Genomic DNA, 55,000 nt, shown 5'->3' on the forward strand with positions numbered 1-55,000 from the left:
CGTGAACATATACTCCAACTCCCACCTTGTTTGAAACCCCCGGTTCTCAGTATCCACCTTCCGTTTTGCCATTTTTGATGGGTATCTGAAAGTTAATTTTACTGTGATGCTGACGACTGCTGTGCCAATAAATATTGAAATGAAGCAGCCTACTGCTCGGTGCGTCACCTTTGCATTGTGGGAAATGTAGTATTGGTGCGTGTAAAAGATCTGCGGGCTGCCGGCTTGCTGCGGGCCGGTTCTAATAATAAATCAAGATCATCCCAGGGGCCGTAAAAAACCTTCTTGCGGGCCGGATGTGGCCCGCGGGCCTTGACTCTGACATATGTGCTCTAAACCTTTGGCCACGGCTGTAGTATAGCACTTATTATAAGGTGTAATGTGGCACGGCATTAAAAACTATAGTCATTGTATACTAACAGTATTTTAAGATTAGTATCATTTTTCTCACCTTTTATAAATAAAGGATAAGTTAATTCATCTAAAAGTAATGTTACTAATAAAGAGATATATTGGGGGTAAGGCCCTGCTATAGACTAGTGTCCTGTCCAGGGGGTGTACTGTACATCAAGCTGCCTCACCATACAGAAACTGGAGATAGACTAGTGTCCTGTCCAGGGGGTTTTACAGTACATCAAGCTGCCTCACCCTACAGAAACAGGAGATAGACTAGTGTCCTGTCCAGGGGGTGTACTGTACATCAAGCTGCCTCACCATACAGAAACAGGAGATAGACTAGTGTCCTGTCCAGGGGGTGTACTGTACATCAAGCTGCCTCACCCTACAGAAACAGGAGATAGACTAGTGTCCTGTCCAGGGGGTTTTACAGTACATCAAGCTGCCTCACCATACAGAAACAGGAGGCTTCTGCCATATGAACGGTTTCGGCTCGTGGAAGGCTACTTACTAATGTTACTAATAGAGTTATTCTGTTTTGTAATAAAGGTGGGCTGTCCAGTGCTTGCCCTGGAGGTGCTCTCTAAGATCCCCAAGGTGACCAAGAAGACAGTCTCCTCGTCCCCCCTAAGTAAAGGCTCTTCCATGGCCAACGTCAGCTCTAGCCTGCCCCTGGAGAATGGGAACCAGGGGGCCCTGGACTGGGCCTCTCCTGCCCCAGTTAAGGCCAATCCTGCCTGGGGTACAGAGGAGAGCTCAGCCACACTGGACTGGAGCCAACCTCTGGTCAAAGTGGAGGACGATGGACTCCAGCTGGACTGGGGAGATGATAAGAACGATGAAGATGATACTGATGGGGGTCTAACAATGAAGAAGACTGATGAGGCGACCAAAGCTGACGAGGGGTCTGGGGGGGTGAGACCACCTGGGCTGCAGAGAGAGGACTCTCAGGTAGGGCTGGCGACATCATCAATATAACCACTAGTCAGTATAACCACTAGTCAATATAATTGACTGTTGAGATTACTTTAAAAGAAAACCGAGTTGATACATAAGCTCTGTGATAGTGGAGAAAGTAGTGTTGGGAGTTCCTTGTCTGTTAACGTATCATCCAAAAAGATCATTTCATTTTTTTAACACGATAAATAATTTTCTTGTTTATTGAAAATATCTAATGTATCAGTCTAATTAAAAATATGATTTTTTCTGTAAGAATATTATATAGGTATGACACTGTTAATATAGAGTTATTATGACAGTTAAGTGCTACATATTTCCAGAACCATCTCTGCTCTCAGGGTGAGTCTGAGGTGGACGTGATCGCAGAGCAGCTGAAGTTCAGAGCGTGTCTGAAGATACTGATGACAGAGCTCAGGACGTTAGCTACGGGCTATGAGGTGGACGGAGGGAAGCTGCGCTTTCAGCTCTACAGCTGGTTAGAGAAGGAGATAGGGGCCATGCACCGCATCTGCAACTACAAGGTACACACACACACCATCTGCCACTACAAGTTACACACACACACCATCTGCCACTACAAGGTACACACACACACCATCTGCAACTACAAGGTACACACACACACACCATCTGCCACGACAAGGTACACACACACACACACCATATGCAACTACAAGGTACACACACACCATCTGCCACTACAAGGTACACACACACCATCTGCCACTACAAGTTACACACACACACCATCTGCCACTACAAGGTACACACACACCATCTGCCACTACAAGGTACACACACACACCATCTGCCACTACAAGGTACACACACACACACCATCTGCAACTACAAGGTACACACACACCATCTGCAACTACAAGGTACACACACACACACACCATCTGCCACCACAAGGTACACACACACACACACCATCTGCAACTACAAGGTACACACACACCATCTGTCACTACAAGTTACACACACACACACCATCTGCCACTACAAGTTACACACACACACCATCTGCCATTACAAGGTACACACACACACACCATCTGCCACTACAAGGTACACACACACACACACACCATCTGTCACTACAAGGTACACACACACACACCATCTGCCACTACAAGGTACACACACACACACCATCTGCCACTACAAGTTACACACACACACCATCTGCCACTACAAGTTACACGCACACACCATCTGCCACTACAAGTTACACACATACACCATCTGCCACTACAAGTTACACACACACACACACCATCTGCCACTACAAGGTACACACATAGACCATCTGCCACTACAAGGTACACACACACCATCTGCCACTACAAGGTACACACACACCATATGCCACTACAAGGTACACACACACTGCATCTGCAACTACAAGGTACACACACACACCATATGCCACTACAAGGTACACACATAGACCATCTGCCACTACAAGGTACACACACACCATCTGCCACTACAAGGTACACACACACCATCTGCCACTACAAGGTACACACACACCATATGCCACTACAAGGTACACACACACTGCATCTGCAACTACAAGGTACACACACACACCATCTGCCACTACAAGGTACACACACACACACCATCTGCAACTACAAGGTACACACACACCATCTGCAACTACAAGGTACACACACACACACACCATCTGCCACTACAAGGTACACACACACACACCATCTGCAACTACAAGGTACACACACACCATCTGCCACTACAAGTTACACACACACACACCATCTGCCACTACAAGTTACACACACACACCATCTGCCATTACAAGGTACACACACACACACCATCTGCCACTACAAGGTACACACACACACACACCATCTGCCACTACAAGGTACACACACACACACCATCTGCCACTACAAGGTACACACACACACACCATCTGCCACTACAAGTTACACACACACACCATCTGCCACTACAAGTTACACGCACACACCATCTGCCACTACAAGTTACACACATACACCATCTGCCACTACAAGTTACACACACACCATCTGCCACTACAAGGTACACACATAGACCATCTGCCACTACAAGGTACACACACACCATCTGCCACTACAAGGTACACACACACACCATCTGCCACTACAAGGTACACACACCATCTGCCACTACAAGGTACACACACACACACCATCTGCAACTACAAGGTACACACACACCATCTGCCACTACAAGTTACACACACACACACCATCTGCCACTACAAGTTACACACACACACCATCTGCCATTACAAGGTACACACACACACACCATCTGCCACTACAAGGTACACACACACACACACACCATCTGCCACTACAAGGTACACACACACACACCATCTGCCACTACAAGGTACACACACACACACCGTCTGCCACTACAAGTTACACACACACACCATCTGCCACTACAAGGTACACACACACACACCATCTGCCACTACAAGTTACACACACACACCATCTGCCACTACAAGTTACACACACACACCATCTGCCACTACAAGTTACATACACACACCATCTGCCACTACAAGTTACACACACACACCATCTGCCACTACAAGTTACACACACACACCATCTGCCACTACAAGTTACACACACACACCATCTGCCACTACAAGTTACACGCACACACCATCTGCCACTACAAGTTACACACATACACCATCTGCCACTACAAGTTACACACACACCATCTGCCACTACAAGGTACACACATAGACCATCTGCCACTACAAGGTACACACACACCATCTGCCACTACAAGGTACACACACACACCATCTGCCACTACAAGGTACACACACCATCTGCCACTACAAGGTACACACACACACACCATCTGCAACTACAAGGTACACACACACCATCTGCCACTACAAGTTACACACACACACACCATCTGCCACTACAAGTTACACACACACACCATCTGCCATTACAAGGTACACACACACACACCATCTGCCACTACAAGGTACACACACACACACACACCATCTGCCACTACAAGGTACACACACACACACCATCTGCCACTACAAGGTACACACACACACACCGTCTGCCACTACAAGTTACACACACACACCATCTGCCACTACAAGGTACACACACACACACCATCTGCCACTACAAGTTACACACACACACCATCTGCCACTACAAGTTACACACACACACCATCTGCCACTACAAGTTACATACACACACCATCTGCCACTACAAGTTACACACACACACCATCTGCCACTACAAGTTACACACACACACCATCTGCCACTACAAGGTACACACACACACCATCTGCCACTACAAGGTACACACACACCATCTGCCACTACAAGGTACACACACACCATATGCCACTACAAGGTACACATACACACCATATGCCACTACAAGGTACACACACACTGCATCTGCCACTACAAGGTACACAGACACATCTGCCACTACAAGGTACACACACCATCTGCAACTACAAGGTACACACACACCATCTGCCACTGCAAGGTACACACACACCATCTGCCACTGCAAGGTACACACACACTGCATCTGCAACTACAACGTACACACACACACACACACACACACACACACACACTGCATCTGCAACTACAAGGTACACACACACACACACACACACACACACACTGCATCTGCAACTACAAGGTACACACACACACACACTGCATCTGCCACTACAAGGTACACAGCTCCCTTTAAAGGACACTCAGAGGGTTGCACATTTCTGCTAACTTTCCCAAAATGTCAGTTTACTTCCTGAATTGACTGTATTGAAATGTAATTGACCCCAACCATGTCACCTACTAGATCCTAACCACCACGTCTCATCAGACATACTGTACCAGAACTGGATAGAGTTTAATTAAACAGTATTACCTGTAACTGTTACTGCTACAGTACCAGAACAGCTTCAAGATCAAACCCTCTGTCCTCTTTTCTTCTTCAGGTGACGGGGAAGGAGGAGAGCCAGGAGCTGGAGAGAGGGGAGGATGGAGGAGGAGTAGAGGACGTGTTTGAGGAGTCCCTGGGGGGTGGGGGGGGTACGGAGGCAGGGGCGTATGAGCGCCACCAGCTGGGGCGTAGGCGTCTCGCAGCCAAGCAGCTTCATGCTGAGAGGAGGAAGGCGTGGCTGAGGAAGAACCAGGCTCTGCTCCGAGTCTTCCTGTCCTACTGCAGCCTGCACGGAGCCAAGGGAGGGGGGGTCACCTCGGTACGCATGGAGCTCATCTTCCTGCTGCAAGAGAGCCAACAGGTAGGTGCTGAAGAAACACACACACAGGTCAGACACACTCTCTCTCACTCTCACTCACTCTCTCTCTCTCTCTCTCCCTCCCTCCCTCCCTCCCCGTATCACCTCTGATATATTCTTGCTCTTCTCTTCCCCTTGTCTCTCCTTTCTCTTATTCTCCCCTCTCCTCCCCTCCTCCAGGAGACTACAGTGAAACAGCTTCAGTCCCCCCTGCCCCTCCCCACCACCCTCCCCCTCCTCTCAGCCAGTATCGCCACCACCAAGACAGTGATCTCCAACCCTGTCCTCCACCTTAGCAACCACATCCATGACATCCTTCACACCATCACACAGATGGAGCTGCCTCCACACCCTGACCTGGACGACAGGGTATGTATGGGTATGGACGACAGGGTATGTATGGGTCTGTTAGTACGACAGGGTATGTATGGGTCTGTTAGTACGACAGGGTATGTATGGGTCTGTTAGTACGACAGGGTATGTATGGGTCTGTTAGTACGACAGGGTATGTATGGGTCTGTTAGTACGACAGGGTATGTATGGGTCTGTTAGTACGACAGGGTATGTATGGGTCTGTTAGTACGACAGGGTATGTATGGGTCTGTTAGTACGACTGGGTATGTATGGGTCTGTTAGTACGATAGGGTATGTATGGGTCTGTTAGTACGACAGCCTGGGGGTTCAAACTGATCACACATTTAAAACACACTACTAAACTGCCAACATAAATGATTGTCACAAGGAGTCTTCATTCAAAGATAAATCCCCACACAGCAGACCTTTCTGTCATAGTCTCATGCTGGCTATTCATCTAGAAATGGTTTGTTCCTCCATGAGATGAGATGAGTGTAGTTTGTCTCATCTCTCTAGGTGAATCTCCTGCACACCCTGGCTGCCTCTCTGTCTGCCTGCATCTATCAAGCCCTGTGTGACAGCCATAGCTACAGGTACACACACACACACACACGTTTTGATGACCTATAGTTTGAGTTCATACTGTCATTTCCTGTTGAGATGAATTGTCATGACTGTCTGATCCTGACCTTGGCTCTTTCCCATGGTACCTTGCAGCAGCCAGGCAGAGGCCAATCAGTTTACAGGGATGGTGTACCAGGGCCTGCTGCTGAGTGAGAGGAGACGGTTACGCACCGAGAGCATCGAGGAGCATGCTACACCCACCTCTGCCCCCGCGCAGTGGCCAGGTACACACACACCTCTGCCCCCGCGTAGTGGCCAGGTACACACACACCTCTGCCCCCGCGCAGTGGCCAGGTACACACAGCTCTGCCCCCGCGCAGTGGCCAGGTACACACCCACTTCTGCCCCCGCTCAGTGGCCAGGTACACACACACCTCTGCCCCCGCGCAGTGGCCAGGTACACACAGCTCTGCCCCCGCGCAGTGGCCAGGTACACACACACCTCTGCCCCCACACAGTGGCCAGGTACACACACAGCTCTGCCCCCGCGCAGTGGCCAGGTACACACACACAGCTCTGCCCCCGCGCAGTGGCCAGGTACACACACACAGCTCTGCCCCCACGCAGTGGCCAGGTACACACACAGCTCTGCCCCCGCGCAGTGGCCAGGTACACACACAGCTCTGCCCCCGCGCAGTGGCCAGGTACACACACAGCTCTGCCCCACCCCGTGGCCAGGTACACACACAGCTCTGCCCCCGCGCAGTGGCCAGGTACACACACAGCTCTGCCCCGCGCAGTGGCCAGGTACACACACAGCTCTGCCCCCGCGCAGTTGCCAGGTACACACACAGCTCTGCCCCCGCGCAGTGGCCAGGTACATACACAGCTCTGCCCCCGCGCAGTGGCCAGGTACACACACAGCTCTGCCCCCGCGCAGTGGCCAGGTACACACACAGCTCTGCCCCCGCGCAGTGGCCAGGTACACACACAGCTCTGCCCCCGCGCAGTGGCCAGGTACACACACAGCTCTGCCCCACACAGTGGCCAGGTACACACAGCTCTGCCCCCGAGCAGTGGCCAGGTACACACACACCTCTGCCCCCGCGCAGTGGCCAGGTACACACACACCTCTGCCCCCGCGCAGTGGCCAGGTACACACAGCTCTGCCCCCGCGCAGTGGCCAGGTACACACCCACCTCTGCCCCCGCGCAGTGGCCAGGTACACACCCACCTCTGCCCCCGCGCAGTGGCCAGGTACACACCCACCTCTGCCCCCGCGCAGTGGCCAGGTACACACACACAGCTCTGCCACCACACAGTGGCCAGGTACACACACAGCTCTGCCACCACACAGTGGCCAGGTACACACACAGCTCTGCCCCACACAGTGGCCAGGTACACACACAGCTCTGCCACCACACAGTGGCCAGGTACACACACAGCTCTGCCAGTCACAGTAAATGAATGTCTATCAAATTATTGTCTGAGCAGACAGCTGAATGGACAACATGACTGCTATGTTTGCTGAATCTGTCAAGAGGTAGGGAAAGAGGGAAGGGGAGGGAGGACAGGGAGAGGACAAAAATAATTGAATTGAGAGAACAGACAGAGAGAGGACTGATAAAGAGGGAGAAAGAAACACAGAGAGAGAGAGAGGACAGACAGAGATGACTGACAGAAACAGAGAGACAGAGATGACTAACAGTGAGAGAGAAACAGATGGTACTCAGTAATAGCAGCTCTGTAGCCTGTGGGGAATAAAACAGGAGGAGACGCTGGGATGGATGGATGTGTCACGCCATCTCTCCACTGTTAATATGTAGCGGGAATCTTATTACAGCACGAGTCTGGTTCTGTAGTAGATAACTATCTAATAATATCATTAGATCAGTCTAATGTGGTTCTGTAGTAGATAACTATCTAATAATATCATTAGATCAGTCTAATGTGGTTCTGTAGTAGATAACTATCTAATAATATCATTAGATCAGTCTAATGTGGTTCTGTAGTAGATAACTATCTAATAATATCATTAGATCAGTCTAATGTGGTTCTGTAGTAGATAACTATCTAATATCATTAGATCAGTCTAATGTGGTTCTGTAGTAGATAACTATCTAATATCATTAGATCAGTCTAATGTGGTTCTGTAGTAGATAACTATCTGATAATATCATTAGATCAGTCTAATGTGGTTCTGTAGTAGATAACTATCTAATATCATTAGATCAGTCTAATGTGGTTCTGTAGTAGATAACTATCTAATATCATTAGATCAGTCTAATGTGGTTCTGTAGTAGATAACTATCTAATAATATCATTAGATCAGTCTAATGTGGTTCTGTAGTAGATAACTATCTAATAATATCATTAGATCAGTCTAATGCTGTTCTGTGTTGTACAAAGACATTATATTTATTCAAGCCTTCATTTGACCTATCAGTAGTGTGTTCTGTAAAAATGTAATTACATGAAATGTATTATATGAATGTCTGTCTATTTCCCTCTCTCCTCTAGGTGTGTCCTCTCTGATTGCTCTGGTTCAGTCAGCTCAGGGCGAGGATCAGCCCAAGCTCAACGTGCTGCTGTGTGAGGCTGTGGTGGCAGTTTACCTGTCCCTGCTCATCCATGGGCTGGGCATGCACGCTGGCAACGAACTGTTCCGCCTCGCTGCTCACCCCCTCAGCAACAAGATGTGGGCGGCCGTGTTTGGAGGTGGGGCTAAAATCATCATCAAACCCAAACGGAACGCCGAGATCACTCCAGGTAACTTAGTAGACCCCTCTGCTTGTAACCCCTGACCTCTCTACCTCTCTCCTCCTCTACCTCTCTCCTCCTCTACCTCTCTCCTCCTCTCTACCTCTCTCCTCCTTTCTACCTCTCTCCTCCTCTCTACCTCTCTCCTCCTCTCTACCTCCTCTCTCCTCCTCTCTACATCTCTCCTCCTCTCTACCTCTCTACCTCTCTCCTCCTCTCTACCTCTCTCCTCTCTCTACCTCCTCTCTACCTCTCTACCTCCTCTACCTCTCTCCTCCTCTACCTCTATCCTCCTCTCTTTCTCTCTCCTCTCTACCTCTCTCCTCTCTACCTCCCTCCTCCTCTCTACCTCTCTCCTCCTCTCTACCTCTCTCCTCCTCTCTACCTCTCTTTCTCTCTCTACCTCTCTTTCTCTCTATCTCTACCCCTTTCTACCTCTCGCTCCCTCTCTTTCTCTCTACCTCTCCTCCTCTCTCTCTCTCTTTCTCTCTACCTCTCCTCCTCTCTACCTCTCTCTTTCTCTTCTCTCTACCTCACTTTCTCTCTCTACCTCTTTCTCTCTCTACCTCTCTATCTCTACCCCTCTCTACCTCTCTTTCTCTCTACCTCCTTCTCTCTACCTCTCCTCCTCTACCTCTACTCCTCTATACCTCTACTCCTCTCTACCTGTACTCCTCTCTACCTCTCTCTTTCTCGCTACTTCTCTCTTTCTCTCTACCTCTCCTCCTCTACCTCTACTCCTCTATACCTCTACTCCTCTCTACCTGTACTTCTCTCTACCTCTCCTCCTCTACCTCTACTCCTCTCTACCTGTACTCCTCTCTACCTCTCTCTTTCTCACTACTTCTCTCTTTCTCTATACCTCTACTCCTCTATACCTCTACTCCTCTATACCTCTCTCAACCTCTCAACCTCTCTCCTCTACCCATTTGTTTATCCTTTGTGTTCTGTCCTCTGTTTTCTGTCTCCCCTCATCTCTCTCCTATCTGTCCCCTGTTGTAACATTCTACTTAACCTTTAACCTTTACCTCTCATTCTCTTCCCTACTCCCTCCCCCTCCCTTGTTTCACCCCCCTTTTTTTACTCATGCCTGAGGCTGGGAAATCAGACGCAAGCCCCTCCTCCCTCCCATGACTAGCCAGACATACATAACTCCTCCTCCCCTCTCCACTGTGCCAGTTGATATTGAGGCAGGTAGGCCTGAGCAGGGTCCTCCCCCCAGCCCCAGTGTCTCCCAGCCCCTCCACACTGATTCAGGGGACACAGCAGCACCTAGCTGTGAGTAACAGAGCTCCAGTGGGTTTGCAGTGCTGGGTGCAGTGATTACTACCATGCTGGTTTTGCGGTGTGGTATTGCAGTGCAGTAAATGCCACTAATGTGGTTTCCCCACTCTGTGTTACTCAGAAAGTTAGCTGGTGTTTTCTGTAAGGATACTATTCGTTGGAAGTTCATGGTTCTCTGAACGGACAGAAATACATCTCTGTCTGTCTCTGTTATTGTGTGCTGTGGTCTCATCTCATTGTATCGTGCACCTGAGTGTGTGTGTTTATGCAGGTGTGTGGGCATGTTTTCCATCTCATTGTGTCATCTCTATCTGTCTGTCACCATAGCAGCAGCAGCAGGTAAAGCTAGAACGGACTCGTCATCATCAGTGACCTCTGAACCTGACTCAGGGACTAAGGCTAAACCAGGTACTCACTGTGTTTCAGGTCTGGGTTAACTAACAGTGCATTTCCACATAACACGATAATTCGGATAGCCATGCTTGCTTTGTCCTCATGTGGGTGCTAGCAAGCAGGCTAGCAAGCAGCCAATCCAGTAGGGGTTGGAAGCTTGAGTGAACTTCGATTGGTCAATAGCGTTGGTATATCGCGGAGTATTTGCATACATTTCAGCTTTCGCCAACTTTGTTCCCGCCGTATTCATGCTCGCATCCACCAACCCTCCCCCCGACCACTTCACTTCCCTCCATTGAAAATGAATGGGCCCCCGTTGTTTCATCGCCCCCATCGTGTTATGTGGAAATGCACTGCAAGGTTTAACCAGGTACGCTCACTGTGCTTCAGGCCTGGCTTAACTAAAGCTAAACCAGGTACGCTCACTGTGCTTCAGGCCTGGCTTAACTAAAGCTAAACCAGGTACGCTCACTGTGCTTCAGGCCTGGCTTAACTAAAGCTAAACCAGGTACTCACTGTGCTTCAGGCCTGGCTTAACTAAAGCTAAACCAGGTACGCTCACTGTGCTTCAGGCCTGGCTTAACTAAAGCTAAACCAGGTACTCACTGTGCTTCAGGCCTGGCTTAACTAAAGCTAAACGTTCACTGTGCTTCAGGCCTGGCTTAACTAAAGCTAAACCAGGTACGCTCACTGTGCTTCAGGCCTGGCTTAACTAAAGCTAAACCAGGTACGCTCACTGTGCTTCAGGCCTGGCTTAACTAAAGCTAAACCAGGTACGCTCACTGTGCTTCAGGCCTGGCTTAACTAAAGCTAAACCAGGTACGCTCACTGTGCTTCAGGCCTGGCTTAACTAAAGCTAAACCAGGTACGCTCACTGGGCTATAGGTCTGCCTTAACTAAAGCTAAACCAGGTACACTCACTGGGCTATAGGTCTGCCTTAACTAAGGGTAAACCAGGTACACTCACTGGGCTATAGGTCTGCCTTAACTAAGGGTAAACCAGGTACACTCACTGGGCTATAGGTCTGCCTTAACTAAGGGTAAACCAGGTACACTCACTGGGCTATAGGTCTGCCTTAACTAAGGGTAAACCAGGTACACTCACTGGGCTATAGGTCTGCCTTAACTAAGGCTAAACCAGGTACACTCACTGGGCTATAGGTCTGCCTTAACTAAGGGTAAACCAGGTACACTCACTGGGCTATAGGTCTGCCTTAACTAAGGGTAAACCAGGTACACTCACTGGGCTATAGGTCTGCCTTAACTAAGGGTAAACCAGGTACATTCACTGGGCTATAGGTCTGCCTTAACTAAGGGTAAACCAGGTACACTCACTGGGCTATAGGTCTGCCTTAACTAAGGGTAAACCAGGTACACTCACTGGGCTATAGGTCTGTTTTAACTAAGGGTAAACCAGGTACACTCACTGGGCTATAGGTCTGCCTTAACTAAGGGTAAACCAGGTACATTCACTGGGCTATAGGGCTGCCTTAACTAAGGGTAAACCAGGTACACTCACTGGGCTATAGGTCTGCCTCAACTAAGGGTAAACCAGGTACTCTAACTGGGCTAAGGGTAAACAAGGTACATGGGGCGGCAGGGTAGCCTAGTGGTTAGAGCATTGGACTAATAACCAAAAGGTTGCAAATTCAAATCCCAAGCTGACAAGGTTACAAATCTGTCGTTCTGCCCACTGTTCCTAGGCTGTCATTGAAAATAAGAATTTGTTCTTAACTGAGCCTAGTTAAATAAATGTAAAAAATATATATTTAAAAAAAAACACTAACTAACTGGGCTGTATAGTAATGTCCTCTGCCTCACCAGAATGGAATGAATGGTTCCTATGTGTTTGATTCTATTCCATTATTTCCATTCCAGCCCTTACTATGAGTCGTCCTCCCCTCACCAGCCTCACGCCTGGGTGATCTAGTGTGGATCAGTAGTATCCGTGATGGTGTACTGTAGTAACTGTGTTGTTCCTCCATTATTATGAGCCGTCCTCCTCTCACCAGCCTCCACTGCCTGGGTGATCTAGTGTGGATCAGTAGTATCCGTGATGGTGTACTGTAGTAACTGTGTTGTTCCTCCATTATTATGAGCCGTCCTCCCCTCACCAGCCTCCACTGCCTCTGTGATCTAGTGTGGATCAGTAGTATCCGTGATGGTGTACTATAGTAACTGTGTTGTTCCTCCATTATTATGAGCCGTCCTCCCCTCACCAGCCTCCACTGCCTCTGTGATCTAGTGTGGATCAGTAGTATCCGTGATGGTGTACTGTAGTAACTGTGTTGTTCCTCCATTAGTATGTTAGTTACTAGCATGTGATTGTGGTATTGGAGTTAGGTGCTTGATGAAAGCAACACAACTGTAATTCAACATATTTATTATTACTTATTAGTTGTGACGGTAGACAAACTAATTCTGAATATCAGTTCTTCTGAATACTGTTTTGGAACCAACCTGTAGTGATCAGACATTATTAGCAGATTGTGTTAAATAAATCAATGTGCTTTTGTGTTCACATTTAGACTTGATAACTTTTCTTTGAAGTCAAGTGTTCTTTCAGGATGTGGGTGAAAGGGGAGGAGTGGAGAAGTGGGGAGAGGAGAAGAGGCTGGTGGGGGAGGATGTGGAGAGGAGAGAACAGTGGAAAGGAGAGGAGGGAAAGAGGCTGGTGGGAGAGGATGTGGAGAGGAGAGAACAGAGGAAAGGAGAGGAGGAAAAGAGGCTGGTGGGAGAGGATGTGGAGAGGAGAGAACAGAGGAAAGAGAGGAGAAAAGAGGCTGGTGGGAGAGGAAAGGAGGCTGGAAAGGGAGAGGATGTGGAGATGTGGAGAGGAGAGAACAGAGGAAAGGACAGGAGGGGAGAGAAGGGTGGAGGAGAAGAGGCTGGTTTTGGGAGGATGTGGAGAGAACAGAGGAAAGGAGAGGAGGAAAAGAGGCTGGTGGGGGAGGATGTGGAGAGGAGAGAACAGAGGAAAAGAGAGGAGAGGAGGGGAGAGAAGGGTGGAGGAGAAGAGGCTGGTTTTGGGAGGATGTGGAGAGAACAGAGGAAAGGAGAGGAGGAAAAGAGGCTGGTGGGGGAGGATGTGGAGAGGAGAGAACAGAGGAAATGAGAGGAGGGGAGAGAAGGGTGGAGGAGAAGAGTTGAGAGAAGAATGCTTTATTTCAAAATGCCAAGTAGTCTATAAGACTCAGCTCTGTAAAAAGTACTGCTACCTTGTCTGCCACACACACACACACACACACACACACACACACACACACACACACACACACACACACACACACACACACACACACCCCCACCCACCCACCCACCCTCTGGAGAGCTGAGATATAAGGGTCCTTGGTCTCTCTCTGTTGTATACCAGGTCACAAGCCATGCAGATTACCCTCAAGGACTCAAAAGCCTTTCAACCAGCAGACAGACGTTGATTAGAATATTATTAGAAACCTCTGGTCATATAACCATTATAACCATTCATAACCATTCTAACCAGTCTCATCATGATATATAGTATAATGAGTTATTGTGATCACCTTGACTGTATTGTCTTGTAGTCTGACGTGTGTGTGTGTGTTGTACGTGTGTCTGTTGTACGTGTGTGTGTGTGTGTTGTACGTGTGTGTGTGTCTTGTACGTGTGTGTGTGTCTTGTACGTGTGTGTTTTTGTGTGTGTGTTGAACGCGTGTGTGTGTGTTGAACGCGTGTGTGTGTGTTGAACGCGTGTGTGTGTGTTGAACGTGTGTGTGTGTGTGTGTGTGTGTGTTGTACATGTGTGTGTGTGTGTGTGTGTGTTGTACGTGTGTGTGTCTTGTGTGCGTCTTACGCTGTTGTCTTGGTTTGTCTCTCGTCTCAGTGGTTCCAGAGATAGTCACCCAGGATAACGGTCCAGGTTTGTGTTAAAACGTCTGTGTCTGTCGTGTCCGCTCTCCTCTGTATGTGTTTCTGTGTCTCTCCATGTCTTGGGCCCAGAGTTTACCATAACCATGTGACCTGACCAGGAAGACGCTGGGCCCAAACGCTAACACAGATGCTGTGCAGGGTTGCTGGAGTCAATAATCAGTTCAGTCAATTCAGTTTGTTTCCTGAATTGAAATGGAATTGAGCCTAAACCCTGGTGCTGTGCCTTCCACCTGTACCCCCTAACCTCTCCTGGGCTCTACTGGGTGATGAAGACGATGATGCGTGATCAACTCCTCTTCATCTCTTACAAGGCAGCAGTCATGTAAAAATGTTTCTATAAAAAAAAACATATGTACTAACAATCTCTCTCCCACACCCACCATCCCCTCCTCTAGCCGTGCCAGCCCCTCCCCCGGCAGAGGATGTGGATCGACTCAGACGACGGTTTAATATGAGGATGCTGGTTCCTGGTCGTCCAGTAAAGGAGGTCCCTGCCACCCCCCCTCCCGTCCCTGCAGAGAGACCCGCCTACAGGGAGAAGTTCATTCCTCCAGAGCTCAGCATGTGGGACTACTTTGTGGCCAAAGTAAGGCGTGATGCTGCTCCGCACAACACCACTATATACATACGCTCACTGACAAACCATTTGTTGGTACATACAGTCATTAAAACATCAAAATAGACACAAACAAATAAGCTCTCCTTTCTCTCTCCTCCTCCCTCTCCTCCTCCCTCTCCCCCCCAGCCCTTCCTGCCCCTGTCAGACAGTGGAGCTCTGTATGACTCAGATGAGAGCGGAGAGGAGGATGATGACGACGATGATGATGATGCCTTCCTCTCTGACACACAGATGACTGAACACTCTGACCCCAACTCATACAGGTGTGTCATTGTTGTGCCTTTTCCTACTTGACATCTAAGTAGAGTTCAGCTGTGGACAGCCCTTTGTATTGGGCCATGGTACACTGATTGTTCAGAGTATTTTCTACTAAGATTCAACACCCTGCCATCTTACCTGTAATGTCATGGTATGCTCTCTCTCTTCTCTCTACTCTCTCTCCTCTCTCTCTCTTCTCTCTCCTCTCTCTCTCTTCTCTCTCCTCTCTCTTCTCTCTCCTCTCTCTCTTCTCTCTCCTCTCTCTCTTCTCTCTCTACTCTCTCTCATCTCTCTCTTCTCTCTACTCTCTCTCTACTCTCTCTCTACTCTCTCTCTACTCTCTCTCTACTCTCTCTCTACTCTCTCTCTACTCTCTCTACTCTCTCTACTCTCTCTCTCCTCTCTCTCTCCTCTCTCTCTCCTCTCTCTCTCTCTCCTCTCTCTCTCTCCTCTCTCTCTCTCTCCTCTCTCTCTCCTCTCTCTCCTCTCTCTCTCCTCTCTCCTATATCTCTCCTCTCTCCTCTCTCTCTCTCCTCTCTCTCCTCTCTCTCCTCTCTCCTCTCTCTCCTCTCTCTCCTCTCTCTCTCTCCTCTCTTCTGTCTCCTCTCTTCTCTCTCTTTTCTCTCTCTCCTCTCTCCTCTCTCTCTCCTCTCTCTCTCCCCTCTCTCTCCCCTCTCTCTCCCCTCTCTCTCCTCTCTCTGTCTCTGTGTGTAGTTGGTCTCTGATCCGTCTGGTCATGGTGAAACTGGCTCTACATAACGTCAAGACCTTCCTCCCTCTCACTGGACTGGACTTCACAGGTACACACAAACACACACACACTAGGGTTGAATGGCAGGAAACCGTTTACCGGGATTTACTGCTCAAAACCACTCCATTTCCCGGGATAAATAACTGCGAGAAACTGGTAAATGATAATAAATTATTTATATGAACAGCAAGAAGTGAAATGGAAATGTTAAATTATATGTGATGTCAGACAGCCCATCTCAGGGTGGGGACAGAGAGCCCATCTCAGGGTGGGGACAGAGAGCCCATCTCAGGGTGGGGACAGAGAGCCCATCTAAGGGTGGGGACAGAGAGCCCATCTCAGGGTGGGGACAGAGAGCCCATCTCAGGGTGGGGACAGAGAGCCCATCTCAGGGTGGGGACAGAGAGCCCATCTCAGGGTGGGGACAGAGAGCCCATCTCAGGGTGGGGACAGAGAGCCCATCTCAGGGTGGGGACAGAGAGCCCGTCTCAGGGTGGGGACAGAGAGCCCATCTCAGGGTGGGGGCCGAGAGACCATCTCAGGGTGGGGACAGTTCAGAATGCATGTAGACCTATCATCTCATCATGGTAACTTGTTTTCTTGTGACAGGAAGGCCTGTATTTTCTGCAGCATAGTCTATATTACAGTAATATAAAACCAAGTGTTGTCTAATATACCCAACTCCATCTGGCTTTCAGGGGTCACCTTATTTCTTAATTGTAAAGATATATATTTTTTATTGTAGCCGCAGAGTTTTAAAACAGTCTGTCACTCGAATATCGTTGCTTTAAATCAGTGCCTGACCGAGCACTCTGTCTTTCTCTCTCTCCATCAACTCCATTCAAATTGCATCCAAAATAGATCATCCTGTTCTAGATTGTTCTTTATATATAGATGTCCTAGCCCACTTCTTTCAGGTAATACATTCAATGCAGTATTAGTCTTATATTTAGCAAATTAATTATGGGTTATGCATAATAAGCTTCTAATGAATAGCCTCTTGTCTCTTGCTCAGTACGCACACACCTGTGCTCCGCTGGCCTCTCTCCCTAAATAATGCTCCTTAGCTCTTGGAGTCTCATGCAGGAAAAGATACAGTAGAATAGTTTGTTGGACATTATTATATTTTTGTGTTTCTTATGCCAATAGACTATCAGAAGAGGGACACAAGCTCTTGTTTGCTGAATGTTAAATGCAGCAGCCAATAGAACAAACAGGTAGTTTGAAAGAAGAGTGAACTCACAATGGTGGTAGGTTATAACAGTTATTTATTCAGACCCAGAACCATTCAATCTTCATGAAGAGAAGTGAAAGCCTTCTGCATCTAATTCTGGTCCTATATTATTCAATGATGTCTTTAGAATGATGAAGATAAGGACAACAAAACGTAATTCATTGAACTGTTGAAAGAGAGGAAGGAATGAAGCAACAATAGAGAAAGAGGAGGTTAGCTAGTAACATTAGGGGAAATATTATGAAAGGTCAGCCTACTAATTATACAAATAGGCCCTATTCAATTTCAGAATTCAAATCTAATTTGCTAGCCTGTAGCAACTTTGTAGGCTGCATGTGCTGCACCAGAATCACATGATCTCTCCCTGCTTTATCATGGTTTGAATGAGGTGAGTAAAACCAGTTCATAATCAGTATAATACAATGCAGTACAGGAATACAGATTAACCTACTGGAGCTAGGTTCATTTATTTAGTCAAGAGAGCATATAGCTAGCTACATCTATGGGCTTTTATGTTTTTCTGTCGTGTGTAATGTGCAGTAGACTATATCATATATGTATTGGATAAGGGCACCATCATTTGGGCTTTTTTGGGCTTGGGCTCAGTAAATGTCTTTAATGTAGGGCTCAGTAAATGTCTTTAATGTAGGGCTCAGTAAATGTCTTTAATGTAGGGCTCAGTAAATGTCTTTAATGTAGGGCTCAGTAAATGTCTTTAATGTAGGGCTCAGTAAATGTCTTTAATGTAGGGCTCAGTAAATGTCTTTAATGTAGGGCTCAGTAAATGTCTTTAATGTGTAGGGCTCAGTAAATGTCTTTAATGTGTAGGGCTCAGTAAATGTCTATTGTGTAGGGCTCAGTAAATGTCTAATGTGTAAGGCTCAGTAAATGTCTTTAATGTAGGGCTCAGTAAATGTCTTTAATGTAGGGCTCAGTAAATGTCTAATGTGTAGGGCTCAGTAAATGTCTAATGTGTAAGGCTCATTAAATGTCTTTAATGTAGGGCTCAGTAAATGTCTTTAATGTAGGGCTCAGTAAATGTCTAATGTGTAGGGCTCAGTAAATGTCTAATGTGTAAGGCTCAGTAAATGTATTTAATGTAGGGCTCAGTAAATGTCTTTAATGTAGGGCTCAGTAAATGTCTTTAATGTAGGGCTCAGTAAATGTCTTTAATGTAGGGCTCAGTAAATGTCTTTAATGTAGGGCTCAGTAAATGTCTTTAATGTAGGGCTCAGTAAATGTCTTTAATGTAGGGCTCAGTAAATGTCTTTAATGTGTAGGGCTCAGTAAATGTCTTTAATGTAGGGCTCAGTAAATGTCTTTAATGTAGGGCTCATCAGGCTCAGGTAGCATCAGGGTTGAATTTTGGATCAAAGCTCTAATTACATCCAGACAGGCCTATTTATATACTTTATAATGCTTTTGAATGACACTTCCAGTTTTGAAGGGATATTCCGTGTACCCCGGGAGAAAAGTGAATTATTCTGGGGATGGAACAATTGTAATATACCGGGAAAATATTCAACACTCACTCACTCACTCACTCACTCTCACCCACTCACCCACTCACTCACTCACTCACTCACTCACTCACTCACTCACTCACTCTCTAGAGCGGCGCAACCAAAACAGTTTTTCTTTCTGTTATCGTCCTATCCTCCCTCCATCAGACCTGCCGGTGACATCTCCTCTGGGGAATGCTGTGCTGAAGACACTAGAGAACTGGGAGACCCAACTCCAGGAGAGGATGAACAAGTTTGATGGTCCTCCTCCCAACTACATCAACACCTACCCCACTGACCTCAGCACAGGAGGGGGGCCCGCCATACTGAGACACAAGGCCATGCTGGAGCCTGACAACACACCTTTCAAGTGGGTATTATTCACACACACACACACACACACACAGATACATAGACTACACACACACACAGATACATAGACCACACACACACACACACACACACACACACACACACACACACACACACACACAGAGAGATACATAGACTACACACACTCACACACAGATACATAGACCACAAACAGATACATAGACCATACACAGATATATAGACTACACACAGATACATAGACTACACACACACACACACACACACACAGAGAGAGATCCATAGACTACACACACAGATACATAGACTACACACAGATACATAGACCATAGACTACACACACAGATACTTAGACTACACACACACACACACACACACACACACACACAGAGATACATAGACTACACACAGATACACAGATATATAGACTACAAACAGATACATAGACTACACACACACACACACACACACACACAGAGAGAGATCCATAGACTACACACACAGATACATAGACTACACACAGATACATAGACCATAGACTACACACACAGATACTTAGACTACACACACACACCCATGTTCTCACATGTTTCTGTGTGTGTGTCTCGTGTTCCAGGAATAAGAACCACATTTCGTTCCCTGCGAGGCGTCTTTGGCACTACCTGGTGAAACAGGAAGTTCTTCAGGAGACTCTGATTCGCTATATCTTCACTAAGAAGAGGAAGCAGAGCGAGGTAACGAGCTAAACTGGACCCCTGGTACAATCTGTGTCTGTCTGTCTGTCCCCTACATCTACAGCATGTCTGGTCTCATACACCAGGCATCCTTTATTTACCTGGTTATTACTTACACATTAAACTAGTCAATTGGTCATTATATGTTTCAAGGTATATTCAGAAAGGTGTCATTATATCACCTAACTTGTTAATGATTAATTAAGTGGATTCAGAAAGGTGTCATTATAGCACCTAACTTGTTAATGATTAATTAAGTGGATTCAGAAAGGTGTCATTATAGCACCTAACTTGTTAATGATTAATTAAGTGGATTCAGAAAGGTGTCATTATAGCACCTAACTTGTTAATGAGTACATAGCAGGTAACTTCTGAGAAACAGGTTTAACATAGTGTTACCTCCTCCAGTCCAGCCTCTCCTACAACATGCACCATGTCAGACAGATCATCAGTCTGGATGTGTCCTTAGAATCATCTTCACAACAATAGTTCTTCAAATCCCAAATTCTATTGATTTATATTTGATATATTCTGTATTTTGAGTAAGGTCCATAATTATTTTGTACATTATGGCCCAGTTAATTTAACTTCTGAAGAGTAGTGTATATCACACACACACACACACACACACACACACACACACACACACACTTCTATTGTTATTATTATGGTTTTGACGGCCTTGTATTGTGTAATCAAGAACAGAGAATTCTGTGATGTCTGCACACCATCACTACTACTATCATCACCTCTATTATTAGTATTATTCAAATGTTCATGATCATGTCTGAAGACATCTGCTAACACAGACAGTCATCTTATATGGTGCATCTCCTTTCTAAACGCAATTATAACCACATACATAGATCCTGCTTTGTTGAGATTTGAGTAGAAAGTTAAAGATGTGATTTCAAACTACCTTATACCTGACTTCCAGTAAGTAAACTCTTTAAGGTGTGTTTATTTTGACTTTGGTGTTGAGACTGTGCCCCACCCTCCCCTCCACCCACTGTCATTACATTGAGAGAGACCTCTCCTATCTCCCCAGCACTCCACTCTGTTACCATGTGATTGGACATTGTTTGGGTTGGTAGAAGCCTTTGCCTCATCCACGTATTGACACACTGACTGTGTGTGTGGCTGCGTGTATCTACCATCCAAACAACCCTGTCATTTTTGTTTTCTTCATTTTGTGTTTTGTGCATGTGTTGTGTAGTGTGTTGAAGGCTATATGGATCTCCTCAGCCCAAACTGTGTATCTGGAGCTCTCAGGTCCAACAAGGTAGTATCAAGGTGTCTGTCTGTACAGTATGAACTGGTACCTGCTCAGGGCTGTGTAAGTCTCTCTTCTAATCACTTGGCATGCTTCACCTCAACATTACTACTCACTAACCCAACACAACCAGGGTTTTCCAGAGCTTCACCTCACCATTACTACTCACTAACCCACCATGACCAGGGTTTTCCAGAGCTTCACCTCACCATTACTACTCACTAACCCACCATGACCAGGGTTTTCCAGAGCTTCACCTCACCATTACTACTCACTAACCCAACACTACCAGGGTTTTCCAGAGCTTCACCTCACCATTACTACTCACTAACCCAACACGACCAGGGTTTTCCAGAGCTTCACCTCACCATTACTACTCACTAACCCAACACTACCAGGGTTTTCCAGAGCTTCACCTCAACATTACTACTCACTAACCCAACACTACCAGGGTATTCCAGAGCTTCACCTCACCATTACTACTCACTAACCCAACACTACCAGGGTATTCCAGAGCTTCACCTCACCATTACTACTCACTAACCCAACACTACCAGGGTTTTCCAGAGCTTCACCTCACCATTACTACTCACTAACCCACCATGACCAGGGTTTTCCAGAGCTTCACCTCACCATTACTACTCACTAACCCAACACGACCAGGGTTTTCCAGAGTTTCACCTCACCATTACTACTCACTAACCCACCATGACCAGGGTTTTCCAGAGCTTCACCTCACCATTACTACTCACTAACCCAACACTACCAGGGTTTTCCAGAGTTTCACCTCACCATTACTACTCACTAACCCAACACTACCAGGGTTTTCCAGAGCTTCACCTCACCATTACTACTCACTAACCCACCATGACCAGGGTTTTCCAGAGCTTCACCTCACCATTACTACTCACTATCCCAACACTACCAGGGTTTTCCAGAGCTTCACCTCACCATTACTACTCACTAACCCACCATGACCAGGGTTTTCCAGAGCTTCACCTCACCATTACTACTCACTAACCCAACACTACCAGGGTTTTCCAGAGCTTCACCTCACCATTACTACTCACTAACCCACCATGACCAGGGTTTTCCAGAGCTTCACCTCACCATTACTACTCACTAACCCAACACTACCAGGGTTTTCCAGAGCTTCACCTCACCATTACTACTCACTAACCCAACACGACCAGGGTTTTCCAGAGCTTCACCTCACCATTACTACTCACTAACCCAACACTACCAGGGTTTTCCAGAGCTTCACCTCACCATTACTACTCACTAACCCAACACGACCAGGGTTTTCCAGAGCTTCACCTCACCATTACTACTTACTAACCCAACACGACCAGGGTTTTCCAGAGCTTCACCTCACCATTACTACTCACTAACCCAACACGACCAGGGTTTTCCAGAGCTTCACCTCACCATTACTACTCACTAACCCACCACTACCAGGGTTTTCCAGAGCTTCACCTCACCATTACTACTCACTAACCCAACACTACCAGGGTATTCCAGAGCTTCACCTCACCATTACTACTCACTAACCCACCATGACCAGGGTTTTCCAGAGCTTCACCTCACCATTACTACTCACTAACCCACCATGACCAGGGTTTTCCAGAGCTTCACCTCACCATTACTACTCACTAACCCACCATGACCAGGGTTTTCCAGAGCTTCACCTCACCATTACTACTCACTAACCCAACACGACCAGGGTTTTCCAGAGCTTCACCTCCCAACACACCAGGGTTTTCCAGAGCTTCACCTCACCATTACTACTCACTAACCCAACACGACCAGGGTTTTCCAGAAATCACATTTGTAATATTCCTGGAATCAGGAAGGAATAAGAATCCGTAATCCTTAAACCAGGATTTCTGAAAAATGTAAGAATTTGGGGAAAGTTAGCATAATTTTGCAACCTTACCTACTACCTAACCTCACTGTCACTAACCCACTAACTCATCACATCACCTCACCCCACTGACACGGTCTGTCACTAACCCACTACCTCATCACCTCACTGTCACTAACCCATTAACTCATCACATCACCTCACCCAAATGTCTGTCACTAACCTACCTCATCACATCACCTCACCCCACTGACAAGGTCTGTCACTAACCCACTATCTCATCACCTCAACCCACTGTCTTTCACTAACCCACTACCTCATCACCTCAACCCAATGTCTGTCACTAACCCACTACCTCATCACCTCAACCCACTGTCTGTCACTAACCCACTACCTCATCACCTCAACCCACTGTCTGTCACTAACCCACTACCTCATCACCTCAACCCACTGTCTGTCACTAACCCACTACCTCATTACATCACCTCACCACACTGACACGGTCTGTCTCTACCCCCACTAACACACTGACACGGTCTGTCTCTACCCCCACTAACACACTGACACGGTCTGTCTCTACCCCCACCAACACACTGACACGGTCTGTCTCTACCCCCACCAACACACGGTCTGTCTCTACCCCCACCAACACACGGTCTGTCTCTACCCCCACCAACACACGGTCTGTCTCTACCCCCACCAACACACGGTCTGTCTCTACCCCCACTAACACACGGTCTGTCTCTACCCCCACTAACACACGGTCTGTCTCTACCCCCACTGACACACGGTCTGTCTCTACCCCCACTGACACACGGTCTGTCTCTACCCCCACTGACACACGGTCTGTCTCTACCCCCACTGACACACGGTCTGTCTCTACCCCCACTGACACACGGTCTGTCTCTACCCCCACTGACACACGGTCTGTCTCTACCCCCACTGACACACGGTCTGTCTCTACCTCCACTGACACACGGTCTGTCTCTACCCCCACTGACACACTGACACGGTCTGTCTCTACCCCCACTGACACACTGACACGGTCTGTCTCTACCCCCACTAACACACTGACACGGTCTGTCTCTACCCCCACTAACACGGTCTGTCTCTACCCCCACTAACACGGTCTGTCTCTACCCCCACTAACACACTGACACTGTCTGTCTCTACCCCCACTAACACACTGACACGGTCTGTCTCTACCCCCACTAACACACTGACACGGTCTGTCTCTACCCACACTGACACGGTCTGTCTCTACCCCCACTAACACACTGACACGGTCTGTCTCTACCCCCACTAACACACTGACACGGTCTGTCTCTACCCACACTGACACGGTCTGTCTCTACCCCCACTAACACACTGACACGGTCTGTCTCTACCCCCACTAACACACTGACACGGTCTGTCTCTACCCCCACCAACACACGGTCTGTCTCTACCCCCACTAACACACGGTCTGTCTCTACCCCCACTAACACACGGTCTGTCTCTACCCCCCACTAACACACGGTCTGTCTCTACCCCCACTAACACACGGTCTGTCTCTACCCCCACTAACACACGGTCTGTCTCTACCCCCACTAACACACGGTCTGTCTCTACCCCCACTAACACACGGTCTGTCTCTACCCCCCACTAACACACGGTCTGTCTCTACCCCCCACTAACACACGGTCTGTCTCTACCCCCCACTAACACACGGTCTGTCTCTACCCCCCCACTAACACACGGTCTGTCTCTAGCCCCCACTAACACACGGTCTGTCTCTCCCCCCACTAACACACGGTCTGTCTCTCCCCCCACTAACACACGGTCTGTCTCTACCCCCACTAACACACGGTCTGTCTCTACCCCCACTGACACACGGTCTGTCTCTACCCCCACTGACACACGGTCTGTCTCTACCCCCACTGACACACGGTCTGTCTCTACCCCCACTGACACATGGTCTGTCTCTGTCTGGTCATTCCTTCTATAGCTGGGCCTAAAGTCTTTCATTCTTCTGCTGCTGGACCCATTCTTCATCTCTTCCTAAATACTATCATCCCCTCTTTAATGATGACTTATTCCAGCCCCTCTTCCAGCTCTGACAGAGAGGTGTCACGTGGACCTAACCTGCATGTTCTCTCTGAGTGCTCACTGTGTCACTGCTGTGTGTGGCTGTGTGTCAGTGTAGGGGTGTTGTGATAGCGTGTGGCTGTGTGTGTATGTAACAGGTGTCTATGCTAAGACATTGTGTGTCTGTGTACAGTATGTATGTACCAGGTGTACTAAATGATGGCGGGTGCTGTGATAATGTGTTCCAGGTGGAGGGAGACTTAGGCTACCCAGGAAGGAATGCTAAGATCATCCACAAGGAGTCTGACATCATCATGGCCTTCGCCATCAACAGGGTGAGAGACCTCTGCAGTGCACACAGACACCCACACACAAAGCTTTCCCATTTGATGAACATGGCACCTGAATGTCAAACTACGTCAGGTTTTAGAGTCCGACACCATTAACATATAACAGTCTAAGCCCCGTCTAATTTGATACTTTTTTTTACATCTATTTAATCCCTTATTTTTGTCACTAAACAGTCTCCATATATACTTCCATAAATGATTTTAAACTGGTACCGGGGGACCTTCAGACTGGACTTGTGAGACCTGTGGACGTCCTAGAGCAGAACAGCCCATGTATACGTGTTCCTGAGAGTCTCACCTTTACACAGATCAGTGTTTAGCCCAAACTGTTGGGACCCTACAGACAGAAGTTGGCAGATCGGCAGTATCGGCTTCAGACCAGTCCCAAGACGCTTGTGGGGGTCGTAGAGCAAAATGAAGAACACCATCGTGTTCCTGAGAGTCTCCTCCGTAAAGGGATTTTTGTCCAAACCGTTCCGTCGCTACAGACGATTTTGTGAGAGTACCGATTTTCTGATGTCTCATGGTCTGACAAACACTGCTCTAGCTCTGTCACCTTTCACCCCAAATGCGGAAGTGTTACTTAGGCGGATGCGGTGGATTGAGACACATCCAATGCAAAATAAATGATATCTGTAACTTAAACTGATGGATTTTTGTATTCTGCTAAATAGATTTCCACATGGGCGTGGACATCAGCCTTAGGGGGGTTAACACACAGTTCACCACATATAAATGTTCTGTACGTTGGAATGTGTCTACTCATTCAGATGATGTGGTATACATTTACTGGCCTCTTCTCTCCCTCCCTCCTCCCCTCCCCCCTCTTCTCTCCCTCCCTCGTCCCCTCTTCCTCCCCTCCCTCCCTCGTCCCCTCCTCCCCTCTTCTCTCCCTCCCCCCCCTCGTCCCCTCTTCTCTCCCTCCCTCGTCCCCTCCTCCCCTCTCGTCCCCTCCTCCCTCCCCCCTCCCCCTTCTTCTCTCCCTCCCTCCCTTATCCCCTCCTCCCCTCTCTTCTCCCCTCTCTTCTCCCCCCCTCTTCTCTCCCTCCCTCGTCCCCTCCCCCTCTTCTCTCCTTCCCTTGTCCCCTCTCTTCTCTCCCTCCCTCCCCTCTCTCTTCTCTCCCTCCCCCCCTCTCTTCTCTCCCTCCCTCCCCCTCTTCTCTCCCTCCCTCCCTCCTCTTCTCTCCCTCCCTCCCTTATCCCCTCCTCCCCTCACTTCTCTCCCTCCCTCCCTTCCCCTCCCACCCCCCCCCCCCCCTCTCTCTCTCCCTCCCTCGTCCCCTCCCCGCTCTTCTCTCCCTCCCTCGTCCCCTCTCTTCTCTCCCTCCCTCGTCCCCTCTCTTCTCTCCCTCCCTCGTCCCCTCTCTTCTCTCCCTCCCTCGTCCCCTCTCTTCTCTCCCTCCCTCGTCCCCTCTCTTCTCTCCCTCCCTCGTCCCCCCTCTTCTCTCCCTCCCTCCCCCCTCTCTCCTCCCCCTCCAGGCTAACACCAATGAGATAGTGCTGGCGTCCACTCACGACGTGCAGGAGGTTGATGTGTCCACTCTGTTAGCTGCTCAGCCCTACACCTGGATAGGAGAGGACTTTGACAAGGAGTCACACAGGTCAGTACACTGTTACACACACATATACACATACACATATACACATATTCATACATTGTGTTGGACTTCTTTCTCTCCTCAGTTCTGATGACGTGGACTACCGTTCTTCCCACACTAACGTTGCCCAGGCCTCCTCTACCCCGTCCCACTTCAACCCCAAAGACATGGCAGCCTCTGCATCCATGCCCTGGCTAGGGAGTGGGCAGACCAGCATGGGTGCTAGTGTGGTATGACACACAAACATCCTTCACTCACTCACTCACTCACTCACACACACAAAACATCCTCCACACACTCACTTACTCACTCACACACATACACACACAAAACATCCTACACACACAAAACATCCTCCACTCACTCACAAATTCACTCACACACAAAACATCCTACACACTCAAAACATCCACTCACTCACTCACTCACACACACATACACACACAAAACATCCTACACACACAAAACATCCTCCACTCACTCACATACACACAGATGCATAGTATAATCACACACACAGACACACACACACATACATACACACATATATATATATATATATATATATATATATATACCTTGTTTTTGAAAGAAAAGCACATTTTCTGTCCATTAAAATAACATCAAATTGATCAGAAATACATTGTTAATGTTGTAAATTACTATTGTAGCTTGAAACGTCTGATTTTTAATGGAATATCTACATAGGCGTACAGAGGCCCATTTTCATCAACCATCACTCCTGTGTTCCAATGGCACGTTGTGTTAGCTAATCCAAGTTTATCATCAAGTTTATCGCCAACCCAGACAGGATGACCACATCAGTGAATCAACCCACTCAGTTGACGCACCCCCTCTGTATACTACTCCCTTTACAGAACCGCGCAAACTGGCTCTAACCAGAATAGAAAGAGGAGTGGGAGGCCCCGGTGCACAACTGGGAAAGAGGACAAGTACTTTAAAGTGTCTAGTTTGAGAAACAGACACCTCACAAGTATTCAACTGTCAGCTTCATTAAATTGTACCCGCAAAACACCAGTCTCAACGTCAACAGTGAAGAGGCGACTCCGGTATGCTGGCCTTTTTTAGCCTGTAATCGAACCCACTAATGCTTGATCTCCAGATACTCAACTAGTCTACAGAAGGCCCGTTTTATAGCTTCTTTAATTAGAAAAACAGTTTTCAGCTGTGCTAACATAATTGAAAAATGGTTTTCTAATGATAAATTAGTATTTTAAAATGATAAACTTGGATTAGCTAATCTAACGTGCCATTGGAACACAGGAGTGATGGTTGCTGATAATGGGCCTCTGTACGCCTATGTAGATATTCCATAAAAAATCTGCCATTTCCAGCTACAATAGTCATTTACAACATTAACAATGTCTACACTGTATTTCTGATCAATTTGATGTTATTTTAATGGACAACAAAATGTGCTTTTCTTTCAAAAACAAGGACATTTCTAAGTGACCCCAAACTTTTGACATTTCAGTTGAATGCATTCAGTTGGACAACTGACTAGGTACAGTATCTCCTTTCCTACTTTCCATTTACTTGGACCTTGTCAGTGCAGTGTAGTCCAGTGAGAGAGGTAGTAGTCTGTACTGACCTGTAGAGGGACACAGTACTCAGGAGTCAAACCTCCGTCCCAGCCTGTCTGGCTCACAGCTCACCACTCTAAACTCAAGGTCCTGTCTGTTTATTATGAAAAGCCCTTCCTATTGTCTCTCCCCACACTGCTCTGGTGTCATAGGTAATATGTGCAGCAGTACCTAGCAGAACTCATCAGAGTACTGCAAGACAGTACGGTTTAAAGCAAGCAGACAAACGTTTTACTTTCAATGTCAGAAGTCATTGTCTCACCCTATTCCTCACTCGCTGTGTCTGAACTGAGGCCCGCTAGCTGGACCTAGTCAGTCCAGTGAATATGGACACTGCTTTATCTATCTCAGGCCAAACAGACAGAGAGTTGAGGACTAAACAGGCTGGTAGATGAGTCTATGTTACCAGAGATAGGCAGTGTGTGTGTTTGTATGAGAGAGATGGGAGAGTATCAACACACAGATACCCAGCTCTCACAGCGTCTCCTCGGCTGCCCAAGGTACAGGCCTGCGTCACCGCATCAACACTTCTCAAATATGTCCCCATTCAAGTGATAATTCTTCATGCTACAGTCAATATGGAGTACCTTGTACCAGAAGTATAAATATGTCCCATTCTAGTGATAATTCTTCATGCTACAGTCAATATGGAGTACCTTGTACCAGAAGTATAAATATGTCCCATTCTAGTGATAATTCTTCATGCTACAGTCAATATGGAGTACCTTGTACCAGAAGTATAAATATGTCCCCATTCTAGTGATAATTCTTCATGCTACAGTCAATATGGAGTACCTTGTACCAGAAGTATAAATATGTCCCATTCTAGTGATAATTCTTCATGCTACAGTCAATATGGAGTACCTTGTACCAGAAGTATAAATATGTCCCATTCTAGTGATAATTCTTCATGCTACAGTCAATATGGAGTACCTTGTACCAGAAGTATAAATATGTCCCATTCTAGTGATAATTCTTCATGCTACAGTCAATATGGAGTACCTTGTACCAGAAGTATAAATATGTCCCATTCTAGTGATAATTCTTCATGCTACAGTCAATATGGAGTACCTTGTACCAGAAGAATAAATATGTCCCATTCTAGTGATAATTCTTCATGCTACAGTCAATATGGAGTACCTTGTACCAGAAGTATAAATATGTCCCCATTCTAGTGATAATTCTTCATGCTACAGTCAATATGGAGTACCTTGTACCAGAAGTATAAATATGTCCCCATTCTAGTGATAATTCTTCATGCTACAGTCAATATGGAGTACCTTGTACCAGAAGTATAAATATGTCCTATTCTAGTGATAATTCTTCATGCTACAGTCAATATGGAGTACCTTGTACCAGAAGTATAAATATGTCCCATTCTAGTGATAATTCTTCATGCTACAGTCAATATGGAGTACCTTGTACCAGAAGTATAAATATGTCCTATGCTAGGTGGTGAGTCTTGGTAAGGCCAGACTGTATGTGTAAAACAGGTCCCAGTTCAGATGATGAATCCCCTTTAGAGTGAAAGGTTGTAGAGTAGTTTTAATGACTTAAAAGAAAGACCTGCCCACTGCTCTGGCCAGTATCACTTCAGTTTATGAAGCTGACGTATCGGCATGTTGGCCTTCATCAGAGCTGTTTCAGTGTAAAGAAATGTCCTAGTTGACTACTGAAGTCCGTAGTGTAGGGCTTCACTGTGTATTGACTGAATGTTTTAAAGACTGAGGTTTCAAATGAAGTTTGATGTATTAGGTTATTTAAATGTTGTTTTTCAGATTATGAAGAGGAACCTGAACAATGTGAAGAGAATGACCTCCCACCCCATATTCCAGTACTGTAGGTACCATCTAATGTATACAGTACCATATACCACTACTAGGTAATATACAGTATACCACTACTAGGTTGTATACAGTATGTCACTACTAGGTTATATACAGTATACCACTACTTGGTTATATACAGTATACCACTACTAGGTTATATACAGTATGCCACTACTAGGTTATATACAGTATGTGTACTATACAGCATACTGACGGCCTGTACACAACACTGTTTGAATGACGGGTCTGCTCCTTCAAACAGGGGAATTTCAAACATTTCCTAATGTTTCTGTGTCTGTGTATTAGATATGACTGGGGCTCAGGACGGCAGTGTCCGTATGTTTGAGTGGAACAGGCCACAGCAACTCATCTGCTTCAGACAGGCAGGCAATGCCAGAGTCACACGCCTCTACTTCAACTCACAGGGAAACAAGGTCCACACACAGACACACACACAGACAACAATACTATTTGTCATCCTCAGTATTATGATTGTGCTGATCTCTCTGTGTTGGTCTGTCTGTCTGTCTCTCTCTGTGTCGCTGTCTCTCTGTATCTGTGTCTGTCTCTCTCTTCCTGTCGCTCTCTCTGTATCTGCCTCTCTGTCTATCTCGCTCTGTCTTTCTCTCTGTCTATCTCTGTCTGTCTCTCGCTATCTCTCTCTCTCTCCACGTCTCTCTCCCTCTGTCTATCTTTCTCTCTGTCTCTCTCTCTCTGTCTGTCTCTGTCTCTCGCTATCTCTGTCTCTCTCTCTGTCTCTCTCTCGCTATCTTTGTCTCTCTCTCTCGCTATCTCTGTCTTTCTCTGTCTCTCTGTCTCTTGCTATCTCTCTGTCTGTCTCTCGCTATCCCTCTGTCTCTGTCTCTCGCTATCTCTCTGTCTCTCGCTATCTCTCTGTCTCTCTCTCTCTTTCTGTCTCTGTCTGTCTCTCCAGTGTGGTGTATCAGATGGAGAAGGCTTCCTCAGTCTGTGGCAGGTCAACCAGACCTCCTCCAACCCCAAGCCCTACGTGGTACGTAGCACACACACACACACACACACACACACACACACACACACACACACACACACACACACACACACACACACACACACACACACTGGTGCTTGAAGGATTAGGGATGGGGGTTTTACAGAGGGTGGGAGAGTGAGAGAGTGGGCGTGTGTGAGTGATAGAGCGATTGGGTGTGATCGATTTCCTCTGTCTGCTTGACTGAGGCTAACACAGCCTTCTATCGCCCTTCCTCTCTCGCTCGGTCTGACTCCTCCTCTTGTCTTTCTCTCCCCCTCTTTTCTTTCTCTCCCCCTCTCTGTTCTTTCTCTCCCTCTTTCTCTGTCTTGCTCTATTTTGCTCTCCCTCTCTCTCTCTCTTTCGCTCTCCCTGTCTCTTTCTCGATCTCCTCTCTCTCTCTCAATCTCCCTCTCCCTCTCTGTCTCTCTCTCGGTCTCTGTCTCTCCCTCTCTCTCTCTGACTAACTCTCTCTCGGTCTCTGTCTCTCCCTCTCTCTCTCTGTCTCACTCTCTGTCTCTTTCCCTCTCTCTCTCTGACTCACTCTCTCTCTGTCTCTTTCCCTCTCTCTCTCTGTCTCACTCTCGGTCTCTGTCTCTTTCTGTCCTCTCTCTCTCTGACTCACTATCTCTCTCTGTCTCTCTCTAGAGTTGGCAGTGCCACTCTAAGACCTGTGGTGATTTTGCCTTCATCACTTCCTCCAGTCTCATCGCAACGGCAGGACAGTCCAACGACAGCAGGTCAGTATCAACATTACATATCAAAACTACACCATTCTCAATACTGTCATAACAGTAACTCCAATGACTGAAACTCTTTTCTCCTTTTCTCCTCCAGAAATGTCTGCCTGTGGGACACTCTTATTTCACCTAGTAACGCCATGGTACATGGTAAGATTTAGTTGTAATTTCAGTCCTCCAGAAATGTCTTCCTGTGGGACACTCTTATTTCCCCTAGTAACGCCATGGTACATGGTAAGATTTAGTTGTAATTTCAGTCCTCCAGAAATGTCTTCCTGTGGGACACTCTTATTTCCCCTAGTAACGCCATGGTACATGGTAAGATTTAGTTGTAATTTCAGTCCTCCAGAAATGTCTTCCTGTGGGACACTGTTATTTCACCTAGTAACGCCATGGTACATGGTAAGATTTAGTTGTCATTTCAGTCCTCCAGAAATGAACATACAAAGTTACCACAGCAGATAAAACCAGCCAAATGAACTAGTTAGATGCCACAATTGTGTCTCCATTACATGAAAGATTAGGTGACCGATCAAATTTAGACTTGATCAAGCAAAGTAGAGGAGAGTGGGGTAAGTTAGGACATTTTTACATTCAGCATCACTCTGTCAAGGGAAATATAGACTTATTTTTAACAAAGATATTTAAGCAATAAGGCATGAGAACTCTGGGAGTATTATGTGATAACTCCAAACTAAGGGCTGTTCTTAGGCCAGAGGTGAAGAATGTAGCTAGCAGAGGATCAATGATAACTCCAGAATAAGGGCTGTTCTTAGGCCAGAGGTGAAGAATGTAGCTAGCAGAGGATCAATGATAACTCCAGACTAAGGGCTGTTCTTAGGCCAGAGGTGAAGAATGTAGCTAGCAGAGGATCAATGATAACTCCAGACTAAGGGCTGTTCTTAGGCCAGAGGTGAAGAATGTAGCTAGCAGAGGTTCAATGATAACTCCAGACTAAGAGCTGTTCTTAGGCCAGAGGTGAAGAATGTAGCTAGCAGAGGATCAATGATAACTCCAGACTAAGGGCTGTTCTTAGGCCAGAGGTGAAGAATGTAGTTAGCAGAGGTTCAATGATAACGAGAGACAAGAACTTCAATAAATAATGATTTAATAAATAATTTATAAATAGGCAACCAGAACTGGATGTTTGTATTTGTATTTATTAAGGATCCCCATTAGTTCCTGCCAAGACATCAGCTACTCTTCATGAGGTCCATTAGTTCCTGCCAAGGCATCAGCTACTCTTCATGAGGTCCATTAGTTCCTGCCAAGACATCAGCTACTCTTCATGAGGTCCATTAGTTCCTGCCAAGGCAGCAGCTACTCTTACTGGGGTCCATTAGTTCCTGCCAAGACAGCAGCTACTCTTCCTGTGGTCCATTAGTTCCTGCCAAGGCAGCAGCTACTCTTCCTGTGGTCCATTAGTTCCTGCCAAGGCATCAGCTACTCTTCCTGTGGTCCATTAGTTCCTGCCAAGGCATCAGCTACTCTTCCTGTGGTCCATTAGTTCCTGCCAAGGCAGCAGCTACTCTTCCTGGGGTCCATTAGTTCCTGCCAAGGCATCAGCTACTCTTCCTGGGGTCCATTAGTTCCTGCCAAGGCATCAGCTACTCTTCATGGGGTTCATTAGTTCCTGCCAAGACAGCAGCTACTCTTACTGGGGTCCATTAGTTCCTGCCAAGGCAGCAGTTACTCTTCCTGTGGTCCATTAGTTCCTGCCAAGGCAGCAGCTACTCTTCCTGTGGTCCATTAGTTCCTGCCAAGGCATCAGCTACTCTTCCTGTGGTCCATTAGTTCCTGCCAAGGCATCAGCTACTCTTCCTGTGGTCCATTAGTTCCTGCCAAGGCAGCAGCTACTCTTCCTGGGGTCCATTAGTTCCTGCCAAGGCATCAGCTACTCTTCCTGGGGTCCATTAGTTCCTGCCAAGGCATCAGCTACTCTTCATGGGGTTCATTAGTTCCTGCCAAGACAGCAGCTACTCTTACTGGGGTCCATTAGTTCCTGCCAAGGCAGCAGTTACTCTTCCTGTGGTCCATTAGTTCCTGCCAAGGCAGCAGCTACTCTTCCTGTGGTCCATTAGTTCCTGCCAAGGCATCAGCTACTCTTCCTGTGGTCCATTAGTTCCTGCCAAGGCATCAGCTACTCTTCCTGTGGTCCATTAGTTCCTGCCAAGGCAGCAGCTACTCTTCCTGGGGTCCATTAGTTCCTGCCAAGGCATCAGCTACTCTTCCTGGGGTCCATTAGTTCCTGCCAAGGCATCAGCTACTCTTCATGGGGTTCATTAGTTCCTGCCAAGACAGCAGCTACTCTTACTGGGGTCCATTAGTTCCTGCCAAGGCATCAGCTACTCTTCCTGGGGTCCATTAGTTCCTGCCAAGGCAGCAGTTACTCTTCCTGTGGTCCATTAGTTCCTGCCAAGGCATCAGCTACTCTTCATGAGGTCCATTAGTTCCTGCCAAGGCATCAGCTACTCTTCCTGTGGTCCATTAGTTCCTGCCAAGGCATCAGCTACTCTTCCTGTGGTCCATTAGTTCCTGCCAAGGCAGCAGCTACTCTTCCTGTGGTCCATTAGTTCCTGCCAAAGTAGCAGCTACTCTTCCTGGGGTCCATTAGTTCCTGCCAAGGCATCAGCTACTCTTCCTGTGGTCCATTAGTTCCTGCCAAGGCAGCAGTTACTCTTCCTGTGGTCCATTAGTTCCTGCCAAGGCAGCAGCTATTCTTCTTGTGGTCCATTATTTCCTGCCAAGGCAGAAGCTACTCTTCCTGGGTTTCATTAGTTCCTGCCAAGGCATCAGCTACTCTTCATGGGGTCCATTCGTTCCTGCCAAGGCATCAGCTACTCTTCATGAGGTCCATTAGTTCCTGCCAAGGCAGCAGTTACTCTTCCTGTAGTTCCTGCAAAGGCATCAGCTACTCTTCATGGGGTCCATTCGTTCCTGCCAAGGCATCAGCTACTCTTCCTATGGTCCATTAGTTCCTGCCAAGGCAGCAGTTGCTCTTCCTGTGGTCCATTAGTTCCTGCAAAGGCATCAGCTACTCTTCATGGGGTCCATTCGTTCCTGCCAAGGCATCAGCTGCTCTTCATGAGGTCCATTAGTTCCTGCCAAGGCATCAGCTACTCTTCATGAGGTCCATTAGTTCCTGCCAAGGCAACAGCTACTCTTCATGAGGTCCATTAGTTTCTGCTAAATCAGCAGCTTCTCTTCCTGTGGTCCATTAGTTCCTGCCAAGGCAGCAGCTACTCTTACTGGGGTCCATTCGTTCCTGCCAAGGCAGCAGCTACTCTTCCTGGAGTCCATTAGTTCCTGCCAAGGCAGCAGCTACTCTTCCTGGAGTCCATTAGTTCCTGCCAAGGCAGCAGCTACTCTTCCTGTGGTCCAGTAACATTAAGGCAGTTGTTGTTGTGTATCCCTGGGAATAATCCAAATTTATGTAAACATTACAGTTTTGAAAACATAGCTTGGCCAAAAAAAAGTGGTCTCCCGTTTATGGGGTAAGTTGAGCATAGGAACAGGGTAAGTTGATCATAGGAACAGGGTAAGTTGGGCATGGGAACAGGGTAAGTTGAGCATAGGAACAGGGTACTTTGAGCATAGGAACAGGGTAAATTGAGCATAGGAACAGGGTAAGTTGAGCATAGGAACAGGGTAAGTTGAGCATAGGAACAGGGTACTTTGAGCATAGGAACAGGGTAAGTTGAGCATAGGAACAGGGTAAGTTGAGCATAGGAACAGGGTAAGTTGAGCATAGGAACAGGGTAAGTTGAGCATAGGAACAGGGTAAGTTGAGCATAGGAACAGGGTAAGTTGAGCATAGGAACAGGGTAAGTTGAGCATAGGAACAGGGTAAGTTGAGCATAGGAACAGGGTAAGTTGAGCATGGGAACAGGGTAAGTTGAGCATGGGAATAGGGTAAGTTGAGCATAGGAACAGGGTAAGTTGATCATAGGAACAGGGTAAATTGAGCATAGGAACAGGGTAAGTTGAGCATAGGAACAGGGTAAGTTGAGCATAGGAACAGGGTAAGTTGAGCATAGGAACAGGGTAAATTGAGCATGGGAACAGGGTAAGTTGAGCATGGGAATAGGGTAAGTTGATCATAGGAACAGGGTAAGTTGAGCATAGGAACAGGGTAAGTTGAGCATAGGAACAGGGTAAGTTGAGCATAGGAACAGGGTAAGTTGAGCATAGGAACAGGGTAAGTTGATCATAGGAACAGGGTATGTTGAGCATAGGAACAGGGTAAATTGAGCATAGGAACAGGGTAAGTTGAGCATAGGAACAGGATAAGTTGAGCATAGAAACTTGTTTGTCTTTGAATCATTTTAAGCATCTGTAAACACGGATTAACACCTCCAACTTTGTACTGGTTTGAACACATTTAACATAAGCCCTGGTGTTACCTAATATCCCAGCGATACTACCTCGCGCTACACCTGGAAATAAAACACTTCATGTTGCTCAACTTGCCATTGGCTCAACCGTTGGCTCAACTTATCCCATTCGCTCATCTTACCCCAAGGCAAACATTTTACTATATTAGCCCACACAGATACAAGAATGCACTTTCATGCTAGGTTTAGGTCCTCATACTGAAGCTTATAGAGAGCCCAACTGATGTGTAGAACAAGCTTTAAATGATCTACTTTAGTTTAGATACAAGCATCATGACACCTCTAACACAATTCATTCATTTGACTTGGTGAAAATCCACTTTTTTAAACCTTGCTTACCACTTTTTCACAGACTCCATGAAATGATGTCCTCTTCCTAAATGTTTGGTCAAATTATACTTTTTGTTTATGGTTTCCTAGAAACAAGGGCTGGCTCAACTCACCGTTTGGTTCAACTTACCCCACTGTCCCCTGTTTTAGTGTTGTCACTAATAACTCCTAGTTGTGATCTGTCTCTCCAGCCTTCCCGTGCCATGAGAACGGTGCAACGGTGTTGCAGTACGCTCCCAAGCAGCAGCTGCTTATCTCAGGAGGCAGGAAGGGCTTTGTGTGTGTGTTTGACATCCGACAGAGACAGCTGCTACACACCTTCCAGGCCCACGACTCAGCCGTCAAAGCCCTGGCGCTCGACACCTCCGAAGACTTCTTCGTAACCGGCTCGGCTGAGGGGAACATGAAGGTGATTTTCCTTATTACCTTGTAATGAGGAAAATGGAATTAGAATCTTCCTAAATTGAAATGGAATGGTTCCCAACCCTGTCAACCATTAATCTGTGCTCTCCAGCTGTATTTCAATGACCACATGTGTGTAAAAATGTATGTAAGTCACATGATTGATCTGTGTAAGACATGTAATTCCATTAATGTATTGATCATTGCCTTTCTCTTTACCTCTCTCTTTCACTCCCCCTCTCCTTCTCCTCCAGGTGTGGAAGCTGGCAGGCCATGGCCTCATGCACTCGTTTAGCACAGAGCATGCCAAGCAGTCCATCTTCCGGAACATCGGAGCAGGCGTCATGCAGGTGGAGACCCGCCCCGGCAACCGTATATTCACCTGCGGCGCCGACGGAACCCTCAAGATGAGGGTTCTACCCGACCGCTACAACATCCCCTCTAGCATCTTCGACATTCTGTAGACCCCAAACCACTTCCTGTACTGTCTGTAGAGAGGTCATCTGATTGGTTAGTGGTTGAACGTTGAAACGATAACCAAACTTTCACTCGAATATTCAACATCTTGTAGAAACGTAAATACCTGGAAGTGTCTAAATGGCGGTGGATAGGAAGGAGTAAGGTTGAAAGATTAACCAAACTTTCTTTCACTAGTATAACATTGTGTAGAGAGCCTAGACTTGTGTGAGAGAGACGAAGAGAGATCGGGGTGAAGGTTTACAGATAGATCACTAAGTATATTACACTGCTGGATAGGCTAGTTGAGAGGGCTCTAATGATATGTGTGACGTAGAGGTGAAAGGTTGAGAGATGACCAAGGTTTCAGCAGCTTTGAGAGAGCAACAGAGAGTGTACGGTACAGTATGACGTTACCTAGAGGAAATGGTATCAGAAAAGTTCAATTGAGCTGTGAATATTTTTTTCTTTCCCAGAGCCTAAAAGTGTGTATTAAAACATAAAGCAACAGGTTCCAGACTTGATTTTAACAGTTAGATTTCCTGTCATTTTAAAAGCGGCTGCTGGACGTTTACGAGTGTGTCAGTCCATATGAAAGCTATGCATGACTTCCTGTTCTCGTTTTAAGCGGTGCAATCACATGGTTTATTGACATGATAGTGCTCTGTACAAGTGCTCAAACTCTTCAAAAGTGTGTATCTGTTGTCATTTTGTGCCCATAAGCTGAAAAAGTCTCTTAGCATCTACATTAACCAGCACTGTGGTTCCTTTAGTCAGACAGTCAGTGGTCTGGTGTGACTCTGAAGTTGTTGATCTGCATTTTGTTGAAATGGTTTCATCCTCTTCATCCCCTGGCTAATCTCACTGTTAATGACAACGTTTAATGGCACACTATCCCCATAGTGACCCCATCCCATAACAGTGGCTGCCCAGTGACTTGCTAGCCTACTCCATCGATTGATCTATAGATTGATTGAGCCTAGCAGCTATGTGATCACACCTCTTGTGTATCTGCCGCCCGCCTGCCGTCAAAAGCCTGTTTGTGCGGCAGCAGCGGCCTCACTGCTACAACCTTGTGTTTGGAAGATGGTGTGTTTTGATTCTGTGACTGTGTGTAGTCTATATGTCTCATCTGTCTGTTCCACTGAATACCCCCCCCCCTCCCCCGAGAAGAAAGAAACACATGGGGTCTGTTATGTTCTGTATGGGTCTGTTATGTTCTGTATGGGTGGGTCTGTTATGTTCTGTATGGGTCTGTTATGTTCTGTTATGCTCTGTACGGGTCTGTTATGTTCTGTATGGGTGGGTCTGTTATGTTCTGTATGGGTCTGTTATGTTCTGTTATGTTCTGTATGGGTCTGTTATGTTCTGTATGGGTGGGTCTGTTATGTTCTGTATGGGTCTGTTATGTTCTGTATGGGTCTGTTATGTTCTGTAATGTTCTGTATGGGTCTGTTATGTTCCTTTATGGGTGGGTCGGTTATGTTCTGTATGGGTCTGTTATGTTCTGTATGGGTCTGTTATGTTCTGTATGGGTCTGTTATGTTCTGTATGGGTCTGTTATGTTCTGTATGGGTCTGTTATGTTCTGTATGGGTCTGTTATGTTCTGTATGGGTCTGTTATGTTCTGTATGGGTCTGTAATGTTCTGTATGGGTCTGTAATGTTCTGTATGGGTCTGTTATGTTCTGTATGGGTCTGTAATGTTCTGTATGGGTCTGTTATGTTCTGTATGGGTCTGTTATGTTCTGTATGGGTCTGTTATGTTCTGTATGGGTCTGTTATGTTCTGTATGGGTCTGTTATGTTCTGTATGGGTCTGTAATGTTCTGTATGGGTCTGTTATGTTCTGTATGGGTCTGTTATGTTCTGTATGGGTCTGTTATGTTCTGTATGGGTCTGTTATGTTCTGTATGGGTCTGTAATGTTCTGTATGGGTCTGTTATGTTCTGTATGGGTCTGTTATGTTCTGTATGGGTCTGTTATGTTCTGTATGGGTCTGTTATGTTCTGTATGGGTCTGTTATGTTCTGTATGGGTCTGTTATGTTCTGTATGGGTCTGTTATGTTCTGTATGGGTCTGTTATGTTCTGTATGGGTCTGTTATGTTCTGTATGGGTCTGTTATGTTCTGTATGGGTCTGTTATGTTCTGTATGGGTCTGTTATGTTCTGTATGGGTCTGTTATGTTCTGTATGGGTCTGTTATGTTCTGTATGGGTCTGTTATGTTCTGTATGGGTCTGTTATGTTCTGTATGGGTCTGTTATGTTCTGTATGGGTCTGTTATGTTCTGTATGGGTCTGTTATGTTCTGTATGGGTGGGTCTGTTATGTTCTGTATGGGTGGGTCTGTTATGTTCTGCATGGGTCTGTTATGTTCTGCATGGGTCTGTTATGTTCTGTATGGGTCTGTTATGTTCTGTATGGGTCTGTTATGTTCTGTATGGGTCTGTTATGTTCTGTATGGGTCTGTTATGTTCTGTATGGGTCTGTTATGTTCTGTATGGGTCTGTTATGTTCTGTATGGGTCTGTTATGTTCTGTATGGGTCTGTTATGTTCTGTATGGGTCTGTTATGTTCTGTATGGGTCTGTTATGTTCTGTATGGGTCTGTTATGTTCTGTATGGGTCTGTTATGTTCTGTATGGGTCTGTTATGTTCTGTATGGGTCTGTTATGTTCTGTATGGGTCTGTAATGTTCTGTATGGGTCTGTTATGTTCTGTATGGGTCTGTTATGTTCTGTATGGGTCTGTTATGTTCTGTATGGGTCTGTTATGTTCTGTATGGGTCTGTTATGTTCTGTATGGGTCTGTTATGTTCTGTATGGGTCTGTTATGTTCTGTATGGGTCTGTTATGTTCTGTATGGGTCTGTATGTTCTGTATGGGTCTGTTATGTTCTGTATGGGTCTGTTATGTTCTGTATGGGTCTGTTATGTTCTGTATGGGTCTGTTATGTTCTGTATGGGTCTGTAATGTTCTGTATGGGTCTGTTATGTTCTGTATGGGTCTGTTATGTTCTGTATGGGTCTGTTATGTTCTGTATGGGTCTGTTATGTTCTGTATGGGTCTGTTATGTTCTGTATGGGTCTGTTATGTTCTGTATGGGTCTGTTATGTTCTGTATGGGTCTGTTATGTTCTGTATGGGTCTGTTATGTTCTGTATGGGTCTGTTATGTTCTGTATGGGTCTGTTATGTTCTGTATGGGTCTGTTATGTTCTGTATGGGTCTGTTATGTTCTGTATGGGTCTGTTATGTTCTGTATGGGTCTGTTATGTTCTGTATGGGTCTGTTATGTTCTGTATGGGTCTGTTATGTTCTGTATGGGTCTGTTATGTTCTGTATGGGTCTGTTATGTTCTGTATGGGTCTGTTATGTTCTGTATGGGTCTGTTATGTTCTGTATGGGTCTGTTATGTTCTGTATGGGTCTGTTATGTTCTGTATGGGTCTGTTATGTTCTGTATGGGTCTGTTATGTTCTGTATGGGTCTGTTATGTTCTGTATGGGTCTGTTATGTTCTGTATGGGTCTGTTATGTTCTGTATGGGTCTGTTATGTTCTGTATGGGTCTGTTATGTTCTGTATGGGTCTGTTATGTTCTGTATGGGTCTGTTATGTTCTGTATGGGTCTGTTATGTATGGGTCTGTTATGTTCTGTATGGGTCTGTTATGTTCTGTATGGGTCTGTTATGTTCTGTATGGGTCTGTTATGTTCTGGATGGGTCTGTTATGTTCTGTATGGGTCTGTTATGTTCTGGATGGGTCTGTTATGTTCTGTATGGGTCTGTTTTTGCACAAACATTTTATTTTTTGTTGTTGAACTATTGACCTATTTGTTTTTGGTTGTTTGGTTGGTTGGTTGGTTGGTTGGTGGGTTGGTGGGTGGGTTGGTTGGTTGGTGGGTTGGTGGGTTGGTGGGTTGGTGGGTTGGTGGGTTGGTTGGTTGGTTGGTTGGTTGGTTAGTTGGTTGGTTGGTGGGTGGGTTGGTTGGTTGGTTGGTTGGTTGGTGGGTTGGTGGGTTGGTGGGTTGGTTGGTTGGTATGTGGGTTGGTTGGTTGTTTCTTTGCAGGCTGTTGTTATTTGTGTTGGACTTTTTGCCTTTTACTTTAGGAATGTAAGGGGTTAATACTGTATTTTACTGGGACATAGTGCAACATGGCATAGGTTTGTGTTTGGTGATACTACTGTACTGTATTGTTTTTACAAACCTTATTGAATAGATATTTGCACTCAAATCTGGGGACACTAAAAGTTTATTTCAAAACGAATAGGCTATGTGAAGAACAAATAAACTACTGTTATATACAAATGAATGTCTGGCTGTATTTGGCCTAGTAGTACAAAGTTAAATAGTTTTAATATATACATATATGAAATACCACAGCAGCTTGTACAAACATGAAAGCGTTTGACTTAATTTTTTGTTTTGTATCATACCGGCTGGATTAGTTGTATCTTTTGTTAAATGTTTGTATTGTTTTTATTATTAAACAGATTTGTGTTTCCTTCCCTCCGTCTGGGTACCACGTCTGATCTCTGACCTCTGTTTACATATTCTACCTTCCCTCCGTCTGGGTACCACGTCTGATCTCTGACATCTGTTTACATATTCTACCTTCCCTCCGTCTGGGTACCACGTCTGATCTCTGACATCTGTTTACATATTCTACCTTCTCTCCGTCTGGGTACCACGTCTGATCTCTGACATCTGTTTACATATTCTACCTTCTCTCGTGTGTTAGTACTTATGAAGCCTTATAATGCCTTATAAACATTCATAGGTCACCTTATAGATGCAGTCATAGAGGATAATTAAAAACATCACAGTGAAGCAATAACACGCTAGGCACCTTACAAAAAGGTACAGAGCCTTGTTTTGCTTTATGGTACATGCTTCATAATGCTCTATAACATCTATAAGGGGATATTCATGTCTATAAGATATTAACACTTCATAATGCTCTATAACATCTATAAGGGGATATTCATGTCTATAAGATATTAACACTTCATAATGCTCTATAACATCTATAAGGGGATATTCATGTCTATAAGATATTAACACTTCATAATGCTCTATAACATCTATAAGGGGATATTCATGTCTATATAAGATATTAACACTTCATAATGCTCTATAACATCTATAAGGGGATAATCATGTATATAAGATATTAACACTTTATAGTGCTCTATAACATCTATAAGGGGATATTCATGTATATAAGATATTAACACTTCATAATGCTCTATAACATCTATAAGGGGATATTCATGTCTATTTAAGATATTAACACTTCATAATGCTCTATAACATCTATAAGGGGATATTCATGTATATAAGATATTAACACTTCATAGTGCTCTATAACATCTATAAGGGGATATTCATGTATATAAGATATTAACACTTCATAGTGCTCTATAACATCTATAAGGGGATATTCATGTCTAAATAAGATATTAACACTTCATAAAAAGGTGCTTTAAGTTAAGTGTTGTTCAGGTGTCTACAGTATATATCTATCTAAAGCTCAGTATGGGGAGGCTATGACTAGATAACTAGAGAGAGTCCAGAGAGAGACAGGAATATATAGCAGGCTGTCCTACCGTGGTCAAAGTTCTACCTTTGTAAGTTGAATAAATTATTTTTATTTCATCAGGTTGATTTTATGTTTGTTTCTGTATTTTCTCTCTCTAGACATGATAATCAGTAGAGACCATGCAGCAGCAAATATCATTGTCGGGAATGAACATATGTACAGATTTCCAATATAGGTCTTTTTAAAACATGTTGCTCTCTGTAAGGGAAGCTGGTCATGGTAGGATCCAAGTAAATATGGAAACACATTTCTGATACCTATTTTGTCATGCAGTCACAGGGAAAGTCTAGTAAGGACTTTACAGCTATAAATAGTATTATCTCCACAAAAAGCCATGTTTCCAGGGTAGACCTTAAAGAGTTACATTTACCAAATAAATATAATATACAAGTGAGAGACATAAAAACAATATAACAAGTCAAATGGTTAATAAGTATCCTTACAAAAAGAGAATTCCACGATCTCAAATGGAAAAACATGGAAAACAGTACAGCAATTCTTTTACTGTTTAGACCATCGCCACAATACAATATAGACTATAACAATTATATTATAATGATCTACTTCCTACTCTGATAAGCCCTTATTCAGTTCAACTCTACATTGGAAAAGGTACAGTATGTGCATCTTTGGAAGCTGTAATCCAATTGGAACAAATATTTGAACAGCACTCACATCTTTATCCCAGCCAGCAGTCCCAAAAGGCCATTAGAAAAGAGTCCTTGTTGAGATGGCATAAAACTAAAGACAACACGTACATATTATAAATAAAAAACAGCCATAATATTCACGATTGCTGTTCATCTTTAATTAAGCACTTTAAAAAGCTGGCCATCTTTAATCAGAATACCATTCAAATACCATCTGAATACTGTCAAAACAATGTCAGAATACTGTAAAAAAAATACCATCAAAACACCCTCAGAATACCATCAAAACACTGTCTTAGTCATCAGAGATGAAGTGCACCACATACAGCTTCACGTAGCTCTGATCCCACACATACAGGTGTCTGTTATTGGGGCTATAGGACAGCATGGCCAGCACCCCGCCAGGGGACCTCAGTTCAAAGGTCACGTTGACCGGTTTCCCCTTCAGGAGGTCGAAGGCAAAGGTCACACGGGTGTCCTTGGTGTCGGTGACGTAGAGTACGCCACAGGCCACGAAGGCGTTGCCGGCCTTGGTCCTGGGGTAGGTGGTGTTGATGTACGATGTGACAGAGAAGCTCTTCAGGTCCAGCTGGGCCACCATAATGCTGTCGTCCAGACTGGAGGCAAAGATGAGCCACAGGCCGTTCTCATCCGCCGCCAGCTTGAAGTAGGTCTTGGAGTTGTAGAGAAGGTAGGACAGGTTGTGGTACAGAGCATTGTTGATGGCCAGGGTGTGGAGACGCTTGGACTGCAGGTCGAACCTGGGGGATGAATGGAGGGTGTAAATAAACAATGTACATTTCTACATTTACCTTTGCTTTCCTTTTTCTTTCCTTAGGAACTGTGCACCACAATGCCACACCAGCAGAAGAAAAGAAGAGTCTCAGGATCAGGATCATACACAGCCAGTGACATCACAAAGACAGAATATTTTTCTTCAAGACTTAAACTGCACAAGGCCAAAAAGCTTCACCTTGATTTCTCTCTGACAACTATCCATTGTTATCAGACAAATATCTAGTGCGGTAGGAGCTATGGGATCAGTTGGATTCAAGCAGGGTAACTACCGTCCCTTCTTTACCTGGCAAGGTTGGAGGTGCCAAACTATGCTTCTTTACCTGGCCAGGTTGGAGGTGCCAAACTATGCTTCTTTACCTGGCCAGGTTGGAGGTGCCAAACTATGCTTCTTTACCTGGCCAGGTTGGAGGTGCCAAACTATGTTTTTTTACCTGGCCAGGTTGGAGGTGCCAAACTATGCTTCTTTACCTGGCCAGGTTGGAGGTGCCAAACTATGGTTCTTTACCTGGCCAGGTTGGAGGTGCCAAACTATGGTTCTTTACCTGGCCAGGTTGGAGGTGCCAAACTATGGTTCTTTACCTGGCCAGGTTGGAGGTGCCAAACTATGTTTTTTTACCTGGCCAGATTGGAGGTGCCAAACTATGCTTCTTTACCTGGCCAGGTTGGAGGTGCCAAACTATGGTTTTTTACCTGGCCAGATTGGAGGTGCCAAACTATGGTTCTTTACCTGGCCAGGTTGGAGATGCCAAACTATGGTTCTTTACCTGGCCAGGTTGGAGGTGCCAAACTATGGTTCTTTACATGGCCAGGTTGGAGGTGCCAAACTATGGTTCCATACCTGGCCAGGTTGGTGGTTCCAGCGATGTGATAGTAGAAGGATCCGTTATGAACGGCATGGCCACACCCCTGGTAGAACTTCCTGCCGTCGATGACCTCACTGGTGGCATTCTGGAATGAGGCGATGCTCTTGTACTCCTTCACCGTGCGACCTGGAGACATAGGATTGGTTGTTGTGTGAGTGTGTAGGAGGTACCAGAGAAGTGCTAAAGATAATGTGATTGGCTGTTGCCTGCGTTTGGCTGGTACCAGAGAAATGCTAAAGACATTTGATTGGCTGTTGTGTGAGTTTGGGAGGTACCAGAGAAATGTTCGGCCACCCAGATGCGTTTGTCGTTCAGCACAGCCGTGTCTTTCATCCACGTTCCGAACGTACTCTCCATCTTAGATATGTTACGGGGGTTGATCAGGGACTTGATGATGCACTCTGGGGAACAGAAGATAAAACATTTATTATTTAATTGATTGATAGATTGATTGGTTTGCATATTCAGTCATATTAAGATTTTGTCTGAGGGTTTTTAAACAAATTCTTCAAGTCATGCAAGTCATTGTACCATTTTTCTTATTTAGTGGTATCTCCTGTAACTTCCCAGCCTCTTTGGCAGACAGAGTCCCATCGTTTGGTACAGCATGTGAAGGATCTGAAATAGTCAATGATAATCAATGAAAGAAGTGATGATGATAGAATCAGTAGGAAAGTTGGAGGTGTGTAGAGGAACTGTAGTATAGATAGTAACAGGCTGACTCACCCAGGATCTGGGCAGCATGGGTGGGGGGGTGGGGGGGGGGGGGGGTTGGGATAGATACGGGAGTTGGGTAGGATAAGTAGCTGTGTGCAGGGTAGTTACCCACCCAGGGTCTGGGCAGCGTGGATGGGAAAATTGGCCCGGTGACTCCTGTTTCTGGGGGGCCCCTGGGGTCCTTGTGGGCCAGGCGGTCCAGGAGGGCCAATGGGGCCTGGAGTACCAGGAGGACCAGCCGGACCTGGGGGGCCTAGACAGACCCGAAAGACAAGGATTTTCACAATCACGTTGTATTTCAAGTAGAGCTGTCCAGGCATAAACTGGATCGACTGGTCATGAAACAGGAAAGGGCTTGCCCACACTAATGTTGCAACACATACAGGTACCTTAAGTGTTGTGCTAAGACCACATTCATTTGCAGTTCAAATGAAGATCTGTTAAGATTTTGCAATAAAGGTATGTGCTGAACCATTTGAGTGTTCCATGGTGACGGTACAGCAAGTCTCGTCATGTACTTTAGGAGTCATAGTGATAGTCTATCTAATATAGACAGTGGACATTGTCATTTCTGTCCGTTCTTACCCTCCAAGATGACATCGTTGGACGATTGTGTATTTTCTCCTGCGGGTCCAGGTTCTCCTCTGTCTCCTTTCTCCCCTGGCTCACCTTTCTCCCCTGTGAAGGAACACGGTTATCGTTTGTCATATGTGCAGGTGATTTACAAACCCTAACTTGAGACATGGAATGAAACAGGAATTCATAAAGACCTGATCCAAAAATAAACCCTAGCTTCATAAGATTCTCATAGACCACAATCAAATGAGTCAAGCTTGTGTAATGTGCGAGACGTGGGTTCTTATATCTGAGCTACTGTTAAGAAGAAGAGTTCCCACAATGTGAACTAGACATGGGTCTACTAAATCTTCGCTTCAGTCTGGAAATTCCAAGGATTCGTCAAGTCAAAGCCATTCCAGTAAACCATGAACCATTCCATTCACTTCTCCTGGGCTGCTAAAATATTGTCTATTTAGTGCCCTACTTTTGAGCAGGGCCCATAGGGCTCTGGTCAAAAGTAGTGCACTATATAGGAAATAGGGTGTGAATCATGTCCTTCCCTCCTGAGGAACGCACCAGTGGGCTGATGGGAGAATGAGGTTTACAGCCCATTCAAGAGCAGCCCAAAACTACAGAGTCATGAATGACATTAGTCTACTGTGGGACAGAAGAGCAGTTTCCTTTCTTCCTCCGTTTCCGGTTCTATGGTGTTTCCACCACAATGATTCAGCATTGTGACACCACATATCTCATAGATCTGAATGGCTGTCCAATGACAGTTGGAAATAAGAATAGGCGAAAGAAATGATGTATGTGGAGATCTGTGTGTATCTTATGTGTGTATCTGGGTGCACTGTGGGGTTATTGCATGCAAGTGTAGGTGTGTAAGTGTGTGCATGTGTGTGTCTGAATATATGTGTGTGTCTCTGTGGTTGTGTGTGTTTCTACACTATGTTTGTGTGTGTGTGTGTGTGTGTGTGTGTGTGTGTGGTTGCTTGTGTGTCTGAGGCTGTGTGTGTTAGGGTGCATGTTATTGAGCTCCCTGAGGAGATCTGCTCTACCCTTTCTATGTTCTATTATCTCTCTCTTTTCAGTCACAGAACCAGACAGAGCCCCAGGTAACAATACATAATGGACACATCAGATGATAGACAGATAGATACAATGAGGCAGAAAATAGAGAGTAAGAATTATTCTCTCTGTTACTGTAAAAGGGTCTTTCACTCCATACCTCTCTTCCCTCGTTTTCCATCAGCCCCAGGCAGTCCATCTAGTCCTGGGATGCCATCAGTGCCAATGTGCCCCAGCAGACCATGCAGGCCAGGTAGCCCTGCCATACATACATTACAATCACTGTACTTTACATGGACGGGCAGCCCTATCATAAATACATTACAACCATATTACTCTACATGGTCAGGCAGCCCTATCATACATACATTACAACCACTGTACTTTACATGGTCAGGCAGCCCTATCATAAATACATTACAACCATATTACTCTACATGGTCAGGCAGCCCTATCATACATACATTACAACCACTGTACTCTACATGGTCAGGCAGCCCTATCATACATACATTACAACCATATTACTCTACATGGTCAGGCAGCCCTATCATACATACATTACAACCACAGTACTCTACATGGTCAGGCAGCCCTATCATATACAAACACATCACAACCACAGTACTTTACATGGTCAGGCAGCCCTATCATATACAAACACAGTACTTTACATGGTCTGGCAGCCCTATCATAAATACATTACAACCATATTACTCTACATGGTCAGGCAGCCCTATCATATACAAACACAGTACTTTACATGGTCTGGCAGCCCTATCATACATACATTACAACCATATTACTCTACATGGTCAGGCAGCCCTATCATACATACATTACAACCACTGTACTTTACATGGTCAGGCAGCCCTATCATATACAAACACAGTACTTTACATGGTCAAGCAGACCTATCATATACAAACACATTACAACCACAGTACTTTACATGGTCAGGCAGCCCTATCATTTACAAACACAGTACTTTACATGGTCAGGCAGACCTATCATACATACATTACAACCACAGTACTCTACATGGTCAGGCAGCCCTATCATATACAAACACAGTACTTTACATGGTCAGGCAGCCCTATCATACATACATTACAACCACAGTACTTTACATGGCCAGGCAGCCCTATCATATATACATTACAACCACTGTACTTTACATGGCCAGGCAGCCCTATCATATACAACCACTGTACTTTACATAGACAGGCAGACCTATCATAAATACATTACAACCACAGTACTTTACATGGTCAGACAGCCCTATCATACATACATTACAACCACAGTACTTTACATGGTCAGGCAGCCCTATCATAAATACATTACAACCATATTACTCTACATGGTCAGGCAGCCCTATCATATACAAACACATTACTACCACAGTACTTTACATGGTCAGGCAGCCCTATCATATACAAACACAGTCCTTTACATGGTCAGGCAGCTCTATCATAAATACATTACAACCACTGTACTTTACATGGCCAGGCAGCCCTATCATATACAACCACTGTACCTTACATGGTCAGGCAGCCCTATCATACATACATTACAACCACTGTACTTTACATGGCCAGGCAGCCCTATCATATACAAACACAGTACTTTACATGGTCAGGCAGCCCTATCATAAATACATTACAACCACAGTACTCTACATGGTCCGACAGACCTATCATATACAAACACAGTACTTACATGGTCAGGCAGACCTATCATATACAAACACAGTACTTTACATGGTCAGGCAGCCCTATCATACATACATTACAACCACTGTACTTTACATGTCCAGGCAGCCCTATCATATACAAACACAGTACTTTACATGGTCAGGCAGCCCTATCATAAATACATTACAACCACAGTACTCTACATGGTCAGGCAGCCCTATCATATACAAACACAGTACTTTACATGGTCAGGCAGACCTATCATATACAAACACAGTACTTTACATGGTCAGGCAGCCCTATCATAAATACATTACAACCACTGTACTTTACATGGTCAGGCAGCCCTATCATACATACATTACAACCACTGTACTTTACATGGTCAGGCAGCCCTATCATATACAAACACAGTACTTTACATGGTCAGGCAGCCCTATCATATACAAACACAGTACTTTACATGGTCAGGCAGCCCTATCATATACAAACACAGTACTTTACATGGTCAGGCAGACCTATCATATACAAACACAGTACTTTACATGGTCAGGCAGCCCTATCATAAATACATTACAACCACTGTACTTTACATGGTCAGGCAGCCCTATCATATACAAACACAGTACTTTACATGGTCAGGCAGCCCTATCATATACAAACACAGTACTTTACATGGTCAGGCAGCCCTATCATACATACATTACAACCACAGTACTCTACATGGTCAGGCAGCCCTATCATATACAAACACAGTACTTTACATGGTCAGGCAGACCTATCATATACAAACACAGTACTTTACATGGTCAGGCAGCCCTATCATAAATACATTACAACCACTGTACTTTACATGGTCAGGCAGCCCTATCATACATACATTACAACCACTGTACTTTACATGGTCAGGCAGCCCTATCATATACAAACACAGTACTTTACATGGTCAGGCAGCCCTATCATATACAAACACAGTACTTTACATGGTCAGGCAGCCCTATCATATACAAACACAGTACTTTACATGGTCAGGCAGACCTATCATATACAAACACAGTACTTTACATGGTCAGGCAGCCCTATCATAAATACATTACAACCACTGTACTTTACATGGTCAGGCAGCCCTATCATATACAAACACAGTACTTTACATGGTCAGGCAGCCCTATCATATACAAATACAGTACTTTACATGGTCAGGCAGCCCTATCATATACAAACACAGTACTTTACATGGTCAGACAGACCTATCATATACAAACACAGTACTTTACATGGTCAGGCAGACCTATCATATACAAACACAGTACTTTACATGATCAGACAGACCTATCATATACAAACACAGTACTTTACATGGTCAGACAGACCTATCATATACAAACACAGTACTTTACATGGTCAGACAGACCTATCATATACAAACACAGTACTTTACATGGTCAGGCAGACCTATCATATACAAACACAGTACTTTACATGGTCAGACAGACCTATCATATACAAACACAGTACTTTACATGGTCAGACAGACCTATCATATACAAACACAGTACTTTACATGGTCAGGCAGACCTATCATATACAAACACAGTACTTTACATGGTCAGGCAGCCCTATCATAAATACATTACAACCACTGTACTTTACCTGGTCAGGCAGCCCTATCATATACAAACACAGTACTTTACATGGTCAGGCAGACCTATCATATACAAACACAGTACTTTACATGGTCAGGCAGCCCTATCATAAATACATTACAACCACTGTACTTTACATGGTCAGGCAGCCCTATCATATACAAACACAGTACTTTACATGGTCAGGCAGCCCTATCATATACAAACACAGTACTTTACATGGTCAGACAGACCTATCATATACAAACACAGTACTTTACATGGTCAGGCAGACCTATCATATACAAACACAGTACTTTACATGATCAGACAGACCTATCATATACAAACACAGTACTTTACATGGTCAGGCAGACCTATCATATACAAACACAGTACTTTACATGATCAGACAGACCTATCATATACAAACACAGTACTTTACATGGTCAGACAGACCTATCATATACAAACACAGTACTTTACATGGTCAGACAGACCTATCATATACAAACACAGTACTTTACATGGTCAGGCAGACCTATCATATACAAACACAGTACTTTACATGGTCAGACAGACCTATCATATACAAACACAGTACTTTACATGGTCAGACAGACCTATCATATACAAACACAGTACTTTACATGGTCAGGCAGACCTATCATATACAAACACAGTACTTTACATGGTCAGGCAGCCCTATCATAAATACATTACAACCACTGTACTTTACATGGTCAGGCAGCCCTATCATGCAGGAGTAATATCTGAAGTACAGATGCATATCCGTGGGCAAAACATTTAATGAATACACAATCTTAAGCAATATCCCAGAGATGCTCTGGAAGAGTCCTTGGGATACTTAACATTATGTGGGGGTCCAGTGTGTTTTCTGTTATTTTGCCATGGTTACACCAAGTTACTGGGATATGCTTATGGGTCACTCTAGCAAAAAGCTGTGGCATGGCTAAAAAGGGATTGAGTGATGGCTAAGATGATCAATATGAATCGGTTAAGTGTTTAATCAGTTGACAACTTACCAGGGGGTCCAGGAGGGCCGGGTGGTCCTACAACACAACATAGAGAGATCAGGGGATGATAACACACTGCACCTTGACTGGTGAGAACATGTAGGAAAATGTGTGAAACTCCACTTGAATTCACATCAGTTACACGAGGGAAAGAAGAGTGTGAATTATTATTACTGTTCATTATTGGGACATACCAGCTATGCAGACTCCCTTGGTGCTGTTACAGATATCCAACAACACTTTGACCTGGAAACAAACAAACAAATAAACCCCTTTTATTGAGGAAGAAACGAGATGCATACAGCATGTATGAACATTTCAGTAGAATACAATAGAATGGAATAAATGAAACTATATCAAAATGACATAACAGACTTGAACACAGTTTTGTCTTTAACAAGAGTCATGAATTTAGTCTGTTAAGAGTCTGTTCATTGTTTTTCTATGACTGTTTGTTCTAGCTGTAGAACACAGCTTTTTCTCTTTCAAACGGATCATGTATATAAATGCCAGTGCTTACGTCTGAGATGCTCACTACATACCTTAGCGCCCACACACACACACACACACACACACACCACACACACACACACACACACACACACACACACACACACACGTATACAAAGAGAGATGGATAGCCTAGCTTACCGGCACCATAGAATATGTCATCATCATCATCATGTCGTCCTGTATCTCAGTCTTCTGGAAGCCCTTTGTCTTCCTGTGTTTGTGGTTCAGCTCATGTCTCATCTTCTTCCCCATCTCCTTCCCCATCTCCTTTCCCATCTCCTTGTCCATCTCCTTGTCCATCTTTTCCCTCAACGTGTGGTGTAACTCCTCTCTCAACTCAGGGTGTACCTCCTCTCCTGTGTCCAGCCCACCTGGCCCCGTTTCCTGCCCCTGATATAGCCCCTGGGTCACCTCCTGGCCCTGATGTAGCCCCTGGGTCACCTCCTGCCCCTGATGTAGCCCCTGAGTCACCTCCTGCCCCTGATGTAGCCCCTGGATCACCTCCTGCCCCTGATGTAGCCCCTGGGTCACCTCCTGCAGGAGTTCCTGGCTCTCCTGATGGTTCAGCTCCCTCAGCTCTAGCCTCAGCTCCTCCTTTAACTCCTGTCGTAGCTCCCTCTCCAGCTCACGACTCCTCTTGTTACGGGAGTACTGGTACTCCCCCTGCTCCCTCTGCTCCTTCCCCAGACCCCTTTCACCTCCTCCTGCACCTCCTCCACGCAGCCCTGCCAGCCACCCTGGGCCTAAGATAAGATAAGAAATACCCGTACATGATTAATCCCCGAGGGGTAATTGTTTAATCATTCATTACATCGTCTTGGAAAGTGTCAGCAACTCATTTATGTTACGTATGTCTGTCCACGACAGATTCATCATTGCAGTATGTTCACACAGCCACAAAGACAAACAGACAAAGATCAACAATAAAAGTAGTGAAAACATAGCAGTATTAAAAGAGCAGCAGCACCTCCTCTTAGCTCCGCCAGCCTCCCTGCGCCTCCTGCTGCTACACCTCCTCGGGGCACCTCCTGGAGGAACTCCACCACGGAGCTCTGTTCCACTTCCTCCAGCCTGGCCTCGGTGAGCTCCACACGGCTCCACAGCTGGTTCTGTTGCACTAGGAGCACCAGGAGAGCCACAGTGTTGACCAGTGCCAAGGCACACGTCCCGTATATAATCACCCGCAGGGAGACAGACAGACTTGGGCGTGAGGGGAGCATCTCACACCCTCCAATCCCTCCTCCACCTCCTCCCTTCCGGGAGTCAGCGACTAGCTTCAGCATTCAGAACCGGATAATATGGTTAGAGACAGTCCAAGAAGTATATCTTCTCCAACAGAATCCAACAACACAAAGGGAGTAAGTCTTCTTGGAAGGTTCTAGTCTAGTGGGTTAGAGCAGAATCCAATAAATACTCTTTCTCCTAAAGAGGGAGTCTGCAATTCTAATAGAATCCAAAAGGACAGAAGTGTATATGTCCACTCCAGACCATAGATACTGTACGTCTGAGAAAGAAAAGTCCCAAACTCTAGACTGCGT

At 45.6% G+C, this 55,000-nt stretch overlaps 2 protein-coding genes across 2 annotated transcripts; one reads left to right on the forward strand and one right to left on the reverse strand.

Annotated features, from left to right (window-relative positions):
- Nucleotides 1-945: 945 nt before the first annotated feature.
- Nucleotides 946-38,483, forward strand: LOC139403852 (dmX-like protein 2; the record flags this gene model as incomplete). The annotated part of the gene is made up of 25 exons (XM_071147005.1): nucleotides 946-1,347; nucleotides 1,695-1,877; nucleotides 5,404-5,709; nucleotides 5,887-6,075; nucleotides 6,577-6,653; nucleotides 6,778-6,908; nucleotides 9,145-9,393; nucleotides 10,996-11,076; nucleotides 14,933-14,959; nucleotides 15,366-15,556; nucleotides 15,716-15,852; nucleotides 16,562-16,647; nucleotides 19,503-19,704; nucleotides 20,302-20,419; nucleotides 21,636-21,701; nucleotides 25,872-25,958; nucleotides 27,453-27,574; nucleotides 27,657-27,801; nucleotides 30,954-31,014; nucleotides 31,311-31,438; nucleotides 31,939-32,016; nucleotides 32,662-32,753; nucleotides 32,851-32,903; nucleotides 37,669-37,886; nucleotides 38,134-38,483. Coding segments are annotated over 25 exons (3,639 nt in total), but the record flags the coding sequence as incomplete, so codon positions are not given.
- A 6,395-nt stretch (nucleotides 38,484-44,878) lies between these two features.
- LOC139403851 (gliomedin-like) lies at nucleotides 44,879-54,934 on the reverse strand. Its single transcript, XM_071147004.1, has 11 exons — nucleotides 54,430-54,934; nucleotides 53,601-54,205; nucleotides 53,144-53,195; nucleotides 52,959-52,985; nucleotides 48,751-48,849; nucleotides 47,547-47,639; nucleotides 47,074-47,214; nucleotides 46,776-46,862; nucleotides 46,520-46,645; nucleotides 46,220-46,370; nucleotides 44,879-45,344 (listed from the first exon to the last, which is right to left on the reverse strand). The coding sequence occupies exons 1-11, from the start codon at nucleotides 54,743-54,745 to the stop codon at nucleotides 44,879-44,881; spliced, it is 2,163 nt and encodes a 720-aa protein (XP_071003105.1). The 5' UTR covers nucleotides 54,746-54,934.
- Nucleotides 54,935-55,000: the final 66 nt, after the last annotated feature.

The sequence above is a fragment of the Oncorhynchus clarkii genome, unplaced genomic scaffold (genome assembly GCF_045791955.1).
Source record: "Oncorhynchus clarkii lewisi isolate Uvic-CL-2024 unplaced genomic scaffold, UVic_Ocla_1.0 unplaced_contig_3730_pilon_pilon, whole genome shotgun sequence".
In the NCBI taxonomy this organism is placed as follows: Eukaryota; Metazoa; Chordata; class Actinopteri; order Salmoniformes; family Salmonidae; genus Oncorhynchus; species Oncorhynchus clarkii.

Bases quoted from the DNA above. Each gene is read 5' to 3' on its own strand.
- LOC139403851 (XM_071147004.1), bottom strand. From the start codon at position 54,745: ATGCTGAAGCTAGTCGCTGACTCCCGGAAGGGAGGAGGTGGAGGAGGG. The intron at 47,215-47,546 runs GTAAGAACGGAC...GGGTCTGTCTAG, and splicing joins CAACGATGTCATCTTGGAGG to GCCCCCCAGGTCCGGCTGGT. The intron at 46,371-46,519 runs GTACCTCCCAAA...CTATGTCTCCAG, and splicing joins GGTGGCCGAACATTTCTCTG to GTCGCACGGTGAAGGAGTAC.